Source organism: Wolffia australiana, chromosome 14, assembly GCF_029677425.1.
Source record: "Wolffia australiana isolate 7733 chromosome 14, ASM2967742v1".
NCBI lineage: Eukaryota > Viridiplantae > Streptophyta > Magnoliopsida > Alismatales > Araceae > Wolffia > Wolffia australiana.
The window spans coordinates 13,348,286-13,418,664 of NC_135848.1; the positions used below are offsets into that span (position 1 = coordinate 13,348,286).

The window sequence follows — 70,379 nt, forward strand, 5'->3', positions numbered from 1 at the left end:
GGAAAGGAATCTTGAGCCAATTTAAACCCATATGCTATATTCCACCAAGATATAAGCCTTCAATTACTGGAAAGCATCCTCAAATGTGGCTCAAATGTATTGAGGGAATTTTCAAGGTGTACCAAGTTCTTGAACCTGAAAAGCCACACATGTTTCATTACACATGGAGGACCAGCACAATGATGGTTCATATGCAGACCGAACTTTGGTTTCAACAACTCATTAGTCTTCCGACAAAAATTCTCAACCCCAATATAAACTCACTTTGCAAAATCCTTCTGTGAAGAATTTGTGAACCTGAAACAAACCAGTATTGTTTCATAATTAAACTCTTTCATATTGCAGTTGACCACTGACATACATGAGATGACATATTTAAGTGGTTAAAATCCCAAAATCACAGTAAAATTTGATGAAAACTTAAGGATCTCTTGTATTGATTCCTCGAGGATGAAAAACATGAAGAATCAAAGATAGTGGAATGAGGATATTGGTAATAACATGGAAATGAGGTTAAGATAGGAAATACATGATTCCATGGAGATAGTGATGTTAAGAGGTAGTCTTTCGAGTCAGCATGCACAATCCTTAATCATGAGAGTAATGGGGTATCCCAAAGAAAACCATTACCTATGACTCAAGGATCGGTCCCTACTTATAGGTATGAGGAACATCCTTATCCTCTTCAGTACCACTTGAATTTAACCCATCATTTAAGATTGACTTATACTCTACACATAATCATTAATTCCCACACTGAGCAAAATATCTTAATCTCAATTAACATAATGAATCACTTCAATTTGGGCATAAAATGATAGCTTATATCTATAGTAGAACATATTATTGGCCACATAAGAAATTAAAACTCAATACTCTCCCAGGAGTTCTAGGAATAAAATATTGTAGAATACTCTCCTGAGCCTTTTTCTAGTCCAGTTCTACTTATTAAAAATAATGGTGCGAGTTTCAGAATGTGCACAGATTTCAGATTACTCTACAAGGCAACAGTGCACAATATCTGCCATAATCCAATTTTCGACAAATTACACAAAGAGTTGAACGACATGCCAGTATTCTCCAAACTTATCTTAAATCTAGCTATTATCACGATTCCAAGTTCTATGGACTTGGATTGATGTTAGCAATAAATGATCTCTTCAAAGAATGGTAAAAAACTGCTTGAAAATTGCTCCAGGACTTGAGAGATCTCCTTGGTTTTTGGACTACGATTTTCAAAGGACAAGGAGAAGGGGGTTTGAAATTAGGGCTCAAAACTGCATTTATGGACATGGAAATCCAAAAGGGGCATAATGGTAATCTGTAAAAAGTCCAACATTCATATTAATTGATTATGATTAAGCAATATAAAATAATAATCATTTGAATTTTAATTTTTTATATTTATAATTTTGCCATCAATTCAAAATACCTTTCAAGAGTTAAGAGCAAAAACTAGCCTTTATGCCAAGGACTTGAGATCTAAAATAATAACATTTAAATAAAGATATCATCATCGGATAATAGTATCTTGATGTAATTAATTTTCATTAACTTAACAATAAATTCAGCTTTAAATACTCGAAGGTAGTAACTAAGATTTTGAACACATTATTCACCAAATCAAACGAAGATAAATTCATACAAGTACCTGAACAATGGTTAAGACTATGTTTATCTTCATTTCATAAAATTACAAGTCCTAAATACACGGATTGACTTGTTTAGTGTATGGCCAAACTAAGTAACCTGTTAATATATCTAAGGCTCTTATTTTAGTTTCACATACAATCAGTCAACTACTTGACTGAGGGCCTATTGTGCTTTCATCACAACACATATTGAGGCATGCATCACTTTGAACATTCATCAAAACACACATCAAAGCATTGTGTTAAAAATACCCTTAAAACATAATCTTCAGTGGTGACCCTTAACACACATTGTAAAGATGGAGGTTGTGACCATACAATGCTTTAAATGGTGAAATCCCAAATGAGGAATGAAACAATGTGCAGCCGACTTGGCCGTGAAAGGGTGTTTCAGTGCAAAGTAACGAGCACACTTTCTTAGATGATAAACTTACCAAAATGGTATAAAAACTATTTTAAAGGAAAAACCTTGAATAAATTACATCACTATTTCCTCCATATTTGATTCAGAATAGGGAGTGGCTGGATTAGACATGCTTGAAGTCTCAATGATTTTTTTCACTGGCATGTAGGATACTGAGCAACACACCATTTGATAGTGCTTTTCATTACTTACCAATATACTTGTTGAGAGATGTGCTGGAATGTTGCAAATAACCCATCATACCCCTCCAGACCATATGAATTAGAGAGATCAAGAGTAAAAATAATTTTACCTTTGTAACCCAAGAAATTATGACTAATAGTGCATTTAGTTAAAATAATTGAATCACTCCAATGGTAGACTTGATGCAATATAACCTAGGGTTTTGTTTTTTTATTTCCTCGTCAATTTTTTGTTGTTCCACCTGTGTGATATAAATTAAGATGCATACTCAATCTTGTGCACTAGTCTACCAGGAAAGTGCATCAGCCACAATATCCCTTTTCCCAGAATTTTAACATATACCAAAGTTGAAACGAAGAAGTTTAACCAAACACATGATTGTACAAGGGATTTCCTTCTTATCTGATAAAAACCATTAACTGAATTGATCTCCGAAAATAACAAATTCTGAAACATAATATCATGTTTCCAATCTTTGATAGTCCACATCACTGCGAATAGTTCATGTTCATAATCTGCGTCTAAGCACACACAATGCGAGAGGTATTGAACGTAAAAAGCAATGGCTTGGAAATTTTGGGGTAACATTGCACCAAATGCATACCCAAAGCATCTGCCTGAATTGTCAATGGAATTGATAAAGTAGTGGAAGTCAGAATTGTTGTGGACGATAATACCTTTCTTAAAAGCCTGAAAAACATTTTCGGCGTCCACATTTCAATGGAATGAGTTCTTTTTCAGAAAAGTCATTAATGATCGACCGTTAGCTACATATTGGGAAACAAACGACCTATACTATCACCTTACCTAGGAATCCTCTTGATTGTCTAATGGTTTAAGGTATTTTACTATGAAAAGTTTATGTAGATTTTTTGGGATATGTGAAAACTCATTGTGAATTGATTCCATGTCCCAAATTCTCACTATGCAAATGACCAAATTTAAATGTCCTAAGTTGAATATGGCTTCATCATAATTTAATTAGCATTAGCCAATTTTGTGATAGCAACCGACGAGTTGAATTCACAAAGGACACATGTAATGTCCTTAATTCCACTAGTGGAGAATTATTGTTTAGTGGAAAGCGATTAAAAAATATTTATGTTATAGTTATAGATGCAATTAGTAGAGAATGCATCTGCCTTATGGTTGATGGAAATATATGTGGCCGGCAAGCCAATCACACATTCCGCATCTCGTTCCATATTCATTAATAGAACATATTCATTATAGTGCACGTGTGATTCTCATAATGAAGTCCATGAATACATGATAGGACTTAGTGAATTATGATGAGATCGTAATACGGAGATCACTAGTCTTTAAGCATGTGTTCTAAACATTCCTATTCAAAGGATACGCGAGAAGGACATCAAAGTATCCAGATAGAATAGCACTATCTAGCCTCACTAATATGATGAGTATGGCCGGTCCCGTAGCCATTAGTGTGGTGACACTAAGGATAGATAGTGCGTGCTCTTTAGTGGAAAGAGTTCACTGAATTGATCCGTACAAATCCCTGAATGGTATTATACCGAACTGTCAATCAAGTTGATTCACGTCACGGTTGTGTAAGTGGTCCTTAGACCTGAGACACCAAAGACGTATTGTGGACGGACGGTTGTACTTTGGCTATGGCCAACAAGTCTCTAATCATGGGATTCTAAACGGTCTTAGTTCGGGTGCATCAAGAAGTACACGAAGGCGATTGAGTGGTCAAGATGGGATCGTCCACCCTCGGTATAACAGGTGACAGCTCAAGGAAGACGATGCAACGAAGTCCTTGGCCAAGGCAGTGAAATATCGGAGAAGAGTTCTCTGATGATTTTCGAATGCATCAGTACTAACTCGGATGATCGATTAGGGTTTGACAGTTGACCATACCCTAAGTTGTCCAAGGAACGTCAAGTGGATGAGGGATTATACATACACGGTAACCGATGATGAACAGGTTCCATGAGTGAGTCGATACACACTCCTTTGTATCTTATAGGACACGAGGTGTAGCTTGGCACCCCACGTGTCGGAGTCTCGACCTATCGATTGGGTTAAATCGATCCGAAGTTAATTAATTTATATGATGATATAGTTAATTAATTTGGAAGGCCAATAAAGGTTATTGGGCCGCTGGAGTCGTTAACTAGACTGATACATGGGCCTAGAGGGTCACACGCAAATGGTCTTTTGGACGTTGGAAGATATACTTAAGTTTTGGGGGTTTTTATAAAAAATACCCGCTTAGTATAAATAGGGGAAGGCCCTGAACGAAATTCACCGAGGCCATAATTGTTCAGGGGCCTTTCCCCTTCTTCTCCACTCTCCCCACACCCCCTCTCCATCCCTGATGTGATCAGGACGACGTAACGACGCCGACGGAGAAAGAACGGGGCTCGTCAACGAGAAGGAGGAGATCCGACGCGCCGAGGACCGCGTGGATACGTCTAGAGGCTGCACACTTGAGCAGCTCGACTCATCTCGCTTCGGGATCGAAGAAATCACGAATGAGATTCGTGCAAGGTACATCGTTTTAATGTTTTCGTTGATGTCGTTCAATTCGCAAAAGAGTCTTCCGCTGTTCATCGTTTTGATTTGTTCATCCAGATCTAGGCCTCTAGAACCCAACAATGGCGAGAGGCAACGAGAGCCTTATCGACCTATGGCATAGGCGCCTAGGTCATATAGGATATCATTAGCTAAGGAAGTTGATTAGCAAAGGGTTAGTTAGAGGCCTACCAAATAAGTTTGAAGACATTGAGAAAGTGTGCTCAACATGTCTTAAGAGCAAACAAGTGAAAGAATATATTTCCCAGTCGTAGTGGATGACTATTCAAGATATACTTGGGTGTATTTTCTAACACATAAGAATGAAGCATTTGAAATTTTCATGAAATTTTGAAAGAGAATCCAAAATGAATTTGATTTTAAGATTAAGATGATTAGAAGTGACCATGGGAGAGAATTTCATAATATGTCATTTACTGAATTTTGTGATGAGAACGGGATCACATATCAATTCTCAGCCCCGAGAACTCCCAAACAGAATGGGGTGGTTGAGCGGAAGAATCGATCTTTGATTGAAATGTCGAGGACTATGCTAGAAGAATATATGGTAAAGAAGTCCCTATGCGCAGAAGCTGTGAACACGGCCTGTTACATTCAGAACAGGGTGCTCATTAGACCTCATATGGAGAAAACCCTATATGAGTTATTGAAATGTAAGAAACCTATACTTGGATACTTTTGTGGAATTCAAAGAGAACGGAGAAGATGATGCGATTGATGGTCTAGAAGATAATGATAAGAATGAGGAGGAGATGATGATAAATTAAGAGATTAGTGAGAAAGAAAGAATTACAGATTTTAGAGAACCTGATGATAAGGAGGAGGAAGTAGATCAAGAGAAGATTGAACTTATAGAGAAATTAAGAAAAATCAGAGTAGCTAAGGACCACCCACGAGAGAACATTCTTGGCATTCCTATTGATCGAATCACAACTCGATCCACCTTTAGAGACAATGAGACAATGTAGATGTAGCCTTTACATCTCAAATTGAGCCAAAGAAAGTGGGCGAGGCTCTAAATTATTCGGATTGGGTAAATGCTATGCATGAGGAGTTAGCCCAATTCGAAAGAAATAAGGTCTAGGAGCTAGTACCAAGACCTAAGGGTATGAATGTCATAGGCACTAAGTGGGTGTTTAAGAATAAGTTGACTGAAAAAGGAGAAATCAGTAGAAATAAGGCGAGGCTTGTTGCTCAAGTGTATGTCCAAATCAACGGAGTTGATTATAAAGAGACATATGCTCCAGTGGCAACACTTGATGCCATTAGGACATTATTGGCCTTCGCGTGTGCCAATAATTTTAAACTATTCCAAATGGATGTAAAGAGTACATTTTTTAATGGAGAGATTAAGGAAGAAGTATATGTTAAGCAACCGCCAGGTTTTGAAGATTTAGAAAAACCTGACGGGGTCCTAAAGCTACATAAAGCCCTCTATGGTCTCAAGCAAGCACCTAGGGCCTAGTATGAGAAGTTGAGTATATACTTTTAACTTCACATGGCTACAAGAGAGGTAGTGTAGATACTAGTCTCTTTATTAAGAGAGAGGGAAAGTACTTGATATTAGTCCAAATCTACGTTGATGATATTATATTTGGATCTACGAATCCAGACTTATGTAAAGCATTTTCACAGCTTATGCAAAATGAATTCGAGATGAGTCTAATGGGGGAACTAAGCTATTTCAGCGGACTTCAAATTCTACATAAGCAAAATGGCATATTTATATGCCAAGAGAAGTACACAAAGGAACTTTTGAAAAAGTTCCAAGTAGAGGATTGTCAAGCCAAAGGCGCTCCCATGAGTCCAAGCACTAAGCTGGACATAGACATCATTGGTCAACGTATTGACCAATGGATGTATAGAAGAATGATTGGATCCCTACTATACTTGACAGCTAGATTTCAAAGTGATCCCAAAGAATCCCATCTAATGGCAGTGAAGAGAATTCTACGGTATCTCAAAGGGACGACTGATTTCGGGATTTGGTACCCTAAGAATCAAGATTTGACATTGGTCTATTTCTGTTATTCGGACGTTGCAGGATGCAAAGTTGATAGGAAAAGCACAAGTGGCACATGTGCATTTCTTGGGGGATGTCTCATGCCATGGACATCTAAAAAGCAAAACTCAATTTATTTATCTACAGCTGAGGCTGAAAATATAGCAGGTGGACTATGTTGCGCTCAAACTCTATGGGCTAAACAGCATCTAGAAGACTATGGAGTCACACTAAATAAAATACCTATAATGTGCGACAATACAAGTGCCATTAATTTGGCCAAAAACCCCATCAAGCATTCACAAACAAAGCACATTGAAGTGAAGCATCACTTCATTAAAGATCATATTAGTAGAGGTGATATTGATCTTCGCTTCATAGCTACTGAACAGCAAGTTGCAGACATCTTCACTAAACCTTTAAGTGAAGATCTGTTTAGCACTCTACGGAGAGAGCTAGGCATGGCTCATGCTAGGGATTTATGATGACTGCCCATCCACAATTTTTTTTTAGGATCCATCAAGGATAAGACATCGAATATGATGGTCCTACTCCTATTAAGGATCACATTAAACTGAGACTCTGGGGGAATCTACTCGTGATATACACAGTTTTTTTTTATATTCATATAAAAGTTTTGGATTTCTTCCGCTTATATAAATGTATTCATCTATATCAATTGATTTTATTTTTTTGTGGATTCTTCCAGATCTATGTCTCAAAAATTCCCATTATCGTATTGGATCTTTCCCTATTTGTTGATCTCCAATTTGACAAACCCTTGCTGATGGAAATCTCTAAATTATGCAAATTATGTGTAAGGGGGAGCTAGAATGTAGGGGGAGCCATCCTGATCTTTTTGATAATTTTCAAAAAGGGGGAGAAAAATATGAGTATTGTGGCATGTTTTGAAATTCATCAAAAAGGGGGAGATTGAAGATTATGTTTTAAGGTATTTTTAACACAATGCTTTGATGTGTGTTTTGATGAATGTTCAAAGTGATGCATGCCTCAATATGTGTTGTGATGAAAGCACAATAGGCCCTCAGTCAAGTAGTTGACTGATTGTATGTGAAACTAAAATAAGAGCCTTAGATATATTAACAGGTTACTTAGTTTGGCCATACACTAAACAAGTCAATCCGTGTATTTAGGACTTGTAATTTTATGAAATGAAGATAAACATAGTCTTAACCATTTTTCAGGTACTTGTATGAATTTATCTTCGTTTGATTTGGTGAATAATGTGTTCAAAATCTTAGTTACTACCTTCGAGTATTTAAAGCTGAATTTATTGTTAAGTTAATGAAAATTAATTACATCAAGATACTATTATCCATTGATGATATCTTTATTTAAATGTTATTATTTTAGATCTCAAGTCCTTGGCATAAAGGCTAGTTTTTGCTCTTAACTCTTGAAAGCTCAACTCTCCCCCTCAAGCCGGTGAGTAAATATTATACATTCCCAGCTTGACACAGCTTTTGAAATCGTGTAGTAGACAATCCTTTGGTGAAGATATCTGCCCATTGTTGAGCCGAAGGGATGTACGATGTGCAGAATTGTGCCGACTCGAGCTTCTCCTTGATGAAGTGACGGTCAACCTTGACATGTTTAGTGCGGTTATGTTGCACTGGATCATGGGGGATGCTAATAGCGAACTGATTGTCACAGAAGATTGGTGAGCCACAACGCCTCGTAGATGCCTTGAGCAAGAGCACAAAACTCTGCTTCAGAACTACAATGAGAAACCATTGACTGCTTTTTGTTGCGCCATGTAATAAGATTGCCGCCAAGAAAAGTACAATAACCAGTCGTTGATCTTCGATCAACATGGGAACCGGCATAATCAGCATCTATATACACATCTAAATGAAGGCCACCCTAGCACTTAAATTGAAGGCCACGTCAAACAGTTTCCTTGAGATATTGGAGTACATGATTGGCCACATGCATATGGCACATCTTCGAATCATGCATGAATTGACTCAAAGTACCCATTACTTATGCAATGTCAGAGCGAGTGTGTGTAAGATATATCAGCTTACCAACTAATCTTTGCTATCATCCCTGATCAACAAACTCATCATGCTCTGATGTAGATAAATGGTGATTGACTTCAATAGGAGTGAGAAGTGGTTGTGAATCTTCTTTCCGAATCTCTTGAATAAGGCCAGTAGTATATTTTTGCTAGCAAAGAAAAATACTAGTTGTAGAGTATGCCACCTCAATACCAAGGAAGTAGTGAAGTGGTCCAAGGTGTTTGATGTCAAATTAACCGGCAAGATGTGTAGCCAACTACGTCATTGCATGAGAGTCATTCTGTGTGATAATAATGTCATCCACGTAGACAAGGAGGAGTGTTACTCCCCCGGACGTGGAATGACGATATAAAATGGGATGGTCATTGTTGCACTGAGAATAGCCGAATAATTTCATATATTGCGTGAAATGACCAAACCATACCTGTGGAGATTGCATTAAGCCATATAGGGACATCTTAAGACGACAGACCTGAGGAAATGCCGAAGGAGAAGCATAACTAAGAGGCAATGACATATAGATCTCCTTGTGAAGATCACCATATTGAAAGGCATTCTTGACATCAAATTGTTGTAAAGGCAAATCTTAATGATTGGCAAGGGCAATGAGTAGGCGTACAGTGTTCATCTTAGCCACAAGTGCAAATGTCTCCAGATGGTCAATACCAAATTGCTCAAAATAACACTTAGCCACAAGGTGTGCCTTATATCGTTTAAGAGAGCCATCTGAATTGTACTTGACAGCATAAACCGAACGACATCGAACCAAATGTTTGCCTGGAGGCAAGGGAACAAGCTCCCAAGTCTGATTTCTGTCCAAGGCATCCAGTTCTTCCTACATGGCACGCCTCCATTCAGGATGAGCCAACGCTGCATCCACTGTCTTTGGAATGATAGTGAAATCAAGACTCATGAGAAAGGCACAGTAAGAAGGGGAAAGACGATGGAAGGAGACATAATTGGCCAAAGGATAAAGGGGTTTGGAGGTACACAATCTAGTGGCTTTGCGAACAGCAATGGGAAGGTCATCATGAGAGGGAGGAGGTGGTTTGTCATGAGCAGGAAAGGCAGGAGAGGGATTAGGAGCCAATTCAGGTGACGGGGCAGCGATAACCAACAAAGGGTACAGACGTTGAATATATGTGGTCCCATTGAATTTCTAAGGTGGAGCGAGGTCAGAAGCAATGTGAACATGAGCAAGGGGAACAAGGAAGTCAAGGGACTCATCAAGTATCGGAAGAGAAAAAGTGGAGGAAAGATGGGGAAGAATTGAAAGGTGTAACTCATCAAAGATGACATCCTTACTCACAAAGAAGCGATGAGTAGACTAATGATAGCATTTATAGCCCTTTTGATGAGCAAAATAGCTCACAAAGACACACCGGATCGCTTTAGCATCGAGTTTGTCTTGAGAACAGTGATGGTTGGTGACATAGCAAATGCATCCAAATATGCATTGGGTAAGGTTAGTCTTTAGTGACACATATGGGTAGGCTCGCTGCAGGGCATCAAGGGGAGAGAAATGAGGAATGACATGAGAGAGAAGATGATTGATGAGATGCACCGCAATGAGAGGAAGCCTCTCCCCAAAATACTTCGGCATGTTCATGTTAAGAAGAAGGGTTCGTGTGACATCAAAGATGTGGCAAAACTTTCGTTCAGCAAGGCCATTCTGTTGGAGTGCATGCACAAGATGTTTCATGAACATTGCCATGGGAACTAAAGAAAGTAGAAAGAGTGAAGTTAAGGTAATCACAGAGCATTATTGAAGCAGAAGCCTTTAGGGAATGTGGAAAACTGATTCGGATGAGGGTATGGAAGGAAATTACAATTTGGGTAAGGTCTGATTTGTTTTTTAAGAGATAAGCCCATGTCAAACAAGTGTAGTCATCGACAAATATCACCAACCATCGTGCGCCTGAAGTGCTAGGGATAGGGGCATGACCCCATATGTCATTGTGAATGAAAGATAATGGAGAAGAAGAGCGTGAAGACATACTAGAAGGAGAGTTGGGATGACCACGAGCGCTACCCGACCCCACCTCGATGACACACCGGCCCACGTTATGGAGGATACCCAGTGCCCGAGCGGCGCCCAGACGACTACGAGCACCGACGAGAGGAGCATTGAGCTCGGATCTAGAAGAGTGTATGAGCCGACATAGTCATTTTTTAAGGGTCGAGGAAGATGAAGGAGTTATCAACCTGGAGTTGAGTATGAATTACTACTTTTGTTGGTATCTCATGGACGATGACTTGTGCGTTGAATATGTGGAGAAGAGACTTGGTGAACAAGCCAAGATATTCTGGGAGAACGAGCAAGTTGCTACGAAATGTCGAGGATGGCCCATTACGGCATGGACTGAGATGGTGCAGATGCTGAGGAGCAAGTACATGCCTCGACAGTACCAGATGACATTATTCCTTTTGTGGCTTGACCTGAGGCAAGGTCAACAATCCACGACGGAATACCTTGAGGCCTTCGAGGAGTGTTGGATACGGTGCTGGGTCGGGGAGGTTGTCCGAGTATGTTTTTCCAAACGACATGGCTCACAAACAAACTTGTCCATAGGCCATCTATGAAAGAAAAGAGGAAACATTAACTTCAAAGTAGAAAAGGAAGGCTAGCCCAAGCGACGGTGAAGAAGCCAAAGATGGCCGTGCATCTTAGAGGAGAGAGCTGCTCCTCTAGTAGAGACCGAAGGACAACGAGAAAGGATATAGAGACTCCCGTGTTCCTCAGCAAGTGTAGTCGTCTGCTCTGGCACTTTATCACGGTAGAAACATGTATCAGGTGTGAAAAATAATACCTGACCCAAGTCTCAAGCAAGGTGATGAAGAGAAAGAAGGTTAACAATAAGACATGGCACATGGATGACATGGGTGAGAATGAGGTAGGATGAGAGTTGGACATGCCCCACTCTGGCAACAATAAGAAAATCACTTGATACAATACTTACTTTAGGGGAGCTAGGAGTGCATTTGTAGGTAAGGAAACAACTTGGATTAGAGGACATATGGGTTGTGGCACCCGAGTTAATGATCCATTGCATCCAAGAAAACAAGAAAGAGGAAGTGGCATGTCTCATACCTCCATGAGCCACCACATTTGACTGAAGTGACGGAGTTGATCAATTTCCTCTTGCTTCAGCTGATCTCCGATAGAAGATGATGCATCAGTAATTGGTGGAGGAGGTATCCTCAGAAGTAGACAAAGTGGCATAAGAGGAGAAGCCACAGCCAGAACTGATGCAAGCGGTAAAGAGATAGGAGGAGCCAGAGTGGTCACCAAATGACTTTGATGAGCATTCTTGCGGTGCAACTTGTAGCAAGTGTCCATCATATGACCACGTTTTTTACAATGATTGTAGAAAAGGGAGGAATCCCCTTGTGTCCCTTGAACTGGCTCCACCAATTCAGGAACTATGGGAGTTTGATGTGAATGCATCAATGCGGACGATGGCATGTTGGACTACCCTTCCCGAACAGACATAGGATGAGAACCCCCAAATTATTGAAGAACCATTACAGAGTATGGCTCAGAGTGAACAAGATAAAGGTGAGTCTCCTCAGTTTGAACAATATGCAGGGCTTCCTTATAATTCAGAATTTTCTCTTGATGGATGAGCTAGCTACGAAGAGACTCATACTCTTGATTTAATCCCACGAGGCAAAGGATGGTGCTAATGACTCAATTTATGTAGAAATTATACTAACATAGGAAAAATGATCAAGACATAACTTTGAAAAGGACGAAGATCATACCAACCCGGTCATCATGTGCCAAATGGAATAAATGGACCATGTATTCTTTGTTCTAGTGAATGAAAAAACCCAAATGAGACTCTGAATGGACAAAACACTATAGAGTCAGTGAATAGATAGAGGAGGTAAAGACAAAACTACCCTCAAAATGTCAGCTTTGAACTCCTTCTGGTTTGTTAGATATCGTCATTTGAAGTTAGAGCAGTCTGATCCATCAGCTAATCTCTCTCCTCTACTTTTCTCTCTCTTCCTTAATCCATCTAATGGATTGTTGGCATGGGATGAAGTTTATGGAAGACCCAAACTCCTTAATATTAAAATAATATCAATCTCATATTTATTAATTATAAAAGTATCTTATTTATGAATTTAATGTTAGAAAATTCCATAAATACCAGAAATTATGAAAAATCAGATTTTCATTTCTAAAAGTATAATAAAGCCATATGTGTATTTTAATAAATAAATAAGTAAATGTTATGTCTCATAAGACTAGTTTCTTTATGAATTGAATGAAGAACAGTTCAATGAAAATACTAGAAGTCAAACAAAATCAGGATTTGATTTTCAAAAATCGCAACCCTCTAAAATACTGGAATCCAGTTATCTATTTTCTGACTCATATATTTTTTTCCTTTATGAATTTAATGTCAAAAAAATCCATAAGAAAACTAAAAAGAAGGAAAATCAGAATTTCATTGTAATAATTCAATATTTTTATAAATGACCAAATAAAACTAAATTTATTTATTAGATAAGTTTATGAATTATAAGCATATTTGTTTATTAGATAAATTTCATAATATTTTCTTAAAATACCATAAAATCAAGAAAATGTGAACTTCATTCTAAAGATGTAATAAATCATTCTAACCTTTAATATCATGCATACATGATCATTTCAATCAAAATAAAAACACAAAATATGTTATATTATTATAAAAGTTAGCATATAACTGTGATTAGTAATAGGCCCCAAATATTTTGGCCTTTATACAATCTTGGAAAAAAAATAGCCCAATCACATACCATTCAGACATTCCTTAGTACTCACCCACTCCTGGGGAGGGGGTGCGGGCGGCCGGGGGAGGAGGCGAGGGTAGCGGGGAGGGGGTGCGGGTGGCCGGGGGAGGAGAGCGGGGCGGCCGGGGGAGGGGCGGGGTGGCGGCTGGGACGGGGCGCAGGTGGTCGGGGGCTGTTCTCATTTCTCCATCTCCCCCTTGCTCCATCTCTCTCTCTCTCTCTCTCTCTCTCTCTCTCTCTCTCTCTCTCTCTCTCTCTCTCTCTCTCTCTCTCTCTCTCTCTCTCTCTCTCTCTCTCTCTCTCTCTCTCTCTCTCTCTCTCTCTCTCTCTCTCTCTCTCTCTCTCTCTCTCTCTCCCACCCCCTCCCCCGTGCTCCCCTTCCCCTTGCTCCTGCTCTCATTTCTCTCTCTATCTCTCTCATCATACATTTTTATTACCATTTTTAAAAAGCCAGTAGCATTCGTGTTTGTTCGCGAACGAACACAAATGAACCTAACACAAACATGATTTTTTGGTTGTTCGTTCATCAACAAACAGTGTTCGTTTGTTGACGACACACGAACTTCCCTACCCTACTCCTCCCCCAGCCTCGCGCGCCCTGCACAAAGGCACGAAATTCGCACTGCACCCCGCACAAAGTCACAAAAATATAAATCTAAATCTAAATCTAAATCTAAATATAAATATAAATCCAAATATAAATCCAAATATAAATATAAATATAAATATAAATATAAATATAAATATAAATATAAATATAAATATAAATATAAATATAAATATAAATATAAATATAAATATAAATATAAATATAAATATAAATATAAATATAAATATAAATATAAATATAAATATAAATATAAATATAAATATAAATATAAATATAAATATAAATATAAATATAAATATAAATATAAATATAAATATAAATATAAATATAAATATAAATATAAATATAAATATAAATATAAATATAAATATAAATATAAATATAAATATAAATATAAATATAAATATAAATATAAATATAAATATAAATATAAATATAAATATAAATATAAATATAAATATAAATATAAATATAAATATAAATATAAATATAAATATAAATATAAATATAAATATAAATATAAATATAAATATAAATATAAATATAAATATAAATATAAATATAAATATAAATATAAATATAAATATAAATATAAATATAAAAAAATAAAAATAAAAATAAAAGTAAAGATAAAACTAAAAATATGAATATAAATATCAATATAAATAAAAATAAAAATGAAAATAAAATCAAAACTAAAAATAAAAATAAAGATAAAACGAAAACTAAAAATAAAACTAAATAAGGATAAAAAATAAAAATAACAATACAAATATGAATATTAATATAAATATATAAATGAAAATAAGAATAAAAATAAAACTAAATAGGAATAAAATTAAAAATAAAACTAAATAAGAATAAACATAAAAATACAAATTAAACTAAAAATTAAAATTAAAAATCAAAAAATGAGAATAAAATTAAAAATAAATATAAATATAAAATAAATAAATAAGTAAAAATAAAATAAAATAAAAAATAGAAATAAAAAAATAAACATATAGTAAAAGTAAAAATGAGAATATAAATAATAATAAGAATAAAAATAAAAATAAAATTTATTTTGAACTTATTTATTAAAATTGTCCCTAAACTTCATACGAGATATATCACAAATAATGCATAACTATTATGCAACTAAAAATATGATGAATTGTTTAAATCAAATATGAATTGATGTAGTGATAACAAATTCTGTACTCCTGAAAACATTTCTGAAGGTGCATGATTTTAGCATGATATATTATCTATGATATTATAATGCATGATATGAGAATCATATGTTACCACTTATTGCTGAATCCATCTTTATATGGTTTTCAATCCATATTCATTCTGAACCTCAGACGGAATTACAGTTAGTATATTATAATTGCCTGTTGCTGTTGTCAAATTAAAAGTCAAACACAATTTACTATTATCTCATTACGAATAAAAAGAAACATAGGAGACAATTTTAGATTACTACCCGTGGCTGGAAAAACATACTATATTTGTTTCCAAATTCCTTCTCCTATTTGATTATCTCGATACAAGTCAAACAGAAAGAATAAGAACCAATTAAGCTTGTCAAGAAAAAAAAACCCAAAACATATTCCGAGAACTCTCCCGATGTCGGCAGCCGCCATCTGAAAACGACTTCTCGAAGAAATTGTCAGTTTCCTCTCAATTATTAACTACATCTTGTTTACCTTTAATTGTTTAATTTTCGCGACGGTAGCGGAATCTGCAATACTGCGATGGGTATCAGATTTCTCACCGGCTCGAGAATCTCTCCTCGCGGACAATGATCTATCGGTTTTTTACAAGCAGAAATCCTTAGTTTAATCGTGATTCTGAGCCCACGAAGACGGTTGATCTCAGCCAGACGAGCAATCATCGTTGACTTTGGAGCCATCGAGCTAGCTCGTTGAATGAATATTCTCATCTTGGGTGATTGGCGGAGATGGAAAGAGAAGAGGGAAAGTCCTCAAGATCGGGGATTTCCTTCTCGTCGAGCTCGTGGGAGGTGGAAAACGCGGTCAGATCGTCTATTTTTTTAATCCTTTTTGCTATGAAGTTCATTGCAGCAGCGTTATGAAGTGATCGAGTGATGGGTTCGCCGGCTGCCGCTCCAGAATCGCATTTCGATTTGGATTTGATCGATGAACTCTTTGCAGAAGATGCTTGGTTAGGGTTCCCGATCTCTCCAGACGTGCCACAGCTTGCCTCTTCTCAGCATCATCCACAGGCTGTCGGGAGATCTGAGAACTTGGGCGATGCAGAAATCAATTTAGAAATCAGAGAAATTGCCGAGGTGGGAACGAGCAATCAGCTTAGCATGGAGAAAATAGAAGATTCAGGTCGAATTTCATCGTTCCAGGAGAGAATTGCGAGAGCAATTGGTTGGATTAAGGATGCCAGCCGGGAAAATGAGGAAGTTCTGATTCAGATATGGGTTCCAACCGAGAGAGAGAACAAGCGAGTTCTTACAACCTATGGGCAGCCGTTCTCACTCAACCCCGATTGTCAGAGGCTTATCCATTACAGATCGATTTCGACTAATTATCAGTTCCCAGCAGAGGAGAATTCTAGCGAGATTCGGGGTCTGCCTGGTAGAGTTTTTGTGGAGAAGGTTCCAGAATGGTCTCCAGATGTTCGATACTTCAGTTCCCAGGAATATGCTCGGGTAAATTATGCACAGCACTTAGATTTGCGAGGCACGCTTGCTCTTCCGATATTTGAGCCGGGGAATCAGACTTGCGTTGGTGTTCTTGAGCTTGTTTTGACCACAGAGAAGATCAATTATCGGACTGATCTGGAAAACATTTGTAATGCCCTCAAGGTGAGCTTTTTTTTTCTTCTTCTTCTGGCTTGACTGACATGTCTTGTGTTGGTTCTTGATGAAAATTATACTGTTTAGTCGATGGGGATTGATCGAGTTGATTTTGCATACGCAGGCCGTGGACCTGAGAAGCTCCCAAACTCCATCTCTCCCGCTCATGAAGGTATGTGGTTTGGTGGCATGGCCATCTATGTTTCTTCTAAGGGGTCTAAAATTTGTGATTTTGTGCAGTTATTCCATTTCGTTTTTGGATGTATATGTAGTTCTTTTTTGTGTAGAAAATTATACAGTAAAAATGAAAGAATAATTTCAATCTTGGAAGGCGCTTGAGGATGATGATACAATCAATTTGCTGCATGACCCTTCGCGTCTTACGCCATTTCTGCATTTTATCTGGCCACGCATGAATCTTCTAGTGGGTCTAAAATTGACTTATTTTGTGAATTCCTGCATTTTTTCTTGGGCGCGTATGTAGCCTCTGACGGGTCAAATATTCGTGCTTTTTTGTAAATTTCTGCATTTTATTTGGCCGCGAGTGAAGATGTTAACGGGTCTAATTTTTTTTTCTGAATTACTGCATTTTATCTGGCCTTGATTGTAGGACGTATAATGGGTCTAAGATTTATTCATTTTGGGCTGAAAAAAAATGATATTTTCCATTCAGATCCAAAACGATTCATACACAGCAGCACTGACAGAAATATCATCAGTCTTGAGAATAATCTGCCAGACCCACAACCTACCCTTGGCTCAGACCTGGGTCCCCTGCATCCAAGAGGGCAAAACCGGCGGACGCCACTCCGATCAGAACTACCAGGGCTGCGTCTCCACCATCGATCGAGCTTGCTATATAAATAACTATGCTCTTGTTGGCTTCCAAGAGGCGTGCTCCGAGCACCACCTTCTCAGAGGCCAAGGCGTAGTGGGGCAAGCATTTACCACAAACCAGCCCTGTTTTTCACCCAATATCTGTGACTTCAGCAAAGCCCAGTATCCCCTCTCTCATCATGCCAGAATATTCGGGTTACGGGCGGCAGTGGCCATACGCTTGCGCAGCGTGGCCTCTGAAAGGTGTGATTTTGTTCTTGAATTCTTCTTGCCGGCGGACTGCGTTGCCATTGAAGAGCAAACTGAGCTGCTTCACTCCTTGTCTGTCACCATGAGAAGCCTTTGTCGTACTCTGCGAGTCGTCACGGAGAAGGAGCTACAGGAGGAAGCTTGTGGGAGTTCATCTAGGTGTATTTTTGAGATTTCAGAGAAAGGCAAGGAAGCAGAAGGTTTTACAGAAGCTGGGGATTCTTCTGCTGGTAAGTTTGAGGCTGCTGGGAAAGGGAAGGTGGCAGAAAAGAAACGCACCAAGATGGAGAAGGTAATCAGCTTGGATCTCCTTCAGCAGCACTTCTCTGGCAGCTTAAAGGATGCAGCGAAGAGCATCGGAGGTAGGGACTCGGCTCCAGAATCCTTCTATCGATTATAGTATAGACCAAAATCATCTGATACATATTTTTAGTGTATTATATTTGTTACTCTTTAATTCAAAATTTATCAGAATTACTTCAGAAAAAGTAAAAAAAACCATCCACTCCCTGAAATCGACTTTTTCATTACCATCTTTAATATCATAACAGTCGTTAAGATGCCTTTGTTTTTTTTGAGAAAAAAGGAATACATTAACACTACTTTCTCCATTCCCATATTCCTGTGTTCTTGTACTGTGTTCTGACATTTCATTACATTTTTAAGTCATCGTGTATATAACGATCTAATTTAAATTTTATCTTAATCACACGAGAAAAAGTACCGAAGTGCCAATTTTACTCACAATTCGGTTGAAAATTCGCTTACAATATTCGTTCATATGTTTTTTTTACAAAAAAAATCGATGAATTCATGTTTTTAAAGTTATTTTGTTCACCATCCCCCAGTTTCAAAAAACTCTTTTTTTCCTGTGCTCTTGTAGTGTGCCCAACAACGCTGAAGAGGATCTGCCGACAGCATGGGATCCCACGCTGGCCTTCAAGAAAGATCAAGAAGGTGGATCACTCGCTGAGAAAACTCGAGATGGTGATCAAATCCATCGAGGGCGTTGACGGACCCCTCCAGCTCAGTACCCTCTGCTCAGACTTTCCCAAGCCCGAACCTGCTCCAATTCCGGGCCCAGCCCACGAAAATACCTTCACAAACGATCCGCCTCCCGTCTCTGATTCCATTTCCTCTTCCTCCTGCCACAGCTCTGACTCCAGCCCATCAAGTTCCCTCCCAGCCCATTACCAGGGACCTAGCTTCTTCACCAGGTCCCAGAGTGACACCCAGCTTTGCAGGTCCATGTCTATGTCGCTGGGCCGAAGAAAAATGCCGACCAGGCCCGAAAAGATGCTAACTTTGGGGCAGCCCGGTTCGAGAGGTACCAATGGGCGCACAGGTTACAGCGAGGGCTTACGGGTGAAGGCCACCCATGGCAAGGAGAAGGTCAGATTCAGGCTCCAGCCTTCGTGGAGACTCCGGGACTTGAGGCGGGAAATTGGGAGTAGATTTGGCGTTGACTCGGTGGAGCTCAAGTATCTGGATGATGACCTGGAGTGGGTCCTGTTGACCTGCGACGCTGATCTCGAGGAGTGTCGTGACATCCATCACTCTTCTGCAATCCGAACTGTCAAGATCTCTGTCGTAGATCCAGCTGCCGAGGATGGCAGTGCCACCGGATCCCGATCTATCCCCACTTATTGACTTGCAAGAGAGCACTGCACAATCTCAGATCAGAAGATCAAGTTGGAGCAGGGCAGACCCTAGTATGGCTAAGTCAACTTTGTCGGCTCGTCGTCGACTCATCCAATTCGATCTATGGTACATCAATCCAATCACTTTTCTCAATTTCGCCGACTTGGGTTGTACAGCTTTTTTATTTAATTGATTAGTGGCTGGAAAAATGAAAAGTTCAATTAACAGCTGATTGGATAGGCCAGGATGAATTGGCAGAAATGATTGGATTTTTTATCTTCCATCCAGTAATGATCCAATACTCACTACAATTGGCCTTTAACGGATGGGGAACCGTCCGATCCGCCACTGGGTGCCGGTGATTTGCTCTTAAGTTTATAATTACCCTCTATCTGTTTATAATTACAATCCGAATCCGAGGCACAACAGCAGAACGGCTTTCTTAACATTCCCAATCCCAGGGCAGAGCAGCAATCTATGACTGTCAAGGACAGGATGGATGACGGACAGTCACCCTCTGCAAGCCTTACTATCACAAGCAAGATCTTCAGGCTTGGAGGCTGAAGAGATTGTCTGCAACCTCCCTCATGTGTGGGCGTTTCTTGGGGTCGGAGGAGAGGCAGGCGAGGGCTAACTGGGCTGCCTGGTGTGCTGCTTTGGAGGAGTACTGGCCCTCGAGGCGGGAGTCCATTATGCGGGCGAGCTTGCGCCTGTCGCAGAGGAACGGCTTGGCCCAGTCCACTAAGTTGTGCTGCCCACTGGGCCGGGCCATGTCCATAGCACGCTTGCCTGTCATCATCTCCAGCAACACCACACCGAACCCGTACACATCGCTTTTCACGTAGAGGTGCCCCGTCGCCATGTACTCCGGCGCCGCATACCCGTATGTGCCCAGCACACGCGTCGTCACGTGAGACTCCCCTCCTGTCGGCCCGTGCTTTGCCAGCCCGAAGTCCGAGATCTTCGCGTTGAAGTGCTGTAAGTTAACACCAGACAATTTTTAAGTACTTCAGAAGTTTATTAAAGCACAAATAAACGCCTGAAGAGATCTGAATTTCAGAGGTACTACAAAATAGGTGGATGAACGGAACAAGAGGAATTTATAAAGTTTTCATGATGTTATGCCGCATGGATTTTCCTACTGGAGCATGCAGATAGCTTAAATTCGAGAAAATTATGCGACAGGATGTCCCCCAATTGAAGCTTCTAAGCTCAAATGATGAAATTGTCAAGTTTATTACACAAAACTTGACTAAGCTTGAAGCAATTGAGATCAACCGATGCATTTGTCATGTTTATAACGCAAAAATTGACTTAAATCGAAGCACTTGAGAGTAACAGATGAATTTGTAATTTAGACTTGTAGCATATGGGTTAAAAGAATTACTTCTTGGCTAAAATTTTAGTGACGACGTGGGAAAAAATCAAGGTCTTCGGGTACTGACCGCGTCGAGAAGGATGTTTGAAGCCTTGAAGTCTCTGTAGATGATCTGCTTTTCAGACCCATGGAGGAAAGCGAGGCCACGGGCGGCATCGAGCAGGATCCTTAGCCGCAGTTTCCACGACAGCGGCTGATATACTCCCTCTGTTCTTCCCCAATTCCAAACAAGAAAAATCATCAGTCATTTGCAATTTGTGGGTTTGTCAATAAATAATTGGAACAAAAATAGGAGGGAGGGGATTACTTCTGAAAAGATGGTTCTCAAGGCTGCCCTTGGACATGAATTCGTAAACGAGGAGCAGCTCCCTATCCTCCCAGCAGTATCCCAGAAGGCGCACTAGGTTCGGGTGAGAGAGTCTCCCCAAAAAGTTCACCTCCGACTGAAGAAATTTCAAATTTAGAAGAAGAAGAAGAAAATGATGACGATGATGGTGATTATAATTTCATGGAGTGACTCGCGCAGAAAGATGAAAGGAAGATCGAAGTATGAGAAATTAAGATGAGTAAAAATCAAATTCAAATTCAGAAGGAGAAGAAGAAGACGCTGATGCTGATGATGAAGATGATGATAAAGATAGTTCCATGCAGTGATACACTGGAGAAAGAGCAAAGAAACAATGAAGTATGAGTGACGGAGAAAGAAACAAGTTCAAAAGGATAAGAATAAATTTCGAATCCAAAGGGAGGAGAAGAAGAGGAAGACGACGATGGTTTGAAGGAGTAATTCGCCAGAGAAAGAGGTGATAAAGATTGACGTATGCGCGATGGAGAAGAAGAACCATCAAATGCAGAGAGAGCGATCAGAGCGATGGAGAAAGATGATGATGATGATTATGATGATGATGTTGATGATGATGATGATGAGGATGATAATGATGATGATGACGAGGATGATGATGCTATTGAAGATGATGATGATGATGAGGATGATGATGATGATGATGATGATAGTTCAATGGAGAAGTACCTGCCACTCTTCCCAGCCTTGAATACTGTCCTGGTTGAGCTTCTTAACGGCGACGACCTTACCGCAGCCGCTCTTGGCAGGATTGAGGGTCTTCTCGTCGACCCATCCCTTGAAAACTCTTCCGAACCCGCCTTCTCCAAGAACGCTATCGGGCCTGAAATTCCTCGTCGCAGACTTCAATTCCCCGAAGGTGTACACGCGAAGATCAGCCGATTCAAGAATTCTTCCATTGGGCTCCATCTCCCACGATCTCTGCCCCGAGATCGAAGCCTGCCCATTGCCGCTACTTGCGCTCGAGAATTTAGAGCTGCTGTTCGTGCCAGTCGTGTTCGTCCCGCTGCTGAATCCGCTAACATTCGATTCCGAACCGCCTCCCCCTCCTGAACAAGTAAGAAATTCAGAGATTCAACCCGGAAAACTTCTTCTTTCTAGTTTCTACAAGACAAATCTCTCTCTGGAAGTGAGAGATATCGATTCAAACAGCCAGGGAAACAAAACCCATCTCGGGATTGGGTTCAAAAAGGGGAAAAAATAAAAATTCGACTGTTCCAAACCTGCGCTTGTGGCAGCACTGCCGTTAAAGACCGTGAAAGAACTCGGTCTACTTCTTCGAAAGCAATTCCCCATCCCTGCGATCAAATCAAAAAAACCCGTCTTTTTTTATCCTCTTCCTCGCTAGATTTCTACCATCGCTCGTGAAATCCACGATCGCGGCGAAGAACACCCCTCTTCGTTCTATATGAAGACCTCGCCGGGCCTGCGATGGCGACTCCCGAGCGGTCAACGCTCTGAGAACATGGTCAACAAAAGGAACTCCCTTTGCCCACGAGACATAATTCAGGTTATAATTCAAAAGTATAAAGATCCGAAACAATCAATGTCTGAAATACCAGGGAGTTAATACGAAAATGATACGCGTTTTCGGTTTGACTGGCTCAGATGTCGTTTCATGTAAAAAAAATTTGTAAAGATTAGACTAATGACTGAAAAATTTAGTGAAATTTAGGTAATTCTCTTTTCAATTTCCATTCAAGAGTTCTATGTATTTCCACACCCTTTTTTGAAACCTCACACAAAAATGAAATGGACTAATTTCTTTTCTTAGGAACACATACAAGATTCGTCACTACAAAAAAAGGATAATAGTAACCCCACCATTAAATTAACTACTTCATTTATGAATTTAATAGTTGGGTTAATGAAGAGTCAACGGAGGTGGGTAGAGATCCACGTACCTGGGCCCAATAGTCAACCGGTCATTGGACATGGCTCAAGTGGGCAACCTCCTCCTAGCCGGGCGTAGAAGAAGATGACGACGTCTGTCTCCGTCACCGAGAAGGTCAGGCCCCTCAGCTTGGCCACCTCCCTGTTGTCCACATGGGAATTCCCCGTTGGCTGCCGCTCCGCCTTGTCGTTGACTTGGGCGGGACCGGCGTTGACTTGGCGTTGACTCAGCTTGACCACCCAAGAAAACATAATGTTGACTCGAGTGGTAGTCTTGATACCTGCAGCAGAAGATCTTCACGTACCTCCAACTAGGGAAGGACACGGTCTGACCAAAATTCGGTCAGACCGGATAGAACCTGACAGTTGGTCGGCCTTTTTAGGGCTCACCGGACTTTCGGTCCCCGTTACGGTTCGCACGTCGAACCAGACCGAAGACCGCATCCACTCCCCCTCCGACTCCAACCCTCATCTGCCGGTCCAGCTCAAGGGCGAGTCCTGCCTGCAGCGGCATGGGGAAGCCGACGAAGGCCTCGCCGGAGAAGCCCTCGTTCTTGTGGGTCAACAGGCAGTCAACGACGTCGAGGCTGGCGAAGAATTTGACTATATCTGTGACCGAGAATTTGAAGGGAAGCCCTTGGAGGCGGACCATGGGGAGGGAAAGAAACTTATCAGTCTTTGGAAATGAAGGACTCCTTCTGAGAAATATTAAACAACATTAAGTGCACTTTCTCCATGGAGCTTAGGAACAAAACTACAAAATAGCTTTCAGTGCAAAAAAAACTCAAAAAGCTTAATCTAGGTCTGAAGGGATAGGAGAGAAATTTCTGTTTAAGACAATAAAAAAAACTAAGAACAGACGGCCGACGCTGAGCAAACAGAAAGACAGGGAACAGAGACAGATCTTGCAAGCGCACAAAAATCGGAAACAGAAATCCTTTGGAATCATTTGAACTGATTTTCAAGCATTGACATTAACTTCATTAATAATTCAGTAATATAGTGAATATGAACCAAAAATCGGAAACGGTCAAGAAATCCAAATTGCCGATAATTATGAAACCAATGATCGTTAATGTTTTTCGAAGAAAGAAAGGTATTTCCTTTTTAATCATCTCTTCTCTCGGAAAAATGAGCTACAAGACTGCCATTTCTTCATCGGATTAAAAAGGAAATGGGTCCAGGATCGACATTCACTTTCTTCTTTCTATTTTCTTCTTCTCCTGAAATTTCTTAGAGCCCCAGACAGACAGCAACAAATTTTCACACAAAAGTTCAAATTAGAGATAATCCATAAAAAAAACTAGTAAAACTAGACTTTACGCGGACATTAGAGATAAACTAGATACAGAGTCGGTAAACTTTTGATGCGGACATTCGACACTAAAAGAACAATTTATGATTTATTTTGTTCTACAAGGGTCATAAGATTCTCCAATCGATCGACTACAAAGTCCAACAATACAAAAATCGCGTACAGCCAAATAGAAAACAGTAGATGAACACGCACAGAAAGAAAACGAAGCGGTCAAGGACATCATTTGGTGGGCCAGAATGAATAGATCATAAAGAAAGTAGGGATCAAAACGTACAGATAAGCACGTGGCGCTTGATCTCTAGGGGCCGTAGATGCTAATTCCGCGTCAAGAGGAGAACAACCTACGAACGACGATCGCCGACACTGCAAGCAACGAAATTTCCCCCATTCGCCGAAATCAACCTCGACACGGCAGCAGGAAATAAAAAAAAAATAGCAATTGAATGCTGATCCTCTAACGAAACCTGCGATCAGTTATAATTCTGATGGCGACGGCACAGGAGAAATCAAGAGCCAATCAATTCACGATAAACACTATGAATTCTTGAGCAAGAAAGTGATAATCCCGGAAGAAAACCTGACAATAGACGATGGACGAGACGGGACGAACCAGTTTCGTCCCGTCCTAAGTCCCAATTTTTAGGGATTAATAGCACGATACATCCCAAACCATGTCCAAAGTCTGCGAGTTAATCTTAGGTTTTTTTTTGGGCATGGTATATCCCAAACTCACTAAGTCGTCTGCTATATATCCCGGTGATGACATGGAGTCCATCATGGCTGCCAGGTGGATCTCCGGCCAGATTTTTACCTGGCGCAACCCACCTGGCTGCCACGCTGGATTCCATGTCATCACCGTGATATGTCTACCTGCCAAGAGAGCGAGCGAGAGAGAGAGAGAGAGAGAAGGAGAGAGAGAGGTTCTAGAGAGAGAAAGAGAGGTCTTCTAGAGAGAGAAAGAGAGGTGTTATAGAGAGAGAAAGAGAGGTGTTCTAGAGAACAATGCCTCTCTCTCTAGAACACCTCTCTTTCTATCTCTAGAACCTCTCTCTCCTCTCTCTCTCTAGCGCGCCTCTCTCTCCCTCTCTCTCTCTCTAGAATGCCTCGCTCTCTTTAAGTTGAACCCTTGGCAGGTAGACATATCACGGTGATGACGTGGAATCCACCGTGGCAGCCAGGTGCGTTCCACCAAGTAAAAATCTGGCCAGAGATCCACCTGGCAGCCATGATGGACTCCACGTCATCACCGGGATATATCACAGACGACTTAGTGAGTTTGTGATATACCGTGCCAAAAAAAAACCTAAGGTTAACTCGCAGACTTTGGACATGGTTTGGGATGTACCGTGCTATTAACCCCAAATTTTAGAGTCTTGTCTAAATAGTTCCGTCCACGTCCCGTCCCATTCGAAACCGTCCCGTCCAAGAAATTCTCGTCCTTTCCAATGTCCCGAGACGAAACAGGGCATGTGTTAGCATTAGACCACTCAGAAATTGAGATGTGGTGCAGCATGTGTGTCAGGCTAGACCTGTCACGCACATACTATACTCCCACAGGACAAAATAACCATCTCGTTCACCGTCCAAGGCCCCAGACGGGACGGTTATTTCGTCCATGGACGAAGCAATTGTCTCGTCTGGGGACGAGCCGACGATTCTTCGCCCCGTCAATCATCCGAAGCCCTGGACGTAACCATTTTTTCGGCCACGAACGAAATCACCATCCCGTCCACGTCCCTGCACTATAGGCCCAGCCCTCTTCGGCACCTACTTAATTCACGTCTTCCTTGGTATCTTTAGTAATTCCATTCAGCCTTCGTGATAAAGCTTGTAATTGGTTCGCAACTTTAAAAAGGAAGGAGAACACTTGTGAGCCCCTCGTCCCTCGTCCCTCCGGTGCCCACTCAGTTCCATTCCAATCACGACTCTCCATCTCCGTGCTTACAGGCTCGTCATTGTCCCCCTGTCGAGCAACAACTGTTTGTCAGCGATCCTTCGCCATACTCTCGACCATTCCTGTTCTCTCCTCTCTACCCCGAGAATCTATCTCTCGTCTCTCCTACTCTCTCTCTCTCTGTGAAAGTGTCGTGACCATTTGGAATATCATTTCTGGTTTGGAAATCAAGTTTCAAGTGCGGATCAATTACGCTCCCCGACAGGTATCTTATCAGAAAGTAAATCTATATGCAAATAGATAGTAAATATATTTTTAAATAATAATTGGGAGTTATAATGGGCTATCTCAAGAGTCCTAGATTAGGATTGACAATGATCAAGGTTATGATAGGATCCCCAGCCTACGTGAAGGGCATTATCATCATTCGCTATGTTTCCTTTCCCCTATGTTCCCTTTAAATAGCACAGCCCTCCTTGGAGGAGGGCAGACTGAGATTTGGTTATTAACGATCAGCTGTTCTCTTCCTCGCTCGTCTCTCCTACATCCACGCTCCTCCTCCCTCGACGATCCCCATCCTCGCGATCGTCTTCACTTCACCGCGTCTTCAGGCGGCTCGTCCTCCACCAATCCCTACCTCCTCAGCTCGGTCCGTCCTCTTCCATTCCCGTTTCACCTCTCTACCCCGGGAACTTCTACCCTATCCTCGTCCTCTACCCTCCCTCCGATACGACCCGAGATCAAGGATCGTATCAGGTTATCATTAAATGTGCTTCCTTAATTCAAAATACAATGGCCAAAAGAGAGCCTGAGGAGAGAGAAAGTCATGTAATTAACACGTTACATATGAAAGTAGAGAGATGGTGAGTCAAGCCGCAGGACCAATCAGCTTCTGAGACAGCAGCTTGCTGACTCTGGCGGTCAACACCAGCCATGGAATCATCCCAACCTGAGTTAAGAGGCATGTTAAAGTTTGATGATTAAATTAATGGCAACAACTATACTGCACTATCGTGATGGTTTTCTACTAGACATGGTTGTTCTGTTCTGTTCGTTTGAAGCGAACAAAAAATTCGCACAAAAGAACCACACAGGGCCTTGTTCTTTGTTCTATTCTTTTTAAAAAAAAAAAACAAAATTTGCACATTCGCACAAATTTGCACAAAACTAGAACAAAATTCGCATAAAGCGAACAAAAGAACCGCACACCAGTCTGTGCAATGTTCTGTTTGAATACGTTTTTGCTCTGTTCGGAAAACCGAATAGGGCGAACAATTCGCACAAAAAGAACAGAACGACCACGTCTATTTTCGACCTGTCTCGCATCCCCTTTTTTGGGTCGTCCTGAAATCGTCCCATCCAGTAGGGATCGAGGATTCGATCTGATCGATCAAATGTTTGATCGGATCGAGCATTCGATCAATCGAAGCCGAACTTCAATCACGGGGCCAGAAAATCAATTTGGACTCAATCTGACCCATTGGATCGGATAGTATCAATCGAGCTGGTCCATTGTTTGGATCGGACAACCCCAACTGATGGTGGGTTTGAATTGGATCGGATCAAATTGTTCAAATTAATAAAAAATAAATATGCATAATAAATAAAATATGAGAAGAGAGAGAGAGAGAGAGCGAGGGAGACACAGAGAGAACGAGAGATAGAGAGAGAGAGGGAGAGAGAGACCGAGAGAGAGAGAGAGAGAGTGAGGGAGACAAAGAGAGAACAAGAGAGAGAGAGAGAGAGTGACCACGAGAGAGAACAAGTGAGAGAGAGAGAGAGGGAGACACAGAGAGAACAAGTGAGAGAGAGAGAGAGGGAGACACAGAGAGGACGAGAGAGAGAGAGCTAGAGGGAGTGAGAGAATGATAGAAAGAGAGAGTGAGCAGGGGAGAATGAGGAAGAGCGCCGGAGGACGAGAGGGATCGAGAAGGAACAAGAGAGATAGAGCGAGCACAAGAGAAGAGGGAGAGAGAGCAAGAGACAGGCAGGAAAAGAGAGAGAGAGAGAGAGAGACATAAAACGAGAAAGAGAGAGAGACATAGAGAGAGAGCGGGAGAGCCAGCTGTAGATAGAAAATGGGGGCGAGCATCAAATGTAGATAGAGAATGAGAGTGAGCATCAGATGGAGATTGAGAATGTGAGAGAGAGAGAGAGGAGAGAGAGAGATAATGAGAGAGAGAGGAGAGAGAGAGAGAGAATGAGCGCAAGAGAGAAGCAGAGAGAGAGAGAGAATGAGCGCAAGAGAGAGACACGGAGAGAGAGAGAGAGAGAGAGAGAGAGAGAGAGAGAGAATGAGCGCGAGAGAGAGACACAGAGCGAGAGAGAGAGAGAGAGAGAGAGAAAATGAGCACAAGAGAGAGACACAGAACGAGAGAGAGAGAGAGAGAGAGAGAGAGAGAATGAGCGCAAGAGAGAGACACAGAGCGAGAGAGAGAGAGAGAGATAGAACGAGCGAGAGAGCATGGGGGAGATAGCCAGAGAGAGCGCACCGGAAAGGATGAGAGAGAGAGAGTGTTAGTTTGGGAGAAATAGAGAGATGTTGAGGAGAGGAGAAGCTCCAGCCAAGGGCGGCGCCTGAGACAAAGTCTTGTAGACAAAAAGAACAAAACAAAGAAGTATATTGTTGACGGCTAGGGCTTGGGGCCTTTTAAGAGGCCCCATTACAAGGTCCCACGTGTGAGTCACTTAAAGGCTCACACGTGGGATTTTACTTAAGTGAAATTCGAATAAAAAGAAAGAACTCCCACGTGGGCCACTTATAGAACGTGGCCCACTCACAATGGAGAAAGAAATAAAGTGAAAAAGAGAGAGAGAGAGAGAGAGAGAGAGAGAGAGAGACTCGGTTCAACACCCCCCCGCAAGCTAGGTGTGGATGTTGACCATGCCTAGCTTGGACACTAACTGTTGAAATCTCGGACCAGGCAGAGGCTTGGTGAAGATGTCGGCTTTTTGGTCGACGGATGGAATGTACTCTGGTCGAATGATTCCCCGATCAATGTTCTCCGAAAGATAATGCCGATTAATGGCCATATGCTTGGTCCTGTCATGTTGAACAGGATTTCTGGCAATTGCAAGGGCAGACTGATTGTCACAGTAGAGTTTGATTCCTTCACCATCATATAATCCAATATCCTCCAACAAATGCTTCAACCAGCGAAATTCTGAGACACCCCGCTTAAGTGCTCAAAGTTCAGCTTCCGCACTAGACAGAGAGACTTCCTTCTGCTTCTTACTCCTCCAAGTGACCAAACTACCACCCAAGAGTGTACAGTAACCGGATGTAGAGCGACGATCAATCACCGACCCGGCCCAATCAGAGTCAGTATAGGCTTCTAACGTCAGACCTCCTTCACGAGTGAATAGAAGTCCTTGTCCAACAGTGAATTTCAAATATGCCAGAATCCTGTAAGCTGCTCGCAAATGAATTTCATATGGCTCACTCATGAACTGACTCAATAGGCTGACAGCATACGAGATATCTGGTCTTGTATGGTTGAGGTAAATCAGTTTCCCAATCAACCTTTGATAAAGATGTTTGTCTACCGCCGCTCCATCATCTCCTTTTCCAATCTTTACATTAATATCAAGGGGGGTTGTCGCTGGCTTACACCCCAATTGCCCAGTTTCCTACAGTAGATCCAACGTATACTTATGTTGGCTGAGAGAAATACCTTCGTTGGAGTATGCAACCTCAATACCCAAAAAATACTTCAATGGTCCAAGTTCCTTCATATCAAATTGTTTGGACAGTGCCTTGGTCAACCGATCAATTTCTTCTATATCTCCACCAGTAACAAGTATATCGTCCACATAGACTAGTAGAACAGTAACTGCTCCACCTGCTCCCTTCTTGATAAAGAGAGCATGATCTCCTCTAGCTTGATAGTAATTCAATTCTACCATGGCCTTGGTGAAGCGTCCAAACCATGCCCTCGGTGATTGTTTCAACCCATACAGAGCCTTCTTCTGTCGACATACTTGATTTGGTTTTTCTGTCAATCGATATCCCGGGGGAAGCTGCATATAGACTTCTTCTTCCAACTCTCCATGGAGAAATGCGTTCTTCACATCAAACTGAAAATTTTCCCAATCACACTTAGCTGCAAGTGCAATCAAGACCCGGACGGTGTTAAACTTTGCTACTGGCGCGAATGTTTCACCATAATCAATTCCCTCTGTTTGTGTGTAACCCTTTGCCACTAGTCTGGCCTTGAGCCTTTCTAACGTTCTATCTGCCAGAAATTTGGGTGTGAACACCCATCGACATCCCACTGCCTTCTTTCCCTTGGGCAGGGAAGTAATCTCCCAAGTGTCATTCTTCATGAGAGCATACATTTCATCATCCATAGCTGCTTTCCAACCCGGATCTCGGAGGGCATCCTCGACTGTCTGGAACAACAATTTCACCCAGCAGAGTGAGAAAACTCCGATACTGACTGCTCAGTTTTTCATATTGCACGTAATGGCTGATTGGGTACTTCGCCTTAGCTCGGCACGACCTTACTCCCTTCCTCAATGCTATAGGCCAACCTGAGTCATCATCCGGTGCTTCTACATTCGTATCTGCAACTGCATCTTCTAGTGAGTGTTCCGGAACTTCTTGGGTCAATTCTTCCTCAGGATTAATTTGATTGTCCATAGCTCCCGCTGGTTCACCCTGCTCATCCGAAGGCTGAATCAATTCATCTTCGGCATCATCAACTATCTGCCCGCTTGTGTTGACCTCGATCTCCCCAGCTGGAGTGGCAGTAGAACAATGGGTTTGATCAGGAGTCAAATGACGTAGAAATTCAAATACGTGTGAGCCTTGTTCAGTCTGGGTTGTCGCAGACACATTTTCAGCAGTGGAGTACAGTTCTGTCTCGTTAAACACCACATCTGCCGACACAAAGAATCTTCTTGAAGGAGGGTGAAAGCACCTATATCCCTTTTGAGTCCCAGAGTATCCAACAAATATGCAACGGATTGCTCATGGGTCAAGTTTGCCTAAATTCTGATGCACATACACCACACATCCGAATACTCGAGCAGGAAGTCCAGAGAACAGACGAACTTTCGTAAAAAATTCTCGTAGTCGATCCAGGGGACTGTTAAGATCAATGACTTTCATAGGAATTCTGTTTATCAGATAGGCTGCTGTCTGTACCGCCTCTCCCCAGCATTTCTTGGACAACTTTGCTTGAAATAATAGTGACCTGGCAGTGGCCAATGTGTAACCCAAACGCCTCTCAGCTAGCCCATTTTGCTGAGGGGTGTTGACACATGACGTCTCATGTATAATCCCCTGGCTCATAAAGTACGACTTAACTTCGGCATTGAGAATTCAGTTCCATTATCAGATCGAAAACGTTTGATCTTCTTCCCAAACTGATTCTGAATTAAACTGCAGAATTCGATAATTACTGTTGGCACTTCTGCTTTAGATTTCAGCAAGTATAGCCACATCGCCCGACTGCAGTCGTCAACAAACACAATGAAATAACGGCTGCCCGTTAAACTCTCCACTGGGCAGGGCCCCCAAACATCACTGTGTATACAATCAAACGGGGAAGAGCAGCGATCATCCATAAATTTAAAAGTAGTTCTTCGAAGTTTGGCCATACAACAGGCCTCACAAAACAATTTTTCAGCTAAAATCCCATTAAACATAGAGGGATAACAAGTCTTAAGTAAGTCAAAAGGAGGGTGTCCCATCCGTTGATGTAGACGGATCACCCTTTCCTCCTTGGTGATCGTATGTTGTGACACCATGCATTGTCGAGGCAAGCCATCAAGGATGAGTAAGCCACCTTCCCTCCTAAAGGACGAAATCTTCCTCCCGGAGACCTTGTCATACAAAAAACAGTCATAACTGTCCAGAATAAATTGACAACCCAAATCATCAACTACGTTTTGTATAGATATCAAGTTTGTCCTTAGGCCCTCTACATGTAAGACTTCTTTGAGGAGCCCAAGGGGGGGAACCCGAATCTTTCCAACTCCCTTTACTGACAGATAACCATCTCCAGCTGTTTGGACTCTATGTGTCACTTCAGCAGGGCTATACTCGCTGAATTGCGACGCATCTGGGGACATATGATCTGTTGCCCCAGTATCGGCAATCCAATCATGGGGAGAGGAATTACCTGACTTTGCCAATGAGGTAGAGCTGAGTTTTTCTTGCACTTCTTCAACTGCTTGACTCGTCCCGGCTGCTCCAGAGTTTTGTGGTTGAGAAGTAGATACATAAGCCTTCTTCCCTGCGTTCTGATTCTTCCATGCTAGCTTCCAACAATTCTCTTTAGTATGTCGACGCCTTTTGCAGTAGGCGCAGAACAGTGCATCACGACTGTCTTCCCCTTCTGGTGAAGCAGTCGAGTTAGTGGTGGACGAGTGGGCCAGCTCGTATTTGGAGCCGCTTTAGCCTCTGGCTTCCTTGATAAAAATGCAGCGGAATTTTGAGTCTGAGGATCAGAGGCAACACGCAGTCGACTCTCTGCCTGTCTGATTGCTCCAATAGCTTCTTCCAGACTAGGCAATTTTTCTCTGTGCAGGAGCTGGCTCCTCACAGATTCATACGTGGGATTGAGACCCATCAGAAAAGTAAATAATCTCTGCTTCAGAATATACTGCCGCTCCACTGACTGTGGGTTGTGAGTGGGCCACAAGTAGTCAATTTCTCTCCAGACTGCTTTCAGTTTTGAGGAGTACTGAAGTACATTGTCCGTCCCTTGACGTGCTTGAGTCGCCTGGACATTTAACTCGTAAATCCTCCAGTCATGACTCTGTTCTTCACTGTATTTCTGAATATCATCCCACATTTCTTTTACTGTATCACTGTAGAAGAAATCTCGCCGCATCTCTGGTGTCATCAATCTGAGCATCCAGCTGAGGATCAGAGATTCCTCAGCCCTCCATTTTTTGTACTCTGGATCCGATGCAGCTCTTGGATCATCTGTCAAGTGGTCTCCCAGCTGGCATCCATACAGAGTGAGAGTGACCATCTTGGACCACTCAAACATATTTCCCCCATCAAACTTGACTTCTGGTGGGGGAAAAATAAAGTTAAGACGACCAGCATCTTGAACTTGAGGAGAGTCAGACTCTCCTTGTCTAACTCCACTCAGTCCTTCATCAACAGTAGCCAAACTTTCATCGCCATTGTTTGCCATTGCAGACAGAGCTTGAGGGAATCTGAGACGAGCTAACAGCAACAGGGAACACCTCCAACAACGACTTGATCTGCTCCAGTTGATGAGCCCTTCGAGGATCAGAGATGCTCTGATACCATGTTAGTTTGGGAGAAATAGAGAGATGTTGAGGAGAGGAGAAGCTCCAGCCAAGGGCGCCTGAGACAAAGTCTTGTAGACAAAAAGAACAAAACAAAGAAGTATATCGTTGACGGCTAGGGCTTGGGGCCTTTTAAGAGGCCCCATTACAAGGTCCCACGTGTGAGTCACTTAAAGGCTCACACGTGGGATTTTACTTAAGTGAAATTCGAATAAAAAGAAAGAACTCCCACGTGGGCCACTTATAGAACGTGGCCCACTCACAATGGAGAAAGAAATAAAGTGAAAAAAAAAAGAAAGAAAGAGAGAGAGAGAGAGAGAGAGAGAGACTCGGTTCAACAGAGAGAGAACGAGAGAGGGAGAGCGAGCAAGAGATAAAGAGATAGAGAGAGAGCTAGAGAGAGACAGAAAGAGAGAGAGAGAGACAGCGGGCAAGATAGAGGGAGAAGTAAGGAGAGAGAAAGAGCGACCAAGCATGAGAGAAAGAGAGAGAGATTTCTTTATTTTTTGAACTGTTCAGACAAAATCGATCAATTTTTATTTCTGAAATGGAATTGATCAAAAATCTAGGTCCAACTCGAAAAATTTCCTTGTTTGATCAAAAGATTTGATCTGTTCAGATTGAATCCTGTTCTGATTCAATCAAATCATTTGATCAAAATTCGACCTATCTGACTCAATTTAAACCCTAATCCCTACGTCCAGGAACCGTCCGGTAAGGAAACAAGCGCGTCCCTAGCATCACAATTCAGTATGAGATCGAGAATGCAAAACGATGGAAATTTAAAACATTTTTCCCATTTGCCATCCAATGCCTGCGGACGAATTTCAATCTCGTCTGAGATCAGATGCATTGGGTGGGATGATTTTTTCATCCCGAGATGAAAAAACCATCCTGAGCGCACCCATGCACCTTAGCAACAGCTAAGAGGAGGGAACGGGGTTCTAATACCTCGATTACGCCGGATACCGGATCACCAGCTTTCCATGACAACATCCTCCCTACAGGATAAATGGCCCCATTAATTGATTCTGAAATTCAATTATTTAATCAGTAATTTTATCATGGAAATGGATTGCTAGATATGACCTGCTGGAGTTAAAAAGTTAAGCAAAATATTATGCCTAGTTTTGGTTTATCATTGACTTTTTGGCAGAATGAAGAGATAGAGATTAATGAAAGATAATGAAGAAGGAAAGAACTCTGAGAATCAAAAACTAAAACCATACGTCCTGTCCCAGACCGCCAGAAGTTAACTGGTCAGGTAGAGTTGGGATACAACACAAATGTATAGAGAGATGGAAATATGAAGGACAAGGAGTAATAAATATGGGGGGAAAGAAAGATAGAAAATGAATGACGGGATGAGAAAGAAGAAGAGAGAGAAATTGATATAATAGAAGAGGATGTGAGAGGATAACACAGCTAAAGGACATCGAGATAAAAATGTGGGAATGGTGGGTGATGGAAAGAGAGATAGAGGACGAAACAGTAAAAATTAAATTGAAGAGCTAAGAAATTTCCAAGCAACAACAGCTAAGAAATTTCATGTCATTTGGGATGAAACCTAACAAAAAGAGGGAAAAGTTAGAGAGAGAAACAAAAAAAGAAAACAAGAAAAACATATTAGCGAAATTCACCTAGAGGCTGAAGAAGCTGCCGAGGAACCACTGCAACGGGAACTCCCCAAAACCACCAGATAAGACCGAGATATACGGTGAACTAAAAGAAAACCAAAAATTATTTTCATGAAGAAGCGGCATATCCTTTAAAAAGAATAAAGAGTATTATAAAAAATACCAATTAATAATTCACGATAGCTCACCTTCACACCCGAAAATGTTTTTGCCCAGGAACCATATGATACCTTTTTGTCATTACTTTCCAGCTGAACTGGAGACATGAAAAATTATTAGCACACAAGTTCATTGAGAATGTAAACGAATGTAAGCTTATTTAATCATAAGTCTTAGAAAAAAGTGGTGAAATGCATGCCTCCGGATTAATATTACTTACTCTTTGCAAGCTCCTTCTCTTTGGCTGCGGCTGTCCGTTGAAGCTTCGCAGCCTGAGCAAATGAGGATGGTCTGCACAAAGGAAAAACATTTTTCTTCATGCAACCACACATATCATTGAAAGTATGATCGAGGTAGTTAATAAATAAAAAATTCACGTGAAATAATTAAGCAGAACTGAATCATAGTATATTAAGTGACAAGACCCTAAGACTAACTCAGAATCAGGATGGCAGCCAACAAAACTGAAAAGCAGTCGCCATATCGTTATCACCATATCATTGGCCGCTGATCGTATTTCGATGACAATATAGATCACGTAATCATCATTCTAGCTCTGTACAACTTATGATGTAGAGGGCAAATTCGTCATCGTCACCCTGTGGCAGGCAAATGATAAGGACTATGAGGGGGCACCATCGTCCTATCATCATCTGAAGGAGACAAGATAGAGAATAATATTTGCAGAAAAGGCTATAATATACAAAATCAACTCATCCTATCACCATCATCATCCTTGTCATTTGTCCCCTTCTTCCACACCTGCCTATGAATGACAATACGGATGATGATTTGCCATTGTGCCATCTCCCTAGTCCTAGCAAATCATAACTCACAAGACTTCTCCCCTATCCCATTACTATTCATCGATTGCTCAGATAGGGATCATTCTCCCATGAGGGATAATAATGTTAAAAATAATAATTCAAAACACCAGCATGAAATACTATAATCGCAAGATTTTGGCCAAATAACAAGCAAGAAAAATGCACGGCAAGAACAATGCAGATGAAGGTAAATGGCAAATGAAATGCAATAGCAATAATGCTTTTAAGGGAGTTTTTTTTAACAGATAAATTTGTTCAAAAAATGAAGATTATAATGTCTATTATTCATATTTGTCTCCAGAAAAGGATTAAATGAAGCATATGAAACCTACGTTGATAGCAAGCTGGCCTGCTTCAAAAGATCTGATATTTCTATTCTTAATCGCTTCTCTTCTGCAGTTCTGGAATCCCTCTGATAAATATGTACAGACTCATATTAATATCGGAACACTCAAAATAATTATAAATTCAAAAAGGATAGTATGATACAGAAGCCGCGCACAATTTTACAAGAAGACGGCAATAATGGAGTGTAAATCAGCAAAGCCCTTGTCTCGAGTTAACTCCAACAACACTGACGGAAGGCGTGAATAAAGCATCTAATATCAAAACTACGTAACATGCGGTTGCAAAATCCAAATTTTCCTACTTCCAAAGGTAACCATGAGAAAGAGTTTTTGTTTTAAGTTATATTTAATTCCCACAATGGATGATGACTAAGCTTTCGAAGAGAGCAAACGAGGTAATGTGCATTGGTTCTACAGGGAGCAGATATGAGTTCTGGTAAGAGCTCCAAGACTTATCGCAGCCAGAAATATCAATATTTCAACCACGTCACACGTACAATATAGACGGCACGCGTAGCTTTTAATTTAGATTATGGGGCAGAAGAAAGAATTTGGCAAGAGTCGGAACATAATTCCCAAAGTTCCGGCAATTTTTCACTGGCGTATTGATCATTTTTTTTTGAAGAAACTTTTCACAACATGATCATTTTTTCACTGGCGTATTGATCATGTTGTTTCTTTTGGTACAATCTTTATCCCAACACAATAATCAAACAACGGCAGTCTTTTCTTTTTTAGGGAAACGCATCTCCTCGATTCTACGGAAGATCGTGATCAGCAATATAACCAACGAAACACGGCAGTGAATTTGCAACCCCCCGGCGGGAAAAATGAGATTATTAAGACACCCAAATGTCAGATAATTCAATCGTAATTCAGAATTGAAGAAAAAGAGAGACCTTTTTAAGACGATCGAAAAATCGATCAACGAACTGAAATATGCCGACGAGGAGGAATATGATCAGCGGTGCATGAGAATGGAACCGACAACCATCTGCGCCGTTCTCGTCCATCGCTCTTGCAACCTCTCTCCCCTTCTAAGCTTTTCCTTCTTCTGATACTGCGGTCGGCATTCCAGTTTTAAATAGGGTACCGTTCATAAACTTATTTTGGTAAGTTGTTATGTTCATGTAGTGGGAAGATACGATATAGTTGTTTGTACAATTATTCACACAAAATTGATTGGAGCATAATGTAATTTTATGGAAATTGATTTTCTTCAAAATCAAGTCCCAAGCTCAATCTTTCTGGAGAGAAAATTAAGTATCACAGAGAAAGTTCTCATATGTAATTTGATGGAAATTAATATTAGAGAGTGATGGAGAGAGAAATGGATGTTTGACTTAGATGATGATACTAAGAGAGAGAAGTGGGGTTTGAGAGAGGAAGATAGGTAGAGTGATAAGATCCCAGAGTTGATATTAGAGTGGTGGAGAGAGAAATGGATGTTTGACTTCGATGATGATGATACTAATGATGGAAATATTTGTGGCCGGCAAGCCAATCACACATTCCACATCTCGTTCCATGTTCATTAATACAACATATTCATTATAGTGCATGTGTGATGGTTATAACGAAGTCCGTGAATACATGATCAGACTTAGTGAATTATAATGAGACCGTAATACGGAGATCACTAGTCTTTAAGCATGTGTTCTAAACATTCCTATTCGAAGGATATGCGAGAAGGACATCAAAGTATCCGGATAGAATAGCACTATCTAACCTCACTCATATGATGAGTATGGCCGGTCCCGTAGCCATTAGTGTGGCGACACTAAGGATAGATAGTGGGTGCTCTTTAGTGGAAAGAGTTCACTGAATTGATCCGTACGAATCCCTGAATAGTATTATACCAAACTGTCAATCAAGTTGATTCACGTCACGGTTGTGTAAGTGGTCCTTTGACTTGAGACACCAAAGACGTCTTGTGGACGGACAGTTGTACTTTGGCAATGGCCAACGAGTCTCTAATCATGGGATTCTAAATGGTCTTAGTTCGGGTGCATCAAGAAGTACACGAAGGCGATTGAGTGGTCAAGATGGGATCGTCCACCCTCGGTATAACAGGTGACAGCTCAAGGAAGACGATGCAACGAAGTCCTTGGCCAAGGCAGTGAAATATCGGAGAAGAGTTCTCTGATGATTTTCGAATGCATCAATACTAACTCGGATGATCGATTAGGGTTTGACAGTTGACCATACCCTAAGTTGTCCAAGGAACGTCAAGTGGATGAGGGATTATACATACACGGTAACCGATGATGAACAGGTTCCATGAGTGAGTCGATACACACTCCTTTGTATCTTCTAGGACACGAGGTGTAGCTTGGCACCCCACGTGTCGGAGTCTCGACCTATCGATTGGGTTAAATTGATCCGAAGTTAATTAATTTATATGATGATATAGTTAATTAATTTGGAAGGCCAATAAAGGTTATTGGGCCGCTGGAGTCGTTAACTAGACTGATACATGGGCCTAGAGGGTCACACGCAAATGGTCTTTTGGACGTTAGAAGATATACTTAAGTTTTGGGGGTTTTTATAAAAAATACCCGCATAGTATAAATAGGGGAAGGCCCTGAACGAAATTCACCGAGGCCAGAATTGTTCAGGGGCCTTTCCCCTTCTTCTCCACTCTCCCCACACCCCCTCTCCATCCCTGATGTGATCAGGACGACGTAACGACGCCGACGGAGAAAGAACGGGGCTCGTCAACGAGAAGGAGGAGATCCGACGCGCCGAGGACCGCGTGGATACGTCTAGGGGCTACACATTTGAGCAGCTCGACTCATCTCACTCCAGGATCCAAGAAATCATGGATGCGATCCATGCAAAGGTTCTTCGTTTTATGGTTTTATCGATGCAGTTATGATTCCGTTACGTGTCTTCCGTTGCGTGGAATCCTCATTTCATCCATGTCAAGGCCTCTAGAACCTAACATACTTCAAATAGGGGTGTTAAGAACACACATTTAAAGACTAATGATCTTTGTGTTTTGATATCATCATAATTCACTTGGTCATTGCCTTAAATCCAAGGGTGTATTTTTTTAAGGATGGGGTATGTTTATGTATTAGGGACTACGGATGGATTGAGGAGGTTAAGACATAACTACCCATAAATTTTTAGGCCTAAAATCCTTTTAGATTGTTTGATATTGCCATTTGAAGTTTGCACACTCATAACCGTTGATATTCTCTCTATCCTCATAATCCACTCTTGGTAGCATACATTAATGATTCGCTGAATGTGCCTCAATTTGCAATAAAATCCAATCATTTACATGCTTTATACACTTTAATTATTGCTCTAAAAGAGAATGACACATGTCCCTACAATAGTTAGAAAATAGAGAAAAAATAAAGATGCATCTAATGCACCTTTTTTGTCATTCAATATCATTCTGCCATTTATTGATAACGTAAGAACTAGTGAGTACTTTTTAAAAAAATGCCCTGTTTTTTATATTGGCATGAATTTTTGTTTAGCTTAAAAAATATTGGATTATGTGCCATTGTCATTGGGTGCTGCTGATTATTCTCTAACGCCAATCATTTGATGTAGCCAATGACTGATGGACACCAATCATTGGACAAATTGGGTTGCGACACCTAGCACGGAAGATTAAATCAAAAGAATAAACAATATTTTAAAACTACTTTGTATCTTATAGAGCACGAGGTGCATCTTGGTACTCCACATGCTAGAAAGTTAACATGTTGACTAGGTGAAATTGATCCTTGATTGATTAATCAATAAGTCGATATAATTTATTGATAAACTTGTAAATTGGAGTATTGAAGTTATTAACTAGACTAATACACACGCCTACAAGGTCACACGTATAAGATCTATAGACTTAAGTGTGAAGGATTTTTATGAGAATATGACAAAACAAATATATAGAAGGGTCACACATTTTAAGTGCCCATGCCAGCCTGACCTGGGAGGTCCCCCTATTCTTCTTTTATCTCAGGCCACTACCATCACTAGTGAGACTTGACGGTGAGAAGATGTACAATATCTTCAAGGACAATTGCAGATGTTGAGAAGAGATCCAACACCACATTGATCGTGTGGGTGCTAGACGCCAGATACATGAACTGCTTGAAGAGACTCTTCCACAAAGCAAAGTGAGGGTGGAACAAGTTACATGTAAGTAGGGTTCGCCCAACCGATATCCGTCCGATATCCGATATCAGACAACCAATATCCAATATCCAGGAGAAAACTGGGACGGTCTCTGATATCAGATATCGGATATCGGTCGATATCCGTCCTTTAGGTGTAGACGGATATCGATAGCGGATATTGGGGGGGTGAGGACGAAACTGGTATCGAATACCGGATATCAGATTTTGATATCCGGATATGGGACCCGGTATCCGGATATCGATATCTGGTATCGACAGAAAAAAATAAGCTTTACATAACATTCAATGACTTATGCACATCATCGTCGTAAGGTTTTGATATATTATTAGCCTCAGTCAAAATATAGAGTGCAAAATTTTTATTTTCTTCCGTATGGGATAACAGGATTCGAAGTTTAATGTAAACTCAGAATCCCGTTATCCCACATGGAAGAAATTAGAAAATTTTATCTGTATATATTAAATCAGTCCGACTATATATTGAATGGTAAAATAATATTTTAATCTATACTCGTATATTTAAAGGCCCTTATATATGTTTATCATTTAACATAATAACACATCGTCCAATAAATAGAAATGATAAGTTCTATTTTCTTCCATATGGGATAAAGGGCTTCAGAGTTTAACACCAAACCTGAATCCCGTTATCCCATATGGAAGAAATTGAAAATATTCGGATGTATATATTAAACGAGATGTGTAATCAATCAGAAAGCTCTCCTATTACTCTCTTGCCCACACAAATCCATTCTAATCACTGAACATTTATCAGTTAATAATATTTTAAAGTATCCTTTCGATGTGGATATCGAAATCCGATATCCACACCCGATATCCGATGTCGTCATCCTCCCCCCTGAGACGGAGGCGGATGACGACATTGAGACGGATGTCGGTATCAGATATCGGCACTCTAGCAACCGATATCGAGTATCCGGATATTGAAAAAACGGATACCGTAAATTCCCTGTCCGGTATCCGATACTTTATCCGTCCTGATACCAGCATCCGGTACCGGTATCACGACAAGCGAACACTACATGTAAGGTGATAATATAACCTTTGAATTTTTAGCTTGATAATATATGGTTAGATTGATTGTGTGACATTTGTTATTTAAATAGTCAATAAAGCCCAAGAAAAACCCAAGAAGTGGGAGCCATTTGATCAATAAAACAAGTCATAAGACATCCAGATAAGAAGGCACTCTCTTTCAATACCTATCCTTATTACCATCAAGTCTCGTCGTAAATAGAATAATTTTGGTTGAGTAGAACCACAAAAATTTTGGTTGAGTAGGTCCCTCTATCTAAAAAATAGGCCAACTGAGTTCCTCCCTGGTTTGAACTCGTTGATCCCCTTTAGGAGGGAAATTGATGGGTTAGTAGATAGATCTAGGTTGTGGATCAGAGCCTCATACAGCTCCTTTGAATATGAAATGTGAATTTTCTCTTTTTTACCCCAATAGCCTAATGGATTAGGTTTAAGCTCCCTAGAGGCTTTGATCCATTAGCTTTAAGCTTCCTAGCTTTAAGCAGTATTAGTTGAAAATGGTAATATTAAGCAAATAATCTTCTTTGTAGAAAGAAAATAATATCACAAAACTTTGTAAGTGACATGATAGATATTGTCTTTAGTTGGAAATATGATCCTATGAGAAGTTATTGATTTATTCATGCATTGTTTTATAATTTTGATAATTTTAAATTACTATACATATTTCAAATAAAAAATTATTTTGGCACAAGGACAATGAAAAACATGTTGAACCAAGACCCTCCCATGTAAATTTCAAATAAAAACAATTTATGTTGGCGCAAAGACGATGAACAACGTGTTCAACCTTTACATTTTGTCTACCCCTTTTTTATATTTTATTTTTTCCTCGTGGAGATTTAAGGAATCTATGATTGATTTATTCATGCATTATTTTATAATTTTGATAAAGTTACATTACTGTATATATTTCAAATAAAAAAAAGTTATTTTGGCACAAGAACTATGAACAACATGTTGAACCAATAACTTCTCATATATATTCAAATAAAAACAATTTATTTTGGCGCAAAGAGGATGAACATGTTCAACCTTTACATTTTGTCCACCCATTTTTTGTATTTTATTTTTTCCTCGTGAAGATTCAAGGAATCCATGATTTGTTCTTGAATGTATAGAAATAGCATGCATGTTATATTGAAGAAAAGTAACTAGAATGCAAGAAAAACAAGAAAGCTAATCTTATGAACAACATAGATACTTATATATTGTGCATTTGAATTTATCAACAAACTTGTGATTCCAGGAAAATTAGTTGGGAATGAAAAATGACAAATTCAACCAAGTTAGCATACAAGACGAGTTGAAAGGGTATAAAGTTATATTATCTATTGCATTTTCATTTGTCTCGGTCAAGAAATAACTTTAAATTAAATGAGATAAGTTGATAAAACATATTGCATATTGAAGAGGACTTATTATTTTCTATCATTTGGTGTCTAATAATTTTGAAAAATATAAGTGACCTTGAATTATAAATTCAGTGGAAGGCTAGATTGAGATGGACTATTTGCATACAGGTTGAAGTTGATTAAGTGACACCGATTCAGCTTGAAGGAAGATTATAATATTATTAAGAAACACAGAGAGTTAGTTTGAGAGACTGGTTTGGGCCGTTTGAGTTGAAATTGAAAGTGAGATAGGAGATAATTATTTGAATTGAATTAGGAGATTGAGAGATGGGAATTGATAAGAAAAAAAATTAGAAACTGATATGGATATTGATATGAGAGTAATAAAGAGCCTATATTTATTTGTAATGAACCTTGAAAAATGAAATCATTCATTTCATGCTTTAGCTATTTTTAAAAAATAATAAAGTTAAAGAGGGATACAGAAGTGTGCAGCTTTGAGGAAGGCTTTGATGGCAGATGGAGGTAGAAAATTCACTATAAGTAGAGACAACGCCTACTTATATGTATTAACTATAATATTAACTATGACATACAAATCCTTTATATGTAGGGCCAACGCCTTTTTCGTCCTCTACTATTGACGGGGCATAATTTAAGTGAGCATATGGGAAAAGACATTATCCACAACAAGACCTGGTACCATCTAAAACCTATATACAAGACCCTCCTACCTCCACTCTTTAAATTGAACTTCATATACTTAGAATGACCAACTTAGTATCATACACAAGTACATGATATAAGTTTTGAATGCGTAATTTACTCCCCAATCTGGTTTAACTGAAGTCCATAAATTAACATTAGCAACCAAAGTTCTTTGGCTCCAATAGTTCTTCATGACTTTGACTCTCATGAACCTTGTCTTGTCATATCCAATGCACAGGGCCGATATCATATCAATCCTAATAATCATGCATAATTGACATATCTATCCAACCAAATGCTGCCACGTGTCCTTCCAGATACCTTCATAAAAATCTGGATCAATATGAGTGAATATATATTAAAGTGTTAATGTTCGACTAAAGTTTTCACGTGTCCCTTGAATTTCTATAAAATAAGAGTTCTTCGTTTTCGATCTCTCCTTCACATCCAAATGTCTCTCTCAGAGTTGGGCAGAGCTCGCGCGTGATCGTCCATGGCGGTAGCACCAGGCAAGTGTTTACTTGTCACTGGACTTTCGGTAAGAGAGCTTCCAATGTCCTCTCCTATATATTCTTCGCCGTTTTCGGCGTCTAATTGGATGGTGTTCTTAAAAAAAACGGTTTGCAGGAGGTAGGGCATGCGCCGCTGATTATGATAGTACTGGAGAATCTGAAGGCTTCTCATCCCGATCTTAAATTTCGAGGATTTTACACCGGTAAGCTTTGATTTTAATCCTTTATTGGTCACTGTACCTCTCGTTTACATGATCTTTGTTCGTGAGAATGCCGCTGTGTAGTGTTTACATTCTCTTATTATTTTATGTATTTGTGCTCTAGGAGAGGCGAGAGGAGTATTGCCTTAAAGTGATCTTTAAGGCAAATGTTCGCATTCGCAGTACAAACTATGTTAATTGGATTCATTATAATAGTGAAACAAAAGAGATTTAAGTGACACGTAACAGTGGATCTCAACTTGGATTTGCTCATAAAAAACATAAATCTGACTGATTGCTTCTTCACCTGGTGGGTTAATTTCTTGTGAGAAGAAAAAGACAACGCGAATTTGATCACGATTTTACAAAGCGCCAGGATCAACTAGGCTAGATTGACAACTTTTCAACAATGGATCATCAGATTTATATCGACGTAGATGAATAGGATGTTCTTTGTTTGACACAAACATCATTCAACAACTGCGTATACATCAATTGTTCATTTATTATTCTGGCTTTTGGTTGTACATCCGTAATCAAGACTGCCACGGTTTAGAAAAAAAACATAGATTTCATCCGAAATGTTTATCCCCTTTAAAATATGGTCATGAGGTGCCAAAATAACTTTATTTTTTAATTGTAGCTCGGAGTTGCAACGGTGGCCCGCAGTAGGAAACTACAAAAGTAGACGTGTCATCCTTCGAATCCCTTGTACTGCCTGAGTTGTATGTACGAAATGCTTTGCCAATTGATGCAAGAACTATCAATCAAATTTCATTTTCTCTCAGTTTCTGGATCATTTGTTTTACTTTCCAGGTAAAATGGAGCTGTTCAGTTTGCCGTTCCTCCCTGCCGTTCTTCGAATTCTTGACTCAGTCATCCCCTTTCTGGTTTCATACCATCTCCGTAGGCACACATCACCCTTTCAAATTTAGCTGATTTTACTCTTTACAATCAAGATTTGCCACACAAGGATACCAATCACTAGATCACAACTGTTTGGTCTAATAAGATCCACAGTTGTAAAGGTGGATGACGGTATATGTTATCCGCTCTGTCACTTACCGTCATCAGTCATTCGTCCTGGCCTCTGAACTGAAAAAGGGAATGAAAGCCTTCGTGCCTTCCTTCGCATTCAAAACCATTACAGGGTGCAGGTGATTTACACTAAGTTTGCAACTATAGTTCCAGATCGTCCCGTACGTGGACGAAGGACGGGATGGGACGGGACGAATTTCGTCCCTTCCTAAGTCCGATGTTAGCTCAGGTACGAAGGACGGGACGGTTTTTCGTCCACCGACAAAAAAACCGTCCCGTCCAATAATCTTCGGACGATTTTTCGTCCCGTCCAGTCCTCCCGGAAAATCGAAATTCGTCCCTGACGAAATAACACATTTTATAATTTTAATATATTATAATAGATTATAATATATTATAAATTGTCCTAGCAGGCCACGTGGCAACATCTCAACCGTCGGATGTGAATCCGGCGGTTTTCCGTCCAGATTCGTCCGTCCATCGTCTGGAGACCTCCGGACAGACGATTTTTTCGTCCCACGGGATGAAAACCGTCCCGTCCCGTCTGCGTCCCTGCACTTATTTACAACCGCCCTCCGTCCACTACCACGTCATATGTTCCCTCATGCCGTCCCTTCCTGTTCCGTCCGTCCAATTCCGTCATCTGTGTATCTCGTCCACGAGTATTCACTGCGGCAGTTGTCAAGAGAATCACGACATTGAGATCAAATAGATAAGTTGATTCTTTTTTTATTTTTGAACGATCAGATAAGTTGATTCTTGACAAACTCTTTTTTGAATTAACTAATGCTCCAGTAGGATCCACCATATTGGTTAAAATCAGTTCATCCTGACTCTTCAATAAATCACAAAGTTATATGTATACACCAGAAATTGGTTCTTTGACTCTCAGCCTGAGCGACAGGGAGAAGATGAAAGAACAAGTTTACTCCCACCAGGTCAACGCATTGACCGAGCGTTGACCTCGCCAGTCAAACCTGTCAATTTTGTCGTTTTGCGATTTACCCACGTGGGATATACAACCATCTCATCCATTGACAAAGCGTCTACGCAGGGACAGTGGTCGGTGGGTCAGAACAGCTCACCGTTGACCATGACATCAGTCGTTGACAAATGACGTCAGCAGAGATGGGACCTCGTCAAGCGCGTAAGCTACGCTTGCGGAGACGGCGAGAAGGGTTCTCACCCGCAGAAAGAGGATCGGGCTTGAACCGCCGGACCACGATAAGGGTAAGCGACAAAAGAAGGTACCGTTGGTGAAACGCTTGCGGCTTATCTTGCTTAGTTTTTTTAAGGCGCGAGTTGATATATGGAGAACGAGTAGGTGGTGAGTGAACAGTGGATGGGGACGGCGAAGGGCGTCGCGTTCTTGCTGTCTTTTTCCGGGTCGGCGTCGATCCTTGCCTACTGTATGAAGAGATTGGGCTGTTTTCTCTCTACTTCTCCTTCTTATTCTTCTTCTTGTTCTTATTCCTCCTCCTCTCTACTCCATCGAATTTCTATGCTAGTGCACAATCACCTCCATCGCAGAGTTACCCATCTGGAATTCGGAGCTTCTCCCCCCGCTGCCGGTTTTTCTTCTCAAAACGGTAATGCCTCTAGTTTTCTTCTCCCTCTTAGTTTTGTTCTCGGTAGGAGTTTCTCATTCCTTGATTTTCTCATTCTTTTTGGTTTTCTGCTTTCTGTATGAGTGAAAGTCGAAGCCTTTTTTTGATTTCTTGAGCGGATGATCACGCGCAGAGTTACCCATCCGATAATTGGGCGTCGCCTCTTGTTTTGAGCTGTTCATACCCAGTCGAATTGACTTCTAGATGTATCTGCAGGTGAAGGGCTTCTTCGACAGGGGAAGAAAAGCCCTCTTTTGGCGTGGTGTTCTACAGAGAGGTAAGAGGTGAGTCAGTCCAGCAGGATCTACGGCCGTTCTTTTGTTCTATCGATCCTGCTGAAGAAAACAAGAGAATGCGTGCCCTCAGAAGGAAAGACCTTGAAGAAATTTCTGTTTTGAAGAGTGAGAAACAGATAAGAAGAACCCTTTCCGGCCGTGCGCACCCTCTAGAAGAGGAACTGGAGAGGTTTAAAATAGAGTTCAAAGCGAGGCAGGACAGGTTGCAAGAATTACACAGAAACGGCATCAACGAGGTTGGGAAGAAAAAGAATCGAGAGGAACCCTTGTTCCCTGAGGATACTAATTCCACAAAGGCAAAGAGAGATGCCTGTTCATATGAGAAAATGAGCTTGTTGCAGATTCCTAGAAGTTCAAGTTATAGAGAAAACTCAATTGATCTGAGAAGGTTCCCTGAATTAAAGTTCAACCAGAGAGCAGGGCGGTCCCTTTCTCCGACAAGAATTGTGATTTTAAAACCCTCCGTTGATAGCCAAGAGGATGTCTTTAAAACGGTGAAGTATCTTTCTGAGGAAGTGCGGGAGAGGCCCAAACCTGAGTTATTGACCCGGGTTGGGGGTAGTATGGTGGTTGATCTTCAAATCCCAGAAGTGGGTACTCATGAAGCAGGAAGAAAGTCAACTGGGTCAACGTTAATTGGGGATTATTATGGCTTCAGTAATGGCATGAGAGGTGATCTGGAGGTGAGGACTTTGTCTTTCAGAGAAGGGCAGAGGGACCAAGACTTATCTTTCAATCTGGGGAGATGCTTTTCTGAGCCGATATCTGGGGCGGTTCTTGGTAGAGTTCTGCTGGAAGAACAAGGTAAGCCCATGAGGTTTGAACTAACAGAAATGAAAGAAAGGAAAAAACCCAAGAAGGATTTCTTCAATCTTAAAGGAAGGGTTTCTTATATGAGGCGGGTTTTGACACTCGGAAGAAAGTTATTTAGTAGAAAGAACCGGGCGATGGGTGAATCATTAGACATTACTGTAACATCGCCTCTTGTGCAGCTGTCTTGTAAGGTATGGTATTTGGCAGACTTAAGAGAAATCAAATAATATGTGGCCCGTTATCTAATAATACCGTTTGTTATATTGTGACAGGATAATTCAACCGAGGTACCTCCTAGCCCTGCGTCTATATCCAGCTATTGCGAAAATGGGTGGAAGCCAACTTTTCCAAGTCCAATCTCTCCTCTGGAGACGCCTTTCAACGATGATTTGCCTCGAATACCCGAGGAAATCTGCGTTTTGGTTCCCGGTGAGTGGGAAAAATTAGTTTCGTTCCTCTTTTCATTTTTTTCTCATACCAATGATTCCAATTGCGAATACAATAAAGCAAATGCTTTTATGCGTGATATCAAAAACTCCCATAGAAATTTAAGGTGATCAGCACTTTTAGAGCAAAAATAGTACCTGTTGATTATACAGTAATTTTCCTTCTTTTTTCTCCTTTCGGTTCTGGTTCACTTCATTATCTGGGCAGGCTCTGATGTCTAGTTCGCTTCAATGTCACGTTCACTTCTTTCGGTAGAATTTTAGTAAAATTTCACCCATACCCTATGATGCCGAAAATTTAAAGTAATATTCCTCTAATTATGCTTCTCCTACGGGTTTTGGGGGGGGGGACACTATAGAAAACGAATCCGATGAATAGTAAATTTTATAAAATCTCCTTAGTAATCTAGAAAATCAACTCTTTGGAGATAAATAAACATCCCTGGATTAGTGTGATGCTCCCTACTTTATTAATCATCTCAATCTCTTGAAAACATATTTTGAAGATTAGTGTGATGATTCTAATGAATCCCCCTACTTCCTTTTGCCATATTTTGAAGTAAAAATCCCCTGTTGTTAAATCCACTCCTGTTTAAATCCCCTCTTCATTTTTCTGATATATCACCACTGTTATTTTTCCCAATGGCTAACAGAGGTCCAGCGCCAGTCACCTCCTACAAGCCTCAGGCATGAAGCAGTTTCCAATCTCCAAGGAGACGAAGATAACACATCATACGAAGAGAATTACCTAAGACGAGCCCTCGTTACTTCTGGCCACTACAACCAGCCCCTAAACCTAATTCTAGCTCTCTGCAATTCTCCCATGGAACCACTGGCAGAATGGGTTTTCAAGGAAACAGAGAAGTCCACTAATCATACCAACCAGCCGGTAGCCTCGTCTTCTCGGAGACTGCTTTTTGATCTACTGAATGAACAACTCCTTTGCCTGGTAAGCGCTCCAGTACTTAACTCTAAGAGGATAATCCCCCTGGTAACCGGTGAAGATCTCATGAGAACACTGATGAAGCAGCTTGAGAGATGTCTCTCTCTAAACAAGAGAACATCCAGCTCATTAGAGAGCTTAATATCCAGGGATCTTAGTGAGCCAGGGATTATAGTGCATGTCAGCTTGGATGATGTATGCGAGTCTGTGGAGGGCATCATTCTTTCTCGGCTTATCGACGAATTCGTTTGTGATCTTTGTTGACCAATGGGCTGTTGAATTTTTTGCTGATTAATCAGTCTTCTCCGCTGACATGTATACTTGAAATAAGTGAGAAATGAGTCTCACCTGGATTTGGTGGGATCCCTCTGCCATAAATCATTGATCTGCATGTTGTAAGCTGTATACCCAATTTGTAATAAACATTTTTGAGTGAAAAATTAGGTTTTTTTTAATACATTACAATGGAACGGCCACCTGATTGGTGAATATGACTCTTTTATATTTTTCATGCCGAGGCTAGTGATTTTAATCAGCTCCGCCATGCCGAGGATGCCTCGAGATCGTTGCCTTCTTCCCACCATGTAGCAGTCTATGTTCATTTAAACGAAAAAAATATCATGATGATAGCAATAGTAAGTACCCGAATTATTGGGTAAGGATTTGATAAAAAAGGATCTTGGGGATCAAGGATCTGAGAAAACAAGAACCTTATAACCCTTTCTCAGGAATTCCAGGGAACTTCCTTGCTCCTCTTGCAGGCCGAGGACCCTCAAAAGCTCTTCCTTGGTCTACAAATTCTCAGTTCATTACTTGTCCATGAGATTTATTTTTTTTAAAAAAGAGGGAAGATCACATGCGAATGGTGGTCAACCCGAAATTAATGATAGATAAAATTACATGCAGTACACGACCATGGGATGATTACTAGTTAAATGAGAAATATAGTACCTCTCCCAACGTGAAGCGGGTACCACTTTCGGCTACGCATGCGTAGGAGCCATCTGCTTGTTTAAGCATCACTTGCCAGGGTCCTGTGCCGGAGTCAAGATGAATAGGGTTTTCGTTTTGGAATATACAACAAAATTTCGTTTTCGTTTTATATTTGGGGTCTTTTCAAAGTTTAATTTCTAGTCATACATCAAGTTAAAAGTAGCTATTATCTGGCATGAACTCAAGACAATATACTTTTGACACTCTTCTAAACATCGTGTCGATGTGATGATTTCCAATTTATGAGAAATACTTTATGCAATCATTTTCTCAGAAAATAACGATTAATTATACATCAACTCACCTGGGTACTGCCGGAAGAGTGCACCGCTATAGTTTACGATAAATGGCGCAACTCCAATGGTCTTTAGGACAGGAAAAATGGTTAATTATAAGAGCTCCAATAGTGAAATATGGCGAGTAGCACGTACCTTGGAGTAATCTCTGGTTCTTATAAAGAAAACGGGAATAAACTGAGAAAGAAACCGGTAATGAAGGTCCTTGCTCGGGAATCCCAATAAACCCAAGTCCGCCCTGCCAAGTAAATGGGAAATTATACACCTTCATTGGAAGATTATCTGCATTATGTTCGATGCTTCATCTCATGTTCATACCGCAAAGTCTCGAGTTCTAAATTAAATAGAAGTGCTGGGGTCGAGGCAGCAAAGTTCTCCTGCAAACATATAAGATGTGAAAATGAATGATCCTTTGATGGCCCAGATAAATTATATCATTTCCTTGCAAGGAATTAGGTGAATTCTATCAGAAATGCAGATAAAGATTTATTTGAATACTCCCAGAGAAAATTCATATTGCCTTCCTAAAATCTTCAAGCTTGGATCCATTTTCACACAAAACGGATCTGGTTTAATCCCATTAGAACACATTTCGGTTTCTTTCTCCATTTCTTCCCAAGAGGGGGGGGAGGGGGATGTAGACAGGCGGACGGACAGACGGACAGACAGACAGATTGATAAATAGATAGATCCGGACATTCCTAATTGATTAAAATGGACCCATCCAATCATGATCTGAGCCATCTGATTGGTTGAAATTTTTTGTCAGGAGCAAACCAATCTGATCCAATGGTTAGTCCAACACACACGTGGAAACAGCACTCTGAACCTCCAGATAGATAGAAAATATTTCACGTGACAATTGGTTTATATTCATCCAGATGAGGAGAAATATGGTGATTACGAATCAGATAATTAAAATATTCGCCACAAGAATGGGATGAAAAACATTAGTGATGAACACTTACCACATATTTCTCGATTAAAGAAAGGTCACGAGTGCTGCAGTTGATGAAAACATATAATGATGGGGGTTGATCCTGAGGTGCGGTATTGGTATCTGAGGAGGGTTAAGACATCGTGCTTTGTCAATTTGACAAGTGATATTAGAGATGGATCGAATCCATAAATTCTTTTTCGAATGTCAACTTAGCATTAAAAAATTCCAGAAATATCTCAAACAATAAGCGCTAGAAAATGCATTAGAATACTAGAACACAAGTACACGGTATCTCAAAAATAGAAATTTTTGTAAAAGTAAACCTTCATTATCCTCCTCGAAATCAAAGTCCAAGGTATCCCTCAGGGATCTGAAGAAGCTGCCAACGGCCCCCCTTGGCACATCATCCAGAGAACCAATGCTTACATCTTTAATCTGAACCGAGATAAAATGGAAGATATTTATGGAAATACCATCCTTTTGATGAATAAATAGGGTACATTTGAAAGGATGCCATACCATCTCTACAGCCGTCTTAAATAACTTAGAAGCTCTTCGCTTTTCTGGTTGATCAGGAAATACCTGGGAAATTTTTTACAACTATCAGAAATGAAGAAAAATGTGAAAAATATGAGTTTAAAAAATATGTTTTTTTAGAATTTACGATGCAAGCTCTGGTTCCCCGCATCTCTTGGACTTTTCTAACGACAGCAAGAGCAAGTTGGATATTCGCGTCGATAAACTCATCTGATGATCCCTTCATCCAACAAAAATTTGTAAGTTTCATCGGCCAAACAACTATGATGAAACGAAATATAAAATTATATTATCCTAGACTCTGATCAATACTTCATCCGTTAGTGTTGAAATACAACATCCTACTTAGAGTTTAAAATTAGTGCTCTTGCTATCAGCTATAGTTTTAGCACAGTTGGTAATTGCTTGAATTCAATATGGTGTTAGAGCCAGGTGGCAGGTTCAAATTCCAGAAGCAACACACTGCATGCTTGGGCCATTAATTGGCGAGTGGCAGGTGTTGCTGGGTATTGTTCAAATACAATATCCTGATTGAAGATGAATCCTTCTATCAGCTAAAGTTTAACGCAAGGTTGGTAAGTGCTTGAATCTAACAATTACATTAGCTCTTCATCTATTACTGCCACACAACCCAAATCTTCCATTATCCATCAATAAATAATGTCCTTCTGATTTTCTTGAAAATATTTTATTTCGATAAATCACCTTCTGTGACTGTCCCATCTGGAATACGCTATGATGGCTACTCAAGGGAACAAGGGTTGTATCATTCAATAGAGGCAACAAGCCCGGCCTATCTGGAATGTCAAAGACGCAAGAAAAAGATACTCTATCTAGAAATTTCGCCCACAATGTGGGCAAAATCATTACTTCTTTAGTGATTTCTAACGCTCGGGAGTTATTGTTTACTCATGGGCGGCTTTCTCCACCCAATAATTTGGATATGAACGTTAAAGCATAAGCAAAAGAGTTTGAGACTGGGGTTTAGAGTTTTCTTTTGATTATACCAATTGGTCGCATGAATTATGAAAAATGTCCCTAATTATATCATATGATGATCTCAAATTGTTGCCACGAACGGCTGCAAAAATGTTTTCATAACGCTTACGTCTTGGACAGACTTGGCATTAGGTGTGTCAAAGAACGATTTTTCAGAGTTTTTGTCGAAGAACGAATTTTCAGTTAAATAAATTTTAGACAGAAAACCCAACTGAAGTACTGTAAGATGGTGGAGTAAATTAAACGACGCGTAGTATTCAGAAAATAATATGGAGTACAAAATCGTGCAATGTACCTTGTAAGAGGAAATGGAGCTTGGCAAGGGTCTGTTAAGAAAACGTGCCGAAATAGGTTAGAACGAAATTAGCTTTAAAATGGTTTCTGAAACTTCAATTAATTTTAGAATTGAACAGAGAAAAACGAAATTTATTTCCCCAAATAAACGATCATAGCAGTAGCAACCAATAACTATAATTTAGCTCTTCAATTTTACACGGTGTAGTTGATGGTTCAATGGTAAACCTTAATTTCAGTAATCCCGTGAGTGTTCCAATGGTACATTATGCGAAAAAAAGATAAATTAAAGCGCGTTTCAAGGGGATCACGTCCTTCAGTCTCAGTCTCAAAACTTTTGCGCATGTCCGGGTCACAGGGATTAATTTTTCATAACGAAATTAAACTTAAAATAGAAACTCAAACCCAAGACAAAGCAAAAGAACGACAACTCACGGAAAGTCAATCTCCAGGCGGGTCTTGCCGTCATCGAGAGCATAAACAAGGGACTTGGCCGCGTCAGAGACGAGCACTTCATAAGACTTTGGCTTATACAACGGAACTCCGGACTTCGGATCAGTATCCGGCGTGCTGCTCTCGACCGTAGCACAAATCCGAACCGAACTACGGGCAGCCGCTAAGCGCAAGCCACCGAACTTAATTTCCGGCGAATTGCGGGAAGAAAGAGAGATCGACGGATGAAGAAGAGAACGACGGGACGAAATACGAGCAATCGGGCTCAATGTAGCCACGGAATTTGAGCAGAAGGCCATTCTTCCCCCCCAATCCGATAGAAATCTCGCGAAGATCAGACGCGCGCAAAGAAGAGATAACGAACTCCGAACTGACCGCTTGAAAAAAAAAAGAATGAATTTTCTTCTTAAATTTATCAAAGCACATACGCGTCATCCGTCCAGTCATCCATCCTTGAATTCGTCCAGTCATCCGTCTTATTATCCATTCCATAATTTGTTCCTCATTCCGTCCCGTCATCCATTTCGTCTGCCTCAATAGTCTTCGTCATCCGTCTCCATCATCATGATCATCATTATAGTGCACGATTGTCCAGGGCAGGGACGAAGGACGGGACGGGAAGAAGATCATCCAAATTTTTAGAGGTTCGTCTGAATCATCCCATCCAGAGTTCGTCTCATTCCAAATATTTTCGTCCACGACCCGTCCCATCTGAAAACCATCCCGTCCTATCTCCAGAATGAAGCAGTGTGTCCACTGTCCGAGGCCACAGACGGGATGGTTCTTTCACCCCCGGACGAAAAAATCATTCCGTCGGGATTCTAGGCGATGATTCTACATCCCATCATTCATCTGAACAACCAGATGGGCCGAGTTTTTCGTCCATGGACGAAATAACCATCCCATTGGGATTCTAGCTGACGATTCTACATCCCATCATTTGTCCAAACAACCAAAGGGGACGAGTTTTTAGTCCACGGACAAGATAACCATCCCGTTGGGATTCTAGTAGACGATTCTACATGCCATCATTCGTCCGAACAACCAGAGGGGACTAGTTTTTTGTCCACAGACGAAATAACCATCTCGTCTGCGTCCCTGGGTTGTTTTCATCACCATCATTATCATTCTGCTATCCATCCCGTCTGCGTCCATCGTGCAATTTGTCCCATCATCATTCCGTCATCCGTTGTATCATCATTACAGTTCAGGGACGCGGACAGGACGATTTTTTCATCCCAGGACTAAAAATTGTCCCATCGGAGGGTACAGACGAATTTCGGGACAAAAATTTGTCCCGGGGACCGCCGGATGGAACGGTTTTCGTCCCGTGGAACGAAAATACTGTCCGTCCGGAGGTCTCAGATGATGGGCGGATGGATGTGGACCAAAAACCGCCAGATTCAGATTCGACGGTTGAGATCTCGCCACATGGCCTCCCTATGACAATTTGCATAAAGGTCCCTGTATTGTTCGGGCGTGCAAACATACGTCGCTCAGAATTAATTGTACATATGTCCATTTGCATTCTCTCTCCTCCATATTTTCCTTAAAAACTTAAAAAAGTCTATATTAATATATTAAAAATATAAAATAGGTTTTTTTTCGTCCGGGACGTATTTCGTGATGAAAATTCATCCCGAGAAGACTGGACGGGACGAAAAACCGTCCCGGCATGATTGGACGGGAGGTTTTTTATCGTTGGACGAAATTAGTCTCGTCCTTCGTCCCTGAACTTACTCTGGATGTTGGACGGGACGAAATTCGTCTCGTCCCGTCCATTATCCATGTCCGGTAAGTTTCGGAACTATTCATCATTCAGTCTTTCGTTCACTTTTATCCGTCATCCGTTCAGTCCACTTCAACCGTCATCGTCATCAGTTACCATCATCTTTATCATCGCTCCGTCGTACTCGTATCATCATTCCGTCTGTCGTTCATTTCCATCCCGTCATCCGGTCAGTCCACTTCAACAGTCGTCGTCATCCGTCATCATCATGTTGATCATCTTGATTATCATGATCATCATCTCCGCAGGTTTCGCGGAGATCGATTAGGGTTTATCCCATGCTCATCGCCCCCGCGATTTCGAGATCGCGACTGTCGATCCTCGCCGGTAGCCAATTCGCAGGGGGAATCGATCCTCCGACCAGCGAAGATGTCGCTCGATCCATCCTGCAGCAGAAATCTGCTTCTTCAGCCGTTCAAATCTTCGAACAAGCTTCCCAATTCGCCAAATTCCGCCACGACGCGGCCACCTACGGAGCCCTCGTTCGAGCTCTCGTCTCCTTCCGCCGATTCGACAAGGCAAAATCAGTTCTTTCGGAGATTCCAGCCGCCACGGGACGGCCTCCCGATGAAGACACCCTCGTCGCCTTCGTCCGTGGCCTCGGCCGCGCTGGGATGACAAGGGACGCCGTCCAGGTGGCCGATCTCGCCAATCCCTCGGTTAAAGTCTTCAATTCCATTCTCAACGTTCTGGTCGTAGAAAACATCGATCTTGCAAGAAAATTCTACAGAGATAGGATGACCGGATCCCCAGTTCGTGGAAATGCCCACACTTTTGGGATTATGATGAAGGGTCTTTGCCGTACGAACAGGATTGATGAAGGTTTCAAGCTCTTGAAGCTGTTCAAGTCGTCGGAATTGCCTCAGAATCCGGTGATCTACAACACTCTGATTCACGCTCTTTGCAGGAATGGGAAATTGGGAAGGGCGAGGAGTCTCATGAGCGTGATGAATTGTGCAAACGATGTGACTTTCAACATCATGATATCGGCGTATTGTGCGGAGAAGAACTATCTCCAGGGTATGGTGATGCTGGAGAAGTGTTTTGATCTTGGGTTTGTTCCTGATGTGGTTGCAGTGACTAAACTTGTGAACACTCTTTGCAAGGAATGTCGATTCAAGGAAGCGATGGAGATTATGATCAGGGTTGAGAAGAGAGGTGGGGTGGTTGACGTTGTCTCTTATAATACCTTGATTGAAGGCTTCTGCGAAGCAGGAAAACCCGGTTTGGGTTTACGTTTGGTGAAGGAAATGGAAGCCAAGGGTTGTCTTCCCAATCTTCGTACATACAATTCTCTGATTTTTGGGTTCTGTGCAGCAGGGAACGCGTGTGCGGCTGTTGATCTGTTTGAGCGGATAAAAGAAGATCAGATCGAACCAGATTTCAAGACCTATGATGCGATTATCAGAGGGTTCTGCTCTGTGGGAAGAGTCGAAGATGGGTACAAGTTTTTGGAGATGATGGAAGAGCAAAGAGAAGAACTTTGGAAGAGAATCGGTCCTTATAACAGCATTCTTTACGGGTTGTACCGCGAGGAGAGATTTGATGAAGCTCAAGAGTTTCTTGAGAAGATGGGGGAGTTCTTCCCGAGATCTGTTGAGTGTCACGCAAATATTTTTTCCCTATGTCAGAGAGAGTTGCTTGATGAAGCCATGAAGACCTATGAGCAGTTTTTGGGCGAAGGCGGGAGTCTTATAATACTTACCCTTGTCAGGTTAATTGATGCATTGTGCCTGGCAAAGAGAACAAGAGAAGCATTCAGTCTGATGAATGAGATGATCAGAATGGGCTATCTCCCGGCAGTGAAGACTTTCAATTCCTTTATTTGTGGGTTTTGCAAGGAGGGGAAGCCAGTGAGTGCCATGAATATGCTAAGGGAAATGGCTAGCAGGGGATGTCTTCCAGATCCAGCTAGCTACAATCTTCTCATAGAAGTCTTCTGCGGGGAAGATGATCTGCGCATTGCTTTACATTTGTTGGAAGAAATGGTGGGTCAGGGTTTGATCCCTGAGAAAACTGTGTGGGAGCATCTGATCAACTCTCTGGGTCGAAGTCGTCCTTGGGTTGACGATCAAGATTCATCCTGCAGGATGATGGATGAAGTTCTCTGCAAGAGCTGATGGAAATTTCTGACTGTTGCCTCTATCTCTCCAAGTTTACCACAGGAGGTACTAGAATGTAACCACCAAAATAGCATTCAAGGAAACAAGGGGGAAACCTTTCCTGATTCATCCCATGAGTAATTAGTATAAGTAGAGGGTCTAGAATGGAGGCGGGCATTGAGCAGTTGTCGGAAGTTGAGGGCTTTGGCAGTTTGGCAGAAGTCCTCTTTGTTTGTTTGAGTCAAGATCCAATCACATCGATCACTGACTTGGTATCATACACTCGGTATCAGAGCAAGATATGGTGGTGAAATATCAGAAACTGATTAGCTGCAAGAATATCATTGTCAGAAGCATAGATTGAATCTTTTATGTACACAATCAGACTGATCGTTTATTTTCAGGATTCTTAGATGAAAGAATGAAATAAAAGGAGAGAAACAAAAAGAATAAAATGTATTTATGATCGATGTTGAGTCTCACCTGCCTTGGTCAGACGTCTCACCTCCTTACACTCCATAATTCCCCCCTCAGGACTTCTTGCTGGGTTATCTGGTGTTTCGCCTACCTCCGATGTCAGATTCAAATGGATGCCTTATCCCACATCCCCATTTCAGCTGCCACCTTGTCCTGAAGGTAGAAATCTGGTAATTGCTTGATGAAGATCTCCCAAGGCTCCCATGATGCTCCAATTATAGGTTGATTTTCCACTCGACAAATATCTGTCTCCTCTGCTATGAGACTTGTTAATGATTTTCTATGGATGGATCTGGTAATTGTCAAGGTTAAGGGAATGTGTAAAAAAAATATAAGATCCATGGGGATCACACTTGTAACGATGGATGAAGCGAGGCATTGGGTGAAAGCTTGACCTTTTAAGTAACTTGCCCCACTTTGATGCAATGCAGTGGGGTTCAAACCATCATGTCATTTTCACTATTGAGAGCTAGAGAGATCTTTTTGTTTAACAAGGAGATTAGACTGAACCAGCCAATTTCCGCTCTATCTACTACTACTAATTTTGGAAAGTACATGAAATTATTGTCTTTGGTTTGCTCTCCATTCAATGCTATAGAGGACAGTATCAATTAATTTCATGATATTTTAAACCTTGAGGTTTTCTTAGAGGTCAAACACTTGTTATGTGTGCATCAGGAATATACCCATCTCATCCATGGGCGATTTTGTTTGGGGGAATTTTGTTTGAGGGAAGAAAGAAGAAGGGTGGGCATCAGAAAAATTCTGGTTCGAGGGAATTTCAGAAATCGGAAATTTTTACGCCCAGAAAAATCCTTAAGAATTTATTATTACCTTCTAGGTCCATGTACATGATAAGATCCTACTCGGAACGTATCATGTAACACAACGTAATTCAACAATTCCAATGGAGATAGTTCAAACTGATCCGATCGATAGCAGGTAGGAGAGGGAGGGGGGAGGGGAAGAGGAGAGTTCCCGGGGTACAGAAGAGAAAAAACGGGAATGGTTGGGCAGGGCTGTTGGCTCCACGTCGAGGAGGGTGTGTTGACCTATGAACCACAAGAGGGGAGGTGAGGAAAACCCGGAGAGGGGTAGGCGAGGGAAGTGAGACCTTACTTCTGATTGCCTGCCTCTTGTCGTGCCAGTGCCCCTCCTTAAGTAGGGGAAAACGCGTTGCGGGCCGGTGCTAGCTTGTCAGGCCCGTTACCGGCCCGCTTACGGACATAAACCTTCCGATGGATCATATAAATACTCCCCCCTATCTCGAGCAGCTTGTCCTCAAGCTAGAAAGAGGGAAACTGTGTGCCGAGGGTTGAGGCGAGCTCCCATGAAGCTTCCGAATCTGGGAGGCCTTACCAGTGCGTGAGCACCTTGAAGCCCGCTGCCGTAGGACGAAAAACAGTGATCTTGGAGGGATAGACGTTCCAGGTGCAGTCTTTGGTGAGGACAGGTGGCAGCGGGCTGATGACTTAATAATGATGCATTGGAAATCACTGGATGACTCATCTCAAATATCCCATTGCTTAGGCTAAGGATTTCATCCACCATCTTCATTGAGCTATCTACTCTAATATTAAGGACTAACTATTACCATTATTTATAAAGCATACTCCAACTCTATTGTGTCCGCCTAGGATTTATGACTCTAGAATTTTGAGATAATTCAATGAGGTGAGAACTATTCATAGTTACTATATGCAACAAGGCTTTGTCATCATAATTTCCCATAATTTATTGCCCATAATTTCTATGTATCAATGTTCATGTCATAATCATTATGTGCCTCATGAACCATTTTGACAATTTCATATTATAGTGATGATGATGGGAAACTTTATATGATGCACAATGACGAAGACAAACACGAGATGGGATGACTAAAGGCTACATAAGGTTAGACTACCACAAATCCTCACAATTGATTGTAACTTTCAATCAATAGAAAATAATGACTCTGTACTCCCTTTTATGGTTGAATAGGGGGTATTGTCTTAAAAATTGATAAATTATACAATAGGAAATGGCGATGGTGGGATTCTTATGAATTGATAAACCATACAATTCGATAGCACCTAAAAATGGTCATAATGGGAGGTGGGTGCGGTTTATTTGAAGTGAGTGGAATGAAGTGATTTTTTTGATTCATATTGTGGCCAAGATAACATCAGATACCCACTAACAAGTGGTGGAATGGGCGAGTAATATATTATTTCCATTGCTTATATCAACGAGAGTCGAAGGTGTCATGCAAGATGGTGAAAAACCAAGGTTATCCTAGATGATGGTACCCTCAGAAAAAGGACAAAGAATTGAATTTTAGAAGATCAAATATTACACTAACTTCATCATCACATGCCACATGAGCCAAGTGCTGCTTTCTCTTCTCGAGTCTCGATCAGATCAACGCTTCTTCAATCCATTGCTCATGAAACTAAGTATGAATCCCATGGAGATGTTGAATAAAAAAATCACTCTTCTAATCATAATGAGGAAAAAAGTCCAAGGGTCTTTTTTTTACATTGATGGGGATCTATTTATATTTCCAAGACCATCGATGGATACATATGATAAAGATGGAACTACCCTACACATTTTGGTCTTTTAATTCTTTAGATATCATAATTTGAAGTTGGAGCAATCTAGGGCGTTGTTTTTTCTATCTCCATTTCAATTCCCATCATGGATTGCCAGCATGGCGTGGAATCCTTGTATTTCTAAAGAGTCCCCATAGAAATCGTTTTTAAAATAAATTTCAAATATACGCAAACAAATGCTTTTGATTTTGTAAAAATTACAACGATTCGCATGAAAATTCATGTTTTAGTTAAACATCCAATCATATTCTACCATGTGGCCCCGAAAAAAGATGAATAAATTTCCTACTGTTAAATCAAGCTTTGCCATGTGTGGCACGTGTTAGTCAACAATTGTTATTTAAAAAGTGTGTTTTTTGTTCTAGTGGACATGAATGTTTTAATGTAAAAAGTAATATTAATTTTTGTAATTTGGGAGGAGTGGTAACTATTGGTCAAGGAAGATGATTTGTCAATGCCAATCATTCTTCGCCCCCAATGATTGGCCAAAGCCAATCAATGACAATGCAACAAATCAAATTTTGAGAGATGACTGAGCATAAAAATGAAAATACAACACATTAGAGCGCCTTAAAATATTTTAATAAATCCATACATATACGAATTATAAAGTCATTTTAATGTGGAATCCAAGACAAAATAATTATGCAGAAAATACCATAAATCCTGGAATATCATAATATCATTCTAAAAATATAATAAAATATTTTAAGCATATGTAGCGCGCATTTGATCATTTGAATGGAAATACATATGTAAAATATATAATACTATGATTAAAATTGGGAATGTCAAAATTTTCAGGAATAAATTAATTTTAAGAGTCTTATATATGGTCAAATTTCTCATATCATATATTTTATAAATACGATATTTCACTAACTACTATTTCATTTTATTTTTTATTTTATTTTTTTTGTAAATACTTTATTTTTTTGTAGATTTTGTCCTGAAATTAAATTGTTACTTGATGAAATTTTCCATTCTATAAAAAATTTTAACCAGTTGAATTCTTTGTTGAAATCAATTGAGATTCAGAAGGAGTTAGTCAATGATGGTTGAGCATGTACTTTTTTTGGTATTTGTTTTCTCTTGGTATTTATGGATTGATAACAAATCGAAACATGGTTTGAGAACTTATGTGTCTTGAGCTGATACTACATTCCGTTAATATCAACCTTGTCACATTTTCAGATTTATTTGATAGTTGAAAATTAAAAAGAGACATTTTCTCCATTTTTTTTATAGCTATTACAGTGGCTGAAGCAGCTATTGGTCTAACTATTGTCTCATCGATCTATCGTAACAGAAACTCAACACGTATTAATCAATCCAATTTGTTGAATAAATAGTCTTATCTTTTAATGGTATGCTAGACCTAAATTGACATCACTAATTGTCTAAATACATACTAATTCTATCTAGTCATTATTTATACAAAATATACACACTTATTACTTAATTATACACTTTTCACTCATTACATAAATATATCTTCAATAAACAGAAAAAGAACTTATAAAATCCAAAAAATCCAATTAAAAATATATATTAATTTATTACATACTTTTTAGATAAATTGATAAAGTAGAAGGTATAAATTTCTTTTAACTCTAGTTCTAATATAATGTCTAATTCTTGTATAATTATACGTTGGTAATATGAATAATAATAAAATTAAATTAGATCTAAGATGACAAAAATGACAGGATAATATAGTAACTAGACATAATAGAGTAAACTGAAAAAAATAATATAAAAAATAATAAAATAATAAAATAATAAAAAATAAAAAAGAATAAGTACAGTACAATAGAAGAAAATGAAAAATTCAATGAAATGAATACTAGATAGTGATACAATTAATTAGGACTAAAAAATCTCACTAACACTTATTCTAACATCTATATTTTTGGTTATTATTTTATTTTAATTAGTTCATATTAGTATGTAAGATAGATGTATGATTTGCATTATTCTGTTTGCTAAAAAATAAATCAAAGTCTCTTGGACCTTTTCTTATGAACAGATCCAGAAGTATATGGATTATAAAAAAATTCTGGTAAACCACTGATTCGTCTGGTGTCTACAATGTATTTATTTACTGTTGATTTTGTCAGAACCAGATCGAAATTTTTTATGTTCAAAACGGGAGCTTATAGATCCAATGTCACATTCAGTAAAAATTTATGATACGTGTATAGGATGTACTCAATGTTTTGGAAATGATACCTTGGGATGGCTGTAAATCTAAGAAAATTGCTTCTGCTCCAAGAACTGAAGACTTAGGTTGTAAGAGATGTGAATCCGCTTGTCCAACAGATTTTTTAAGTGTCAGGATTTATTTAGGAAGTGAGACAACTCGGAGTATGGCACTAGCTTACTAATACGTTAGAACAAAAAAATCCACTTCAATCATTTGATTCCTCCTTAATGACTGACAAAAACCTGTACTCAATAATTTTATTTTATTGAGTATGGGTTTTTCTGTTCTGGTCAAAGTGTATCTTGCTTTACCACAAGTTATTTCCTTGGTTAACACTAATTGTTGTTTTTCCTATATTTGCGGGATGTTTCATTTTTCTTCTCCCGCATAGAGGAAATAAGGTAGTTCGTTGGTATACCATGTGTATATGTTTATTAGAACTCCTTATAATGACCTATGTATTCTGTTATCATTTTCAATTGGACGATCCATTAATCCAAATTGAAGATGATTTTAAATGGATAAATGTTTTTTATTTTCATTGGAGACTTGGAATTGATGGACTTTTGATAGGACCTATTTTACTTGCAGGATTTATCACTACTTTAGCGTCTTGGCCAGTCACTCGAGATTCCAGATTGTTTCATTTCCTGATGTTAGCAATGTATAGCGGTCAAATAGGATCATTTGCTTCCCGAGACCTTTTACTTTTTTTTTATGATGTGGGAGTTAAAATTAATTCCAGTTTATTTACTTTTATGCATGTGGGGGGGGGGGAACGTCTGTATTCAGCTACAAAGTTTATTTTATATACTGCTGGGGGTTCTATTTTTATTTTAATAGGAGTTTTAGGTATGGGTTTATATGGCTCCAATGAACCCACTTTAAATTTTGAAACATTAGCTAATCAATCATATCCCCTAGCATTAGAATTACTCTTATATTTTGGGTTCCTTATTGTTTTTGCTGTCAAATTACCAATAATTCCCCTACATACATGGTTACCTGATACACATGGGGAAGCACATTACAGTACATGTATGCTTCTAGCCGAAATCTTATTAAAAATGGGAGCATATGGCTTTATTCGTATTAATATGGAATTCTTATCCCATGGTCATTCTCTATTTTCACCATGGTTGGTAATTGTCGGAACTACACAAATAATTTATGCGGCTTTAACCTCTTTCGATCAACGAAATTTAAAAAAGAGAATAACCTATTCTTCCGTATCTCACATGGGGTTCATAATTATAGGTATTGGTTCGTTAACCAACACAGGGCTTAACAGAGCTATTTTACAATTACTCTCCCATGGATTTATTGGTGCTGCCTTTTTTTTCTTGGGGGGAACAAGTTGTGACAGAATACGATTTGTTTATCTCGACGAAATGGGAGGAATTTCTATCCCAATGCCAAATTTTTTTACTATGTTTAGTAGTTTCTCAATGGCTTCTCTTGCATTTCCCGGAATGAGTGGTTTTGTTGCGGAATTAATAGTATTTTTGGGAATAATTAGTAGTAAAAAATATCTTTTAATGACAAAAATACTCATTGCTTTTGTTATGGAAATTGGAATCATATTAACTCCTATTTATTTATTATCTATGTTACGACAGATGTTCTATGGATACAAATTATTCAATCTTTCAAACTCTATTTTTGTAGACTCTGGCCCACGAGAACTCTTTGTTTCAATCTGTGTATTTCTACCCGTAATAGCGATTGGTCTATATCCTGATTTAGTAATTTCCTTATCTGTTGATAAGGTGCAGAAAATTGTATCCAATTATTACTATCGATAGTTTTCAGGACTAAAATAAAAAAGGAAAAGTTATTCTCATCTCAGAAGTTAATTAGAATTGATTGTAATAGCATTATTACATTACACATTTTTTGAGAACCTTTAGAGTAAAAAAAGTTTCTCAAAAAAAAAAGACACAAAATAAGTTATTTGGTTGTGGATGAATTTTTTTTTATTAAATTTCAATTCACAGCTAACTTAATATGAATGAACCATAACTATGTAGTCCGATTCCTAATAAATTAACCCCAAAATAGTATATCCAAATTATAAAAATCCTATGGAAGCAACTATTGCGGAATTCGTACCTTGCCAATTTTTGGTTGTTCTAGTGTGTGAATAAATCGCGAATATTGTCCAAGTAATAAATGCCCAAATTTCTTTAGGGTCCCATTTCCAATAAGATCCCCATGCTTCATTAGCCCATACTGCACCAGATAGAATCCCTATTGTTAAAAAGGTAAATCTGATCATAATATGACGAGAACTCCAATAATCCAATCTTGCTAGTAATTGATATTTGTAATAATTTTTAAAAGAAGAAAAAGAAGTAGTTTTATTTAGATTTTGAGTCAAAGTTAAACCGTCCATCTGATCAAAATTTGATGGCCCAATTACTAAATTCTGGTTTTCAACAACGATTTTTATATTTTTTCGAAAAGTGATTACTAGAAGAGAAATTGAAAATAAAGATCCAACTAAAAGAGCTGCATAACTTAACACCATCATACTTACATGCATCATTAACCAATGGGATCGCAGAGCAGGTACTAATATGGCTGATTGGTGCATTTCTGTTGAAAGACCTGAAGTGGCAAAAGCTTGAGTAAAAATCACGCTGGGTGTGGTTATTGCACTTAAAAATTTTGCATTTTGATGATTCCATATTTTAGGAATCATACGAATTATAGCGAAACTCCATGAAAGGAACATTAAGGATTCATATAATTTACTTAATGGAAAATGGCCTGAATAAATCCACCGAATTATTAATAATCCCGTTATCAAGAAAAAAGTAGCTATCATACCCTTTTCCAATGAATCCGATAATCCGGGAATTTCATGAACGAAAAAGCTCATCAACTGAATAATAATTACAACCGAAATGATTGAAAAAGAGATATGAGTTAATATATGTTCTAAAGTTACAAATATCATATAAAAGAGCATCCAATTACATTACAGAATTAAAATGAAGAATTCAATCTAAATAAATTATGGATATTATAATTTAATTATCTAGCATGACATGCCGCCACTCGGACTCGAACCGAGATGCTCTAGCACTGCTTCCTAAGAGCAGCGTGTCTACCATTTCACCATGGCGGCTTGATTGAAATAATAATAGCTTATATATCTCGAATAATCAAGATTAATTAAAGGATCTAAGTTTAAATCGACAGTAATTACACTTAGAGTTTTGTAAATAGTGAAATATTGCAATAAATTTATTAGTAATAATAGTTTTTTTGTTTGGCTTAAACTAGATCAAAAAGAAGTTCCAATTTCTATTGTACATGTACTTTTGACTTAGATAAAATTAATAGTTTAAATTTTTTTGTTTAGTTTTTCTAAAAGTTGAGTAAGCCCAACTAAAACTAACACAATTGAAATTCTAAGTAATAAATCAAACTTATTTATTATCTTATAAAATAAACTTTTTCTATTTTTTCTTTTTTTTGTTAAATAAACAAAACAAATAAAAGAAAAAATAGAAAAAAAGAATGTTTAGAACCACGCCACTCTAGTTAGAGTAGAAATAGAAAAAGTTTTTTCTTATATTAACTAGATCATAACAGTTTGTTCATCCATATTTAAGAATTTTAAACAAAACTTAATTTAATTAGACTTAAACAGAGTTAAGTGCTATTAGAAAATAAATGAAAAGTGGCAATTATTTGAACCAACTAAATTCAGATTAGTCTAAAGCTTTATTACTTGTTTGTTGTACAAAATGTTTTTTTGACTGTCCTGTTGAGATCGATTTAGCTAAAGAAAAAGCTTTTACACAGCCACATAGGCTTTTTTCTTCCAAATTCTTTTACGAATATGTTTTTTTGAAATAGAAGTGCCTTTTTTTGGGACTGCCATTCAACAAAAGTTAATTATTTTTATCATCGGATGTGAAAGACATCTATTTTTTAAAAAAGAGATATAGTTTCTGAATTATCTCTAAATTTTTGAACTTATTGCATAGAAAAAAATTCATAGGATATAAATTCTATATACAGAACAACAAATCTTCTAGTTATTTTGTGGACATTACATACTAAAAAAATTTATTTAATATTCATTATAAGTGTTCTTATTTTTTTCTGTTTTTCATATCTTTATTAGATACAATTAAATTACTATCTTCTTAATAAAGAAAGATCAAAGAGTTTAAAACGAATATTTTGTTTTGCTTTACTAGTTTCTTTATAGTATAAGCCATACTTTAATTAGTAATAGTCTTTGACTATCCACTGATTTTTGTTATATAACCAAAAATTTCCTATTATCTATTAGTTCATCAAGTTGAGAGTGACCATACATTTTTAACATAAATTTGTTATTACAAAAGACAGTTTAGATAGAGAAGTTTAAGTAATATCTTTCTTTTGTTATCTTATTGCAGCTCAAACAATCAAATTCTTAGTTATAACATTCTGTTTATTATAAAATAAGTTTTATAATTGAATTTGAATTCAATGAAGGAGTTCCACATTAATTAATTAAATGAGATAATTACTAAACTATAATAATAAAGTTTCCTTTTTTAGAGACTAATTTTAGTCGTGGATGCGGATATGAACTCAGTGAGCTTCTGTATAACTTAAAATATTAATGAAGTAATAATTTAAATCTAGTTATTTGGCCATTTCATTGAGTTAAGGGAATTGTTTTTGAATTATTCCAAATAATAGATGGGATAATCAGATTTATTAAGAATTCACTTTTTGAGTTTTTCATAATTAATCTTTGTACTGATTTATTTCTTTTATTCTTGTTCCTTTCGAAAGAGATAAGAGTTGGTGAATTGAAAACTATTAAATAATAAAAAAACTGTTAAATTTTCTTTCTTATGGAACATACATATCAATATGCCTGGATAATACCTCTACTTCCAATACCTATTACTATGCTTATAGGAGTTGGACTTCTCCTTTTTCCAAGAGCAACAAAAAACAATCGTCGTATGTGGGCTTTTCCTAGTATTTTAATCCTAAGTATAGGTCTTATTTTTTCGGCCAATCTGGCCTTTCAACAAATAAATGGAAGTTTTATTTATCAATATCTATGGTCTTGGACCATCAATACTGATTTTTCCTTAGAGTTTGGCTACTTTATTGATCCACTTACTTCAATTATGTTAATTTTAATCACAACTGTTGGAATTATGGTTCATATATATAGTGATAATTATATGTCTCATGATCAAGGATATTTGAGGTTTTTTGCTTATCTGAGTTTTCTTAATGCTTCAATGTTGGGCTTAGTTACTAGTTCTAATTTGGTACAAATTTATATTTTTTGGGAATAGGTAGGAATGTGTTCATATTTATTAATTGGGTTTTGGTTCACCCGACCAAGTGCAGCAAGTGCTTTCCAAAAAGCTTTTATAACCAATCGTGTAGGGGATTTTGGTTTGTTATTAGGAATTTTAGGTTTTTATTGGATAACGGGAAGTTTTGAATTTCGTGATTTTTTTGAAATATTTAATAAGCTCAATCATCAGGAAAATTCTTTATTTCCAACTCTGTGTGCCTTTCTATTATTCCTTGGTGCAATTGCTAAATCCGCACAATTCCCTCTTCATGTATGGTTACCCGATGCTATGGAGGGTCCTACTACCATTTCCGCTCTTATACATGCTGCTACTATGGTAGCTGCGGGAATTTTTCTTGTGGCTAGACTTCTTCCTCTTTTTATAGGCATACCTTATATAATGAATATTATTTCATGCATAGGTGTAATAACACTACTATTAGGAGCAACTTTGGCTCTTGCTCAAAGAGATATTAAAAGATGTTTAGCCTATTCTACAATGTCTCAATTGGGTTATATTATCTTAGCCCTAGGACTAGGATCTTATAGAGCTTCTTTATTTCATTTGATCACTCATGCGTATTCTAAAGCATTATTATTTTTGGGCTTTGGATCAATTATTCATTCAATGGAACCTCTTGTTGGATATTCACCTGAAAAAAATCTAGAATATGGTTCTTATGGGTGGTTTAGAAAAATATATTCCAATTACAAGAACTACATTTTATTAGGTACACTTTCTCTTTGTGGTGTTCCACCTCTGGCTTGTTTTTGGTCTAAAGATGAAATTCTTAGTGAAACTTGGCTATATTCACCCACTTTCGTAGTAATAGCTTATTTTACAGCAGGACTTTCAGCCTTATTTTACCTTTGAGGGGAATTTGCATGTTCATTTTCAAAATTACAGTGGAACTCAAAATACTTCAGCCTATTCGATATCCCTATGGGGAAAAGCAGAACCTAAATCAGTAAATGTCCTTTTCTAAAAAATCAAGACTTATAATGAAAATAAATTTTTTTTTTTAAACTAAACTACAGATCCGAATGTAATAAATCAAAAGGGATACTTTACTACTCCTTTTTTCAAAAAAAGTAATTCTATGTATCCTCATGAAGCCGATAATACTATGCTATTTCCTTTGCTTATATTGGTACTATTTACTTTCTTTATTGGAGGAATTGGAATCCCTTTAGGTGAATCAGAAACAGACTTGAATTTATTATCCAAATGGTTAGCTCCATCACAAAATATTTTACATCCAAATTCAGAAGAGTCCATAGATTTATATGAATTTTTTACAAAAGCAAGCTTTTCAGTAGGTATAGCTTTTGGAGG

The 70,379-nt window shown here is 39.5% G+C and overlaps 7 protein-coding genes and 2 long non-coding RNA genes across 12 annotated transcripts; 4 read left to right on the forward strand and 5 right to left on the reverse strand.

Annotated features, from left to right (window-relative positions):
• Positions 1-15,962: 15,962 nt before the first annotated feature.
• LOC144712035 (protein NLP1-like) lies at positions 15,963-20,084 on the forward strand. Its single transcript, XM_078586209.1, has 4 exons — positions 15,963-17,090; positions 17,206-17,253; positions 17,755-18,529; positions 19,051-20,084. The coding sequence occupies exons 1-4, from the start codon at positions 16,359-16,361 to the stop codon at positions 19,815-19,817; spliced, it is 2,322 nt and encodes a 773-aa protein (XP_078442335.1). The 5' UTR covers positions 15,963-16,358; the 3' UTR covers positions 19,818-20,084.
• Positions 20,085-20,170: 86 nt separating this feature from the next.
• Positions 20,171-23,032, reverse strand: LOC144712036 (putative serine/threonine-protein kinase PIX13). The gene is made up of 5 exons (XM_078586210.1): positions 22,771-23,032; positions 22,217-22,596; positions 21,494-21,629; positions 21,254-21,393; positions 20,171-20,784 (listed from the first exon to the last, which is right to left on the reverse strand). Exons 1-5 carry the CDS (start codon positions 22,841-22,843, stop codon positions 20,356-20,358), a joined length of 1,158 nt encoding a protein of 385 aa, XP_078442336.1. The 5' UTR covers positions 22,844-23,032; the 3' UTR covers positions 20,171-20,355.
• Positions 22,928-25,209, reverse strand: LOC144712037 (uncharacterized). Of its 2 annotated transcripts, XM_078586212.1 has the most exons (4): positions 25,033-25,209; positions 23,831-24,138; positions 23,452-23,721; positions 22,928-23,033 (listed from the first exon to the last, which is right to left on the reverse strand). In XM_078586212.1, exons 2-3 carry the CDS (start codon positions 24,090-24,092, stop codon positions 23,465-23,467), a joined length of 519 nt encoding a protein of 172 aa, XP_078442338.1. In that variant the 5' UTR covers positions 24,093-24,138; positions 25,033-25,209; the 3' UTR covers positions 22,928-23,033; positions 23,452-23,464. The 2 variants fall into 2 exon arrangements, with proteins under 2 accessions (XP_078442338.1, XP_078442337.1); XM_078586211.1 differs by lacking the exon at positions 22,928-23,033 and having other exon boundaries at positions 23,236-23,721.
• A 2,183-nt stretch (positions 25,210-27,392) lies between these two features.
• LOC144711898 (tail-anchored protein insertion receptor WRB-like protein) lies at positions 27,393-37,963 on the reverse strand. Its single transcript, XM_078586037.1, has 7 exons — positions 37,794-37,963; positions 36,880-36,959; positions 35,941-36,011; positions 35,750-35,817; positions 35,565-35,646; positions 34,876-34,925; positions 27,393-27,601 (listed from the first exon to the last, which is right to left on the reverse strand). The coding sequence occupies exons 1-7, from the start codon at positions 37,905-37,907 to the stop codon at positions 27,521-27,523; spliced, it is 546 nt and encodes a 181-aa protein (XP_078442163.1). The 5' UTR covers positions 37,908-37,963; the 3' UTR covers positions 27,393-27,520.
• Positions 32,190-33,009, reverse strand: LOC144711899 (uncharacterized). Its single transcript, XR_013583682.1, has 2 exons — positions 32,781-33,009; positions 32,190-32,481 (listed from the first exon to the last, which is right to left on the reverse strand). It is a non-coding gene; the product is annotated as an uncharacterized LOC144711899 (long non-coding RNA).
• A 6,606-nt stretch (positions 37,964-44,569) lies between the features above and the next one.
• LOC144711667 (uncharacterized) lies at positions 44,570-45,672 on the forward strand. The gene is made up of 3 exons (XR_013583630.1): positions 44,570-44,711; positions 44,801-44,888; positions 45,529-45,672. It is a non-coding gene; the product is annotated as an uncharacterized LOC144711667 (long non-coding RNA).
• Positions 45,673-47,028: 1,356 nt separating this feature from the next.
• Positions 47,029-50,487, forward strand: TRM26 (RB1-inducible coiled-coil protein). Of its 3 annotated transcripts, none has more exons than XM_078585665.1 (6): positions 47,029-47,170; positions 47,248-47,332; positions 47,432-47,512; positions 47,747-48,830; positions 48,912-49,068; positions 49,739-50,487. In XM_078585665.1, the coding sequence occupies exons 4-6, from the start codon at positions 47,883-47,885 to the stop codon at positions 50,290-50,292; spliced, it is 1,659 nt and encodes a 552-aa protein (XP_078441791.1). In that variant the 5' UTR covers positions 47,029-47,170; positions 47,248-47,332; positions 47,432-47,512; positions 47,747-47,882; the 3' UTR covers positions 50,293-50,487. The 3 variants fall into 3 exon arrangements, with proteins under 3 accessions (XP_078441791.1, XP_078441788.1, XP_078441789.1); XM_078585662.1 differs by having other exon boundaries at positions 47,120-47,153; positions 47,219-47,332; XM_078585663.1 differs by lacking the exon at positions 47,029-47,170 and having other exon boundaries at positions 47,196-47,332.
• Positions 50,441-54,928, reverse strand: LPA3 (Low PSII Accumulation 3). Its single transcript, XM_078585666.1, has 12 exons — positions 54,523-54,928; positions 54,089-54,119; positions 52,922-53,014; positions 52,777-52,839; positions 52,581-52,692; positions 52,286-52,377; positions 51,636-51,694; positions 51,453-51,555; positions 51,326-51,386; positions 50,980-51,062; positions 50,739-50,819; positions 50,441-50,620 (listed from the first exon to the last, which is right to left on the reverse strand). Exons 1-12 carry the CDS (start codon positions 54,837-54,839, stop codon positions 50,561-50,563), a joined length of 1,155 nt encoding a protein of 384 aa, XP_078441792.1. The 5' UTR covers positions 54,840-54,928; the 3' UTR covers positions 50,441-50,560.
• Positions 54,929-56,549: 1,621 nt separating this feature from the next.
• Positions 56,550-59,334, forward strand: LOC144712107 (Pentatricopeptide repeat (PPR) superfamily protein). The gene has a single exon (XM_078586288.1). It carries the CDS (start codon positions 56,608-56,610, stop codon positions 58,447-58,449), a length of 1,842 nt encoding a protein of 613 aa, XP_078442414.1. The 5' UTR covers positions 56,550-56,607; the 3' UTR covers positions 58,450-59,334.
• The last annotated feature ends 11,045 nt before the right edge of the window (positions 59,335-70,379 follow it).

Coding starts and splice junctions, on each gene's coding strand:
- LOC144712035 (XM_078586209.1), top strand. CDS start 16,359: ATGGGTTCGCCGGCTGCCGCTCCAGAATCGCATTTCGATTTGGATTTG. Junction 17,254..17,754: donor CATCTCTCCCGCTCATGAAG/GTATGTGGTTTG, acceptor TTTTCCATTCAG/ATCCAAAACGATTCATACAC. Junction 18,530..19,050: donor TGCAGCGAAGAGCATCGGAG/GTAGGGACTCGG, acceptor GTGCTCTTGTAG/TGTGCCCAACAACGCTGAAG.
- LOC144712036 (XM_078586210.1), bottom strand. CDS start 22,843: ATGGGGAATTGCTTTCGAAGAAGTAGACCGAGTTCTTTCACGGTCTTT. Junction 22,597..22,770: donor CAGTGCTGCCACAAGCGCAG/GTTTGGAACAGT, acceptor TTACTTGTTCAG/GAGGGGGAGGCGGTTCGGAA. Junction 20,785..21,253: donor CAAACATCCTTCTCGACGCG/GTCAGTACCCGA, acceptor GTTAACTTACAG/CACTTCAACGCGAAGATCTC.
- LOC144712037 (XM_078586212.1), bottom strand. CDS start 24,092: ATGGTCCGCCTCCAAGGGCTTCCCTTCAAATTCTCGGTCACAGATATA. Junction 23,722..23,830: donor TAACGGGGACCGAAAGTCCG/GTGAGCCCTAAA, acceptor CTTCTGCTGCAG/GTATCAAGACTACCACTCGA.
- LOC144711898 (XM_078586037.1), bottom strand. CDS start 37,907: ATGGACGAGAACGGCGCAGATGGTTGTCGGTTCCATTCTCATGCACCG. Junction 36,960..37,793: donor TTTTCGATCGTCTTAAAAAG/GTCTCTCTTTTT, acceptor CATATTTATCAG/AGGGATTCCAGAACTGCAGA. Junction 34,926..35,564: donor GCAGCTTCTTCAGCCTCTAG/GTGAATTTCGCT, acceptor TTTATCCTGTAG/GGAGGATGTTGTCATGGAAA.
- TRM26 (XM_078585665.1), top strand. CDS start 47,883: ATGCGTGCCCTCAGAAGGAAAGACCTTGAAGAAATTTCTGTTTTGAAG. Junction 48,831..48,911: donor TTGTGCAGCTGTCTTGTAAG/GTATGGTATTTG, acceptor ATATTGTGACAG/GATAATTCAACCGAGGTACC. Junction 49,069..49,738: donor AATCTGCGTTTTGGTTCCCG/GTGAGTGGGAAA, acceptor AATGGCTAACAG/AGGTCCAGCGCCAGTCACCT.
- LPA3 (XM_078585666.1), bottom strand. CDS start 54,839: ATGGCCTTCTGCTCAAATTCCGTGGCTACATTGAGCCCGATTGCTCGT. Junction 52,840..52,921: donor GGGGAACCAGAGCTTGCATC/GTAAATTCTAAA, acceptor AAAATTTCCCAG/GTATTTCCTGATCAACCAGA. Junction 52,378..52,580: donor TTTCGAGGAGGATAATGAAG/GTTTACTTTTAC, acceptor AACCCTCCTCAG/ATACCAATACCGCACCTCAG.
- LOC144712107 (XM_078586288.1), top strand. CDS start 56,608: ATGCTCATCGCCCCCGCGATTTCGAGATCGCGACTGTCGATCCTCGCC.